Genomic DNA, 60,160 nt, shown 5'->3' with positions numbered 1-60,160 from the left:
TTCTTCGATAATTTTTAATAATGCTACAGGTGGGAGGTGTTTTCGTAGCATTATAGAGTCCCTATCCACAGGATGTTCCAGGAATCCTCGCACGAGCGCATTGTCGACGTTCCGTGAAGTCTCAAGAAAGTTTAGGGCCCCCCTCACCAGGAACCTGTCCAACCTCTCCATGTTTGCCCTGTCATAAACTGCCCGACATGAAGGCCTTTTAAATAAACCATCAGGTGTTTTGTATGGGCCCATACCAAGGCAGTAGGTAAGTATTGACCTTTCCCATCTCCTAAGCCTCTCCATCTGGCTTGAAGAGATTACAAACAAGGTGGGAAAGGCGTAGGAGATAATAGGTCTTATAACCTGCTTATAAATTAGTAGTTTGATGTTATTGCCAAGGCCACCATTGTGACGCAAAACTCCCTGATAAGCAAATTTATGTGTACTATTAAATTGTTATTGGCAATTTTTAAAAATGGTAGGTACATTGAAAAGATGAGAAGTGGATAGTAGTCAATAGTAGTCAATAGCAATAGTAGTCAATAGCTATATTTTTCGAAATATTGTGTGGAAGCGTGTTTAATTTTTTACAAAAGTTTTCGTAGAAATTTAATTTTTCTGAAGAATCTTTGAATATTTTTATAAAAGATATTTTACACATTTCTTGTATAGATATCAGGCCATATTTAAACGAAGAATTTGTGTAATTTCCTTTATCAGTTTAAAAGTTATAAGCGTTTAACTTCACAGATTGTAAAAATGTAATCACAAATTTGTAACTAAATTTGAAAAAATAATAAATTTTTTCGAAAAATATTTTCCAAATTCTATTTGAGAATAGGGCTTGATATGTTTACTTTAGGATAAAACTAAAATATTGAAAATTTTTACATTTTCACTGTGAAAAAAATTCAAAATCTTTGTGTGGTCCAAGACGGCAGAAATCCTCTTGTTGACATATTTTCAATGAAGAAAAGTTTTTCTTCAAAGAAATTTAAAAGCTCAAATCTAATTAAGTTTTATAAAAATTTCTTAAAAAAAAAAAAACATTTCAGTAGTTATTTGTTTGAAAAAAGTTAAAAAAATCTTCCCATTACCGTATACCACCTATGGACAAAAATTCACTGTCAAAGGTAATATTTTTGAAAATTGAAATATTTTTGCTAAATTCAATGAAAATCGCGCAAAAATTAATTTCTAATAAAATATGAGGAAATTTTCGTTAAAATTTAGTAAAAATTTCACCAATTTTTGCAAAAAATATTCTCCAAAAATAATCCCTTTTTTACTAGTACATATCAAGGAAAAAGTCATATAGAACTACTGAAGTTTTTCACACGTACTTTTTTCCAGATTTCGTTTATAATTTTGATGTTTTTTGTAAAAATGAATATAATAAAATAAATAAATCCCTTCTCTATGACAATTTAGTATAAATAATACAAGATTTAAACATTTTTTAAAAGAAAATGTTTTTTCTAAAATTTAGTATTACGCCTTTCAAATGGCCAAGAAATATTCGCCACTCTATGTGAGAAAATTTTTGATAAATATTTTTAAAAAATAATAATTTTACAAAATTATCCTAAAATTTTACTAAATTAAAAATATAGCTGAAAAGAAAACATTGCATATTTCATACATCTTTATCTGAAAAGAAAAAATAAAACAAAACAGAGAGCATTTTCCGCCAAAATTTTTCAACCATATTGAGTGAGAAATAGTGAGAGCATTATTGCAGAGAACATTTCGCGACAAATTTATTGAACATATGCCTCGCGGACATTAGTATACACACAAAAAGAAATTCAATAGAACAAATATTTGTTATGAAGAAAATAAGAAGAAGAAGAAGAAAAAACATTGTCCTTAAAGAAGAAATTAATATGGACGCCGTCAAAAAGACCAAAAGAAAAGAAAGAAGAAGAATAAATGTACATATATTTTAATAGGAAAATATTACTGACGCCATCAAAAAACACGCATAGATAACAAAGAAGAAGAAGAACAAAAATGTGCATTTCAATAGGAAAATTTTACTGACGCCGTCAACAAATGCGTACAGAAGAAAATTTCAATAAATTTGTTCAAGAAGAATAAAATGTGTCTTTTTAGAGAAAAATACAATATTATATTTTTTTAAGAAAAAGAAGAACAACATTTCTCTTTTAATAGAAAAATTTTACTGACGCCGTCGAAAAATGGCATACAGAAGAAAATTTCAATAAATTTGTTCAAGAAGAATAAAAGGTGTCTTTTTAGAGAAAAATATAATATTATATTTTTTTTTAAGAAGAAGAAGAACAACATTTCTCTTTTAATGGAAAAATTTAACTGACGCCGTCAAAAATGACCTATAGAAGCAAACTTCAATAATTTTTTTAAATAAGCAGAACAAACTGTGTCTTTGGAGGAGAAAATTGTAATATTATATTTTTTCAAGAAGAAGAATAAATGTGTCTTTTAATGGGAAAATTTTACTGACGCCGTTAAATATGACTCATACTAGATAATTTTTAAGTATTCCTAAAATCAATCTAAAAAAAGAAACAAACACAAAGAAAAATATTTATTTTAAATTTTAAAAATGATAAATAGTTTGATGAAAAAATAATCTCTTTTTTATAAATTTTTTGTGGTCCTGAAAAGGACCGATTGTTTTGTTGTAAAAAATGTGTTTTTAAAACTTCAAGAATTTAAGCACGTTCTCCACGTATACGTCTGGCCAATTGAATATCTTTATGCATGATGACACGTTTAGCGTGGATGGCGCACAAGTTAGTATCTTCGAAAAGGCCGACCAAGTATGCTTCACTGGCTTCTTGCAAGGCCATAACAACAGAGCTCTGGAAACGCAAATCAGTTTTGAAATCTTGAGCAATTTCACGAACCAAACGTTGGAAAGGCAATTTGCGGATCAACAATTCAGTACTCTTCTGGTAACGACGGATTTCACGCAAGGCAACAGTACCAGGACGGAAACGATGAGGCTTCTTGACGCCGCCGGTGGCTGGTGCGCTCTTACGAGCGGCTTTAGTGGCCTATTGCTTACGAGGAGCCTTTCCACCAGTCGTTTTACGGGCAGTTTGCTTAGTACGAGCCATTTTTCACTTTAGTTTTTTTTCACTTCACTGAGGTATGCACACAAACACTGTTAACACTGTAATAACTGTGTCTGCCTTTGCTTTTTTGGCTATGGTCATTTTTTATTGATTTACATCTTAAGACTATACAGCATGACTTACTGCTAATTAAATATAAGTATACATGTGACAATCGCCACCTTCTCCAGTACAAAGTTAAGCTGCAGCTTAACTGCAAATGGGCAAATTAACACGAGTAAATGCTTAAAAAACGATGTACTAAAACTAAGAACTAAAACTAAAAGCTTAAGGCTACTATTTACAAATATTTACAAGGATCTTCTGGGACGTTATGTATACGGTGTCGGTAGTGTTCATCGTATTGAACCGTCTGTGGTAAAACATTAGGTTATTTTCGTTGTTATACAATAAGCCTTCTTCGTTAATTTTTAATAATGCTACAGGTGGGAGGTGTTTTCGTAGCATTATAGAGTCCCTATCCACAGGATGTTCCAGGAATCCTCGCACGAGCGCATTGTCGACGTTCCGTGAAGTCTCAAGAAAGTTTAGGGCCCCCCTCAACAGGAACCTGTCCAACCTCTCCATGTTTGCCCTGTCATAAACTGCCCGACATGAAGGCCTTTTAAATAAACCATCAGGTGTTTTGTATGGGCCCATACCAAGGCAGTAGGTAAGTATTGACCTTTCCCATCTCCTAAGCCTCTCCATCTGGCTTGAAGAGATTACAAACCAGGTGGGAAAGGCGTAGGAGATAATAGGTCTTATAACCTGCTTATAAATTAGTAGTTTGATGTTATTGCCAAGGCCACCATTGTGACGCAAAACTCCCTGATAAGCAAAATAAATTTTTTGGCTCTACTGAGGATGAAATCTACATGTCTGACAAACTCTAGCCGTTCATCAAATATGACGCCAAGGTATCTGATTTTGTCTAACACTTGCACGTCCTGACCACCGATTTAAAGAGCTGGTCGGTAGGATTTATAATTAGGGAAAACCACCTTAGATTTCCCCTTAAACACTATTGCTGAACATTTGCCCACGTTCAGCCTGAGACCCCACTTGGAACAGAATCCTTGAAGGATATCGAGGTGGGCGTTAAGGCGAGAAGTAACATCACTAGCTTTCGCTCCAGACAAGGCCAGGATGACGTCATCGGCATACAGTAGCTGCAAGCCTCCATCAGGGGGTTCGGGCATGTCGCTGACGAAGATATTATAGAGCATGGGACCCAGAAGAGATCCCTGGGGAACCCCTGCACTAACTTAAAGCTTCTTCCCCGGAGAAAGCTTGCTACTAGCCTGCATGTTCGAGCGTCAACTCCAAAACTTTTCAATTTAAAAAGTATGCCGTCGTGCCATACCGAGTCGAATGCTCTGGCAAAGTCTAGAGCCACTGCGATCGTTCCACGCCTCCTATCAAATCCACTCACCACATAGGATGAGAAGACCGAAAGGGCTTGAGACGTCGAGTGACCCGTCCTGAAACCAAATTGACAGTCTTTGAGGATTCTCTTGTCTTCGACAAGAGCCGTCAGACGTTTCAAAATGAAGGACTCATAGAGTTTGCCAAAAGCAGAGAGCATAGAAATTGGCCGATAACTTCCGCACTTATCGGGCGGAGAGCCTCTTTTGAGAATGGGCACTACCATAGCCTGTTTCCAGGCTGATGGAAAGTAACCCAGATTTAGACACTGGTTGAATAGGATAGCTAAGAATCCAAATATGATATTTCCAGCAGGGAATTTTGTCCAGACCACTGGATTTTTTAGCAGGCCTGCGGGCGAGAGCCACGCCAATATCGCTAGGTCGGACGAATCCGGCTTCCCCCCACCTGTTAAAGCTCTCAATAGACGAACCGTCCGCAGTAAATGTGCCACTAAAGTTTTCCAAAGGAGACCGATCGTCCATTCCCTAGATAGCTCGGTTAACCGAGGTAAGGAAGGTCGGCCCGTCCATAGACTGCAGCGCACCCTGCATATGGTCGGCTAAAGCTTCAGCTTTTAACCTATCGTCATAAATGGGCTCATTATTTGAGTCCTTTAGCTCCCCTAAAGGATCCCTTGATTTTAGGCCAGCGGCTGCTTTGACCTGTCCAAAGGTTCTGTTGTCCACAGTGATTCCTTCGAGGAAGGTCTGGTACCTCTCTCGCTCAAATATTTGAATAGAGTCCTCTATTATACGGTCAAGATTCCGCAAGTCAGCTCTTAAAGTGGGAACTCTAGAGGAATCTTGTGTTCATCTCAATGTCCTACAAATTCGTCTGCGCTGCCGAATGAAGCCCAAAATTCTAGGAGGCAATTCTAGGAGGCAGGTTCTGTTTTGGAACAGACGCGTCGATCGCGTAACGGTTAATGTTAATTTTTTCAAAGTTAAGAAACGTCCCAACTTCCCTCGTTTCTAAACCGTCCATGTCAAGCACCACTTCTAAGGATCTGTGGTCAGACTCATAGTCATAAGCAGTGGCTAAGTTACCACCACCAACCAGAGGTAGACCTGGTGTTCGCAGAAAAACATCTATGAATGAACCAGATGAGCCGTTAGGCCTAGTAGGAACATTCGAAGAAAATATTTGAATGTTAGGACAATCGATAAGATAAGCAGCCAGGGCTGCACCTCTTGGATTTGTCTCTAATCCACCCCATGAGGGGTGTTTCGCATTGAGGTCTTCCCCAATAAACACCTCACCTTCTGAATGTAGTTAAATAGGTGCAGAAGATCAGCCACCCGAAATTCGGCAGCAGGACAGGAATATAGAGCCGCAAAAGCAACAGAAGAGCCATCAGACCTCCAAACTCTTACTATACATGACTCGATACCCCCAGTGGAGATGGAGATGCGACCGCAGCGATAATTATCTTTAATTAACACCGCGGTCCCATCCCCACGACCACTCTCCCTAAATTGAAAAAAGCCAGTATAACCCTCCAGGTTAAAATTATTATTTGGTTTTAATTTATGCTCCGCGATTAGTATGATATCAGGACGCCTATCTTTGGCAAAATTTTTTAAGAAGTGTCGCCTCGCCAGTGAGAACAACGAATTAACATTGATGAATGCCACCTTAAAGCTGCGCATTTCCGACGACAAACAAAAGCCATGCGGACATGCAGCATCTAGGCCGGCTTTAGCTTTGATCTCGTTGAAGATCGTGTCAAAAGTTTTAGCATTTTCACATTTCGCGTTGAAGTCAGTGCCGAAGTATTGCACAATATTAGATCCTGCGTTCGGTTGAATAGGGACAGACGCGGGAGGATAACTCGCCGGTCTCGAAGTTCTAGGGATAGGAGCTGCATTATTACCCATGGTAGCAGCAAATGAAATATCTGTTCGGACAGACGAAAGACTTTGTGACCGAGTTACAGCTCTGTTCTGAATATCAGCCTTAACTTTAGCTTTCTTATTCAGAATCGCCTGACGGCGTGGACAGTCACGAGCACAAGCAGGGTGACCTTCGGTTTCGCAGTTGGCACATCTGCAAGGAGGTGCAGGAGTTTTAACAGTATCCACTGAGGAAGAGTCCAGTGATCTCTTGGCCTTTAGATGGTATTTGACAATTTTTAGGGCTATGGTTACCACTGCATTTAACGCAGCGGATCGGCATGGTGCAATTACTTGCAACATGGCCGAACCGCTGGCAGCTAAAGCATTGCGTGATATCGCGCCCTTTGTCTTTGGTGATATTAATGTCATCAAAAATAGTTCTCAGTTTATACAGACTAATGATGTCAGACTGTTTAGAAACTCTAAGCAGCCATTTTTTGTCAGAGACGCTGACTGCACCAAGAAACTCGACCTTGAAAGGAAGTTTTGTTTCTAAGTATTCTTTAATTTCACCCTCAGTATAGTCCCTGGTGAGATTATTTATAACCAACATATGGGGCAGAAGAGACCTGGGCGTGTGGGTATGAAATTTGTACCCACGGTCGGACAATAATTTTTTAACACTTTCATAAATTGGGAGACCCCTCACCTTAAGAGACAACACATTCGAACGGATATAAGTTAAAGAAAACTCACCTATGCGATAATGTTGCTTGAGGATTCCTGAAATCTCCTTTAAATTTACATCATAAACTGTAAATGCTGGCATTGATTTACCAGCAGACGGCTTTTCATTAGGAGAGGGAGGCATCTTGCCACCAACAGCTGCTTTGGCGGCTCCATTGTCGGGAGTCACTGATTTGTTCATCTTCTTTTGTGGAAGGACTTTCGTTGGGATTACGGTGGGTTTCGGAATTTTGCCCTTCGAAACCGTGTTAGTCACATTCATATTTTGCGGTAAATCATCTGTCGCAATACCGAGGTTTTCGGCTACCTCGGCAGCACGGTTATTTCCCTGCGTTGTAACCGGCTCATAGTTAACTGGGAGCATTTTAGAGTTGTCAGTTAACACTTGTTTCAAAAGATCTTCCGGCGCTTCTTGTGGTTTGCTACCGTAAGAGGCGATTTCATTTTGGAGTTTGGCAATGACACGATAAAATGCGCTTTCCCGGCCAATTGCCATTGTCAACTTATGAGTTGTCTCTGCAAGTGCATTTTTCAAGCAGCTTATATCGTCTTTCAAGCTATTAGCACTTTCCTTCGACGTCGTTTCCATCCATTCTGAAGATACGTCGATGTTATTGTTGTTGTTTGGGATCAGCCTTTCGTTTGATCCATTGATGGGTGCTGTTGAATCAGTAGCACCATCTTCAATATTAGAGCAACCGTGATCCATGTTTGCCTCGGTTGACCAATCAATGATTTTTGGGGCATTAGCACCACCCGTGCTTATGCATTTTTTAAAGGCAGATAATTCAGCTGCCATTTGATTTTTTTCTTGCTCAAGGCGCTCGATCGTAGCTTGTTGTTGGTGAATCAAAGCTTCCAGTTTTAGAAAATTATAGGTCGCTTCCCCGTCGTTAACATGCCCGACTTCTTATATTTGCGCTTCCCAACGGATGAGGTTGACAATTCACCGTCGCTGTTCGCATCCTCAGGTGCAAAATTATCATCCGCATTTGTAGTTTTATCTGCCATTTTTGATTTTGTTCGTTCGTTCCCACGCCACTCACACCCGCCCCTGCCGACCGAGGGGGCCACCTCCCCTTACGTAGGGAGCACGTACACACCATGGACCGGTCAATGGCGGGTTAGTTGGGGATAAAACTACCGGCTACAAATTATATCAGCCGATATAAAAATTTAATTACAAACTAGAACAGCAACATAATTTAACTAGGGAAATTAATATGTATTTACATTAAAGGCTCTTTAGGCTGAATACTACTGGTTCCGCTAAGGGAGATGTAGTTTGCCGTTGCTCAATTTTTTAGAATGAACGAGGGTGATAGATATAAATTAAAAATAGTTTCTGCTCATTAGCTGTGTTCTACTGTTCCGCAGAGGGAGTTGTAGATATACATATGCTGAGCTGAAGGGTTTTTAACAGGCACAAGTAGTTTACAGAGCAATAGATTCTAGACTAAGTTACTAAAAATGTTAATACTACATTAAAGAGGATTGGCAACCTGCTTGTTTATACATTATGAATGCAATATTAATTTTTTTAAAGTATGTAATGGTTTAGTTAAAGTTATCGTATTATAGATGTTATTGTATATATCACACAATGAACGTAATGGGTTATTACCTTCATAATTAGTTTTCACAGTAGGCAAATTAATTGGCAAGAAATTACGGGTTATACGTGAAGGAACATTAAATCTTATTTCTCCTATCAAGTACGGACAGTCAATTAAGCCGCGTAACAGTTTAATAAAAAATAGCGCTCTGAGTGCAAATCTTCTTTTTTCTAGAGTAGGAAGATCCATTAACATTAAACGGCTTTCATAAGGTGGGAGTAGCGCGGTCGTGTCCCAGTGCAGACCACGCAAGGCAAACAGTAGAATTTGGATTTGAACCGACTCAATCTTATCAGAGTATGATTTGTAATAAGGGCTCCATAGAATGCAACCACATTCCAGAACTGGGCGGACGAGGCAAACAAACAAACGTTTCGTAACGTATGGGTCATCAAATTCTTTAGACCAACCTTTTATAAAACCCAATAACGATTTAGCTTTATTAACACAAGAATCAATGTGCAAATTGAAGCGCAATTTATGATCTAATAAAACATCTAGATCTAGGAAAGAGTCAACATTTTCCAATTGATGTGAACCAATATAATAATTGGAGAAAAACGGAAGTGATCTAGATAAGGAACATTTTTTACACTTTTTGAGGTTCAAAGTCATCCTATTTGCGTAACACCAATTAGTAAGAGAGTGCAGATCATATTGTAGATATTGTTGGAGCAACAGTCATTATTTATTTTCATTAAATTTCATTATTATTTATTTCAATAGTATTATGTCCCACTTATTAACATTATTATTTATTTCATTGATAATTATCTTTCATTTAGATAATAATTATAGCATTTGCCCATTAATTATTATTTGTCCCCACAATTGTTTAAATTATCTCAACGGGCATACCTAATTTCTTACTAATGCAGAATTTTTCTATTCCATTTTCTGTCGCATTCTTTCAAGGCCAAATTTTATCTATGTTTCAAGCGGACAATGATCTTTATTTACTTACTGCCTCTGTTGGGCTATCCTCTTTTGTTGTTGTCGCTTTTATTTACTCTCGTTGGTTTCTCTGTTTACCAACTAAACCAACCAGCGACTATGTAACAGAGGTAGTAGCGCAAGCAGAGACAGTATGTATGATCGATGATGCATTATTATGATTTCTATTATTATTCTAATGCCAGTCTTGTTACGATTCTCTGCCTAGCTGCAATATTTCTTTTAATTCTGCCTTGCTGCAATAACATAAACAAATTTAAACCTTGCTCATACAGAGTAGCCTAAATTGCGATTAAAGAAATCCCTTTATATTAATTAAATTAATTTTATATTTTAATTGATAGCTTAAGTGTCCCATCAGGAGCAGAATAATTTCCTAATTATATTTAATTATAATTATGTGTAAATAAAGTTGCCCCAGTGACAATTTATATTTTTAAAAGAAACTTTTTTGTGTTGTTTTATTGCTCTGGCTCCAGCTAGAAACCCGAATTTTAAAATGGTGCCGAAACCCGGGAATAGTGAACAAAGAAAGAACAGTGACTATTCCCAATAATAAAAAAAAATAACATTCAGTGAACATTTTGTGCATAATTGATTTGAAGAAAAGTGAAAGTTAAAAAATTTATCTTACTCTAAAATTCATAATGCAATAAAATCTAATCTACATCACAACTGTGAACATTGTATTTATTACAAATTGGAGAATACAGTGTTCCAACAAAATATTAAAATAATTTCTAAACTTAAACTGAGAAAAAATATTATTTATTGAAATCTGTCCATGTGCTGGGAAAATTAAAAAAAAAATTTGAACTTTTTTATGTACCCCTGTGCAGGGAAATATTAAGAGAAAAACAATACAGTGTGTCAACAAAATATTATAATAGTTTCTGAACTCAAGCGAAAAAAAATTATAAGACAATTGCCCCTGTGCTGGGAAATCTTATAAAAATAATTGTGAACGTTTTCATCTGCCCCTGTGCTGGGACATATAAAGAGGAAAAACTTTGTAATTAAATAATCAATACTGTGCTGGAAAAAATTATTAATTATTGTTATCTGTCCCTATGCTGGGAAATATAAAAACAATTGTGAACATTTTTGTCTACCTCTGTGCTAGGACATACAGTTGGTCCACAAATTTATTACAAAAGTTTAAATAAAACGTTTTAATGAGAAATTCCTGTTAACTAAATCAGCAAAACTTAAAATAAAGAACTAAACGTACGGGAAAAAGATAATTAATAACCTAACTGAAACTGTGTACTTAATAATAAATAATTTTGTGGAAGGACCAAGTGATGAAATTAACACAACCATTATTTTTATAACAAATTTGTGAAAACGTTTCTATGCTAAATTATATTTTTATCTGCCTCGCTGGTGAGAAATAAAAATACATTTTTTATAAGCTTTATTCGAAATTTATGAACATTTGCCCAATCTGGGAAAAATTGATACGAAATTTTAAGCAATTTTGAAATCTAAATTCAAAATGGAGGATTACTCAAGGCCAATAGAAGATCAGATGATTTTATTGGCACGTGTTCAGCGAATTCTCTCAGACTTCGATAAATTGCCCGACGGCGAAAAAACTCGTGGTTTGTGCCAAAGTTGTCTCGAGGAGATCGACGACATTAAAAGAACTTTTGAGGCCAATCATGAGCAACTATTTGATGCAATTCGTGACAAATCTATTAACTCTGAAGATGTTACGTATTTTAAAGAGGACGTACATTATTCGTTTTTCAAAGTTTACCTCAGCGGTAAAGGAAAATTACTCGACTCTATGTCTGACTATCGGCCTCCCAATTCTCCAAATTTCCACTCCACATTTCATGTTTCTAATTCTCAAAGAAACGAATCGATTTTCCCGAAGTTCGCCTTCCAAAAATAGACATTCCCACTTTCTCTGGTGACTATTTAAATTAGATCTCGTACAGAGATATGTTTGTTTCCATAGTGCACAGTAACCAAAGTTTATCGAATGTGCAAAAGTACTACTTTCTGAAAAACTCATGCCGAGATACACCATTGGCCATTGTCAATGAGTACTCTACAAATGTTTTAAGTTTGCTGCTATGCCCTCTGCCTCTAAGCCCGAGTTCATTAACTCTAAGAAAATCTGTCGTAATTGTCTGAACTTTGGCCATTTCTCAAGGGATTGTAAATCTTCAAGTCGTTGCAAATTATGCACTTGCTCATCACACTATTGTACATAATGAGTACACAACTCAAAATCGGTCCCATGTCTCCGATACTTCTGAAAGCCGTAATGATTCTGTAGCTTCTCCTTCCTCTGCTGGGAATTCAAACGTCAATTTATCTCTGTTGAGTACCACTGTTATGCCTCAGGTGTTGTTGGCAACTATTCGCGTTATAGTTAAAAGCGAATTTGGAAATTTCACATTAAGGGCCATTCTGGACCAAGGAGCCCAAGCAACCTTGATGACTGAAAGTGCTTGTCAGCTATTGCGCCTTCGTAAACAAAAAACATTTGCTCGGATCACCGGCGTAGGTGCCGAAACAGTTGTTGTTAAACAATTTGTGAAATTCAATCTTGCCTCACAATTCGAAGCTGGCTTTGAATTAAGAAGTCAAGCTTACGTTATGCCCTCCCTTAACAATTATTGTACTGGTCCAGTGGACAGAAATAAATTGCCCTCCTTGGCAGAATTCTCCTTAGTTGATCCTGATTTCGGCAGAAATGATCCGATAGATCTACTGATTGGTGGGGATTTATATGGAGACATTTTACTCCCGCAATAAGAGAAATTCGACAAAGGCATATTTCTCCAACTTACCCATTTTGGGTGGATCGTTTCTGGTCCGACGTCTAAAATTTCGTATGCTCACTCAGTCAACATAAATTTGTGTTCGCTTGATACACAACTCGGAGCTTTTTGTGAAAAAGAAGAGCTTGTAGAATCTCGCAATTTGACTTGTGAAGAAATAGTTTGTGAAGACTTCTTCGAGAAAAATTATACTCATGCCTTACCCGTCAGGTCGCAAATTCTCGGTAAATCTCCACCTGATTTCAGCCACAGTGACTTCAGCGCTCTGAATCGATTAAAACAAGTCGAAAATAAATTCTCTGAAGAACAAAACTTTGCCTCAAAGTATAGGAAGTCTGTGGATGAATATGAATCTTTCGAACATAATGTGAATATTGGTCCCTATCCCCAATGCGTTAAACACTCTGGTTATTTTCTGCCTCATCATGGCGTTGCTCGAGAATCAAGATGAAACTTACCCTGAAGCATGTAAGATCCTCAGAACTGATACGACTGTTGATGGCTTTCATTCCGGCGCTGACTCAGCAGCAATATTTATACAGAAACAATTGGCTCAACTTCTCTCTGCTGGAGGATTGAAGTTACGCAAATGGACGTCTAACTCTCCAGAAATTATGCCCCATACTCCTGCAGTAGTGCACATTAAAGTTTTAAGTGGTAACGGAGAAGGTGTAATAAATTTACTGCCGTACAAAACGAAAGTTGCCCCGCTAAAGATCTTGTCTGTCCCAAACTTGGAGCTGTGTGGAGCTCCACTTCTTGTAAAACTTATGAACAAAGTACAACAGATGCTAAATCTAAACATCTCTAATGTCTATTACTGGACTGATCGCATTGCCGTTTTATGCTGGCTCAGAGGAGAATCTTTCAGATGGAGAATTTTCATTGAAATGGATGAAGTCCAACGACATCCCAACATATCCCAATGGCACTATTTGTCAACTCATGACAACCCTGCTAACTGCGCTTCCCATGGCATTTCGTCTGCTGAATTAGTTCAACGTTGCCTCTGGTGGTCGGGTTCTCTTTGGCTCTCTCAACTTCTATATCTCTGGCCCAAGCTGCCAGACAACTCATATAAAACAAATATGGAAATGAGGAAATCATCTCTGACTCTCAATTTTACTACGGTCTCGGATTATCCAGAATTGTTAACTAAATACTCATCTCTAACCAGATTGGCTCGAGTCATGGCATATATCTTGCGTTTTCTTCAACACAAACCTGGTTCTAAAATCCGTTTTCCTTGCTTTCACCGAGCGACGGAACGGAAAAAGGCGCTACAAAGGACCATTCTGATGTCTCAAGAAGTAGATTTCCCTGAGGAGATACAACACATGAAGAAAGGAAGAAGCATTCATTCCAATAGCAGAATTGCACAGCTTTGTCTCTTTCTGGAAGATGGTGGCCTCTTGCGTGTTGGTGGCAGACTCAAAAAAGGTAAGTTTAATTATGATTTTAAACATCCTATGCTATTATTCAAACATACTCCTCTATATCTTTTAATATTTGCAGATACATCTGAGAAGACATTACATGGTGGTCTAATCCAGACGCAGGCATATGTCACAAGACGGCTCTGGATCATATCTGCCCACAATCTGGCTACAAAGGTCAAACGACAATGTATCACCTTCGACGTATGGCTTCCTCCAGGTCAATGGTCACTTGCCCGAATTACAGAAGTCCATCCTGGTGCTGACGGAAGATTTCGAGTCATGTCCCTGAAGTCTAACGGCAAAACGTCCTGCCTCAAAGGTCGCTCTGTCACCTATTCAAGATGTTTTTAATTCCCCACAAGATGAAGATGAGAGTTGCTGTGAGCAGAGGCACAGCTAGGTTATCTCAGAAACCAAATAAAACACCTCATCTTTTCAACGACACCTTGGTCAAGAACAGTTGTTCTTTGTGCGGGCGAATGTTGGAGCAACAGTCATTATTTATTTTATTTATTTTCATTAAATTTCATTATTATTTATTTCAATGGTATTATGTCACACTTATTAACATTATTATTTATTTCATTGATAATTATCTTTCATTTAGATAATAATTATAGCAATTGCCCATTAATTATTATTTGTCCCCACAATTGTTTAAATTATCTCAACGGGCATACCTAATTTCTTACTAATGCAGAATTTTTCTATTCCTTTTTCTGTCGCATTCCTTCAAGGCCAAATTTTGTATATGTTTCAAGCGGACAATGATCTTTATTTACTTACTGCCTCTGTTGGGCTATCCTCTATTGTTGTTGTCGCTTTTATTTACTGTCGTTGGTTTCTCTGTTAACCAACTAAACCAACCAGCGACTATGTAACAGAGGTAATAGCGCAAGCAGAGACAGTATGTATGATCGATGATGCATTGTTATGATTTATATTATTATTCTAATGTCAGTCTTGTTACGATTCTCTGCCTAGCTGCAATATTTCTTTTAATTCTGCCTTGCTGCAATAACATAAACAAATTTAAACCTTGCTCATACAGAGTAGCCTAAATTGCGATTAAAGAAATCCCTTTATATTAATTAAATTAATTTTATATTTTAATTGATAGCTTAAGTGTCCCATCAGGAGCACAATAATTTCCTAATTATATTTAATTATAATTATGTGTAAATAAAGTTGCCCCAGTGACAATTTATATTTTTAAAAGAAACTTTTTTGTGTTGTTTTATTGCTCTGGCTACAGCTAGCCATTCTCATACAGATATATTGAATTACTTAATGAATTCAATAGCTTTACATCATCAGCATACATTAACATTTTGCAGTAACGTATAGCTGAAGGAAGATCGTTAATATATAGTACAAATAAAAGTGGGCCCACGTGGCTACCTTGCGGCATACCGGAAGAAACGAACAGGTCCTTGGAAAATGACTCGTTAAATAAAACTTTTTTGGGTGCGTCCTCTTAAATAAGAAGAAATCCAATTCAATAAAGATTGTGGAAATCCCATGATATCAAGTTTATAAAGCAAATGTTTATGCACTACGGTATCAAAGGCTTTACTAAAATCGGTATAAATAACGTCTGTCTGTTGTTTATAAGAAAACCCTTTATAGACATGAGTTACAAACTCCATGAGATTAGTAATTGTAGATCTGCCTTTCATAAATCCATGCTGAAAAGGTGAAATTATAGATTTAACAAAGTGAGATAGTCTTCGAGAAACTAAAAGTTCAAAAAGTTTTGGGATAGCACTAAGTTTTGCTATGCACCTATAATTTTCAATAAAGCATCTATTACCAGATTTGTGTAGTGGAATAATGAAGCTAGATCTCCAGAAAGTTGGAAAGTAACCATTATTTAAGGAATAATTATAGATTTTTGTAAGAGGTTGATAAATTTCATTAGCGCAAGATTTAAGAATATAAGTAGGAACTCCACCTGGACCGGGTATGTTTGAAGAACGAAGCGACTTTAAGCCTACAAGGACTTCATCTTCAGACAATACAATATGAGGTAGATGATTCAGCTTGTCAATACTATAGTTATATTGTTCATTTAGAATTTTAGAAGAGTAGGAAGAGTAAAAGAAGTCGGCAAACATATTAGAGATTTCGGATTCATCCGAAGATTCTCTGCTACCAAATTTCATACAGCTTGGGAAATTATTAGCCTTTCTTTTAGAATTAACAAATTTAAAGAAGCTTTTCGCGTTATTTTTGAAATTCCTACTCATTTTATCAAGATAATGCCGATAAAAATAAGAATTGGCAGAATTATATTTATTTCGGGCTACAATATAGCTAGAGTAATAATTATAATCACAGTAAAAACTATTTAAATATAAGCTACTGAGTTTAGTTTTCAAACCTCTAACATTTTGATGTAAAAATGGCAATGACTCTAGTTTTTTGGAAGAACAATCGGATTTATCGGAGTAGATCTTTCCTTGTAGATGAATTCTTTCACTGTAAGTCCCTCGGGCCTAAACTCGCTATCAACTATTGTAATTTGGAACCACGTTCCTAAAAGATGAAATAACTCTTGGTTGAGGCGGATTTAATTTAAATACCTTTAAATCATTATCATTTGAAATATTAATTCCAGATTTGACATAATTACGAATATGATCAGTTGAAGTATCAGAATGTAGTCGGGATACAAAAACAGAATGACTCAAAATCGTCGAGTAAATATGGCGGTCGTTAACGACGATAATTGTCCCAGTTGTGGGAAACGGCATTTTCTCTACAAATGTTTTAAGTTTGCTGCTATGCCCTCTGCCTCTAAGCGCGAGTTCATTAACTCTAAGAAAATCTGTCGTAACTGTCTGAACTTTGGCCATTTCTCAAGGGATTGTAAATCTTCAAGTCGTTGCAAATTATGCACACTTGCTCATCACACTATTGTACATAATGAGTAAACAACTCAAAATCGGTCCCATGTCTCCGATACTTCTTAAAGCCGTAATGATTCTGTAGCTTCTCCTTCCTCTGCTGGGAATTCAAACGTCAATTTATCTCTGTTGAGTACCACTGTTATGCCTCAGGTGTTGTTGGCAACTATTCGCGTTATAGTTAAAAGCTAATTTGGAAATTTCACATTAAGGGCCATTCTGGACCAAGGAGCCCAAGCAACCTTGATGACTGAAAGTGCTTGTCAGCTATTGCGCCTTCGTAAACAAAAAACAATTGCTCGGACCACCGGCGTAGGTGCCGAAACAGTTGTTGTTAAACAATTTGTGAAATTCAATCTTGCCTCACAATTCGAAGCTGGCTTTGAATTAAGAAGTCAAGCTTACGTTATGCCCTCCCTTAACAATTATTGTACTGGTCCAGTGGACAGAAATAAATTGCCCTCCTTGGCAGAATTCTCCTTAGCTGATCCTGATTTCGGCAGAAATGATCCGATAGATCTATTGATTGGTGGGGATTTATATGGAGACATTTTACTCCCGCAACAAAAGAAATTCGACAAAGGCATATTTCTCCAACTTACCCATTTTGGGTGGATCGTTTCTGGTCCGACGTCTGAAATTTCGTATGCTCACTCAGTCAACATAAATTTGTGTTCGCTTGATACACAACTCGGAGCTTTTTGTGAAAAAGAAGAGCTTGTAGAATCTCGCAATTTGACTTGTGAAGAAATAGTTTGTGAAGACTTCTTCAAGAAAAATTATACTCATGGCTTCGATGGAAGATACTCCGTCGCCTTACCCGTCAGGTCGCAAATTCTCGGTAAATCTCCACCTGCTGTCAGGCACAGTGACTTCAGCGCTCTGAATCGATTAAAACAAGTCGAAAATAAATTCTCTGAAGAACAAAACTTTGCCTCAAAGTATAGGAAGTCTGTGGATGAATATGAATCTTTCGAACATAATGTGAATATTGGTCCCTATCCCCAATGCGTTAAACACTCTGGTTATTTTCTGCCTCATCATGGCGTTGCTCGAGAATCAAGTTTCGACGCTAGGAGTAGACTACTTCCTTCTTCGTCTTTAAATGATGAACTTTTCCATGGCCCTGCGTTGCAAGATGACCTTCCGGCTATAATCAATCGATGGCGTCGATTTAAAATTGGTTTCAGCTCCGATCGCGAGAAAATGTTCCACCAAATACCAGTTGTAGACAGTCATCAACACCATCAGCAAATATTATGGCGAAATTCTGATTCGGATAGTTGCGTCGACAAACGTCATACTGTGACCTATGGCACTTCCTTGGCTCCGTATCTTTCAATTGACGTTCTTTTTCAACAGGCGGAAGATGAAACTTACCCTGAAGCATGTAAGATCCTCAGAACTGATACGACTGTTGATGGCATTCATTCCGGCGCTGACTCAACAGCAATATTTATACAGAAACAATTGGCTCAACTTCTCTCTGCTGGAGGATTGAAGTTACGCAAATGGACGTCTAACTCTCCAGAAATTATGTCCCATACTCCTGCAGTAGTGCACATTAAAGTTTTAAGTGGTAACGGAGAAGGTGTAATAAATTTACTGCAGTACAAAACGAAAATTGCCCCGCTAAAGATCTTGTCTGTCCCAAACTTGGAGCTGTGTGGAGCTCCACTTCCTGTAAAACTTATGAACAAAGTACAACAGATGCTAAATCTAAACATCTCTAATGTCTATTACTGGACTGATCGCATTGCCGTTTTATGCTGGCTCAGAGGAGAATCTTTCAGATGGAGAATTTTCATTGAAATGGATGAAGTCCAACGACATCCCAACATATCCCAATGGCACTATTTGTCAACTCATGACAACCCTGCTAACGGCGCTTCCCATGGCATTTCGTCTGCTGAATTAGTTCAACGTTCCCTCTGGTAGTCGGGTTCTCTTTGGCTCTCTCAACTTCAACATCTCTGGCCCAAGCTGCCAGACAACTCATATAAAACAAATATGGAAATAAGGAAATCATCTCTGACTCTCAATTTTACTACGGTCTCGGATTATCCAGAATTGTTAACTAAATACTCATCTCTAACCAGATTGGCTCGAGTCATGGCATATATCTTGCGTTTTCTTCAACACAAACCTGGTTCTAAAATCCGTTTTCCTTGCTTTTACCGAGCGACGGAACTGAAAAAGGCGCTACAAAGAGCCATTCTGATGTCTCAAGAAGTAGATTTCCCTGAAGAGATACAACACATGAAGAAAGGAAGAAGCATTCATTCCATTAGCAGAATTGCACAGCTTTGTCTCTTTCTGGAAGATGGTGGCCTCTTGCGTGTTGGTGGCAGACTCAAAAAAGCTAAGTTTAATTATGATTTTAAACATCCTATGCTATTATTCAAACATACTCCTCTATATCTTTTAATATATGCAGATACACCTGAGAAGACATTACATGGTGGTCTAATCCAGACGCAGACATATGTCACAAGGCGGCTCTGGATCACATCTGCCCACAATAAGGCTACAAAGCTCAAACGACAATGTATCACCTTCGACGTATGGCTTCCTCCAGGTGAATGGTCACTTGCCCGAATTACAGAAGTCCATCCTGGTGCTGACGGAAGATTTCGAGTCATGTCCCTGAAGTCTAACGGCAAAACGTCCTGCCTCAAAGGTCGCTCTGTCACCTATTCAAGATGTTTTTAATTCCCCACAAGATGAAGATGAGAGTTGCTGTGAGCAGATGCACAGCTAGGTTATCTCAGAAACCAAATAAAACCCCTCATCATTTCAACGACACCTTGGTCAAGAACAGTTGTTCTTTGTGCGGGCGAATGTTGGAGCAACAGTCATTATTTATTTTATTTATTTTCATTAAATTTTATTATTATTTATTTCAATAGTATTATGTCCCACTTATTAACATTATTATTTATTTCATTGATAATTATCTTTCGTTTAGATAATAATTATAGCATTTGCCCATTAATTATTATTTGTCCCCACAATTGTTTCAATTATCTCAACGGGCATACCTAATTTCTTACTAATGCAGAATTTTTCTATTCCCTTTTCTGTCGCATTCTTTCAAGGCCAAATTTTGTATATGTTTCAAGCGGACAATGATCTTTATTTACTTACTGCCTCTGTTGGGCTATCCTCTATTGTTGTTGTCGCTTTTATTTACTGTCGTTGGTTTCTCTGTTTACCAACTAAACCAACCAGCGACTATGTAACAGAGGTAATAGCGCAAGCAGAGACAGTATGTATTATCGATGATGAATTGTTATGATTTCTATTATTATTCTAATGTCAGTCCTGTTACTATTCTCTGCCTAGCTGCAATATTTCTTTTAATTCTGCCTTGCTGCAATAACATAAACAAATTTAAACCTTTCTCATACAGAGTAGCCTAAATCGCGATTAAAGAAATCCCTTTATATTAATTAAATTAATTTTTATATTTTAATTGATAGTTTAAGTTTCCCATCGGGAGCAGAATAATTTCCTAATTATATTTAATTATAATTATGTGTAAATAAAGTTGCCCCAGTGAAAATTTATATTTTTAAAAGAAACTTTTTTGTGTTGTTTTATTGCTCTGGCTCCAGCTAGCCATTCTCATACAGATATATTGAATTACTTAATGTATTCAGTTGAAAGAATAGCTTTACATCATCAGCATACATTAACATTTTGTAGTAACGTATAGCTGAAGGAAGATCGCTAATATATAGTACAAATAAAAGTGGGCCCAGGTGGCTACCTTGCGGCACACCGGAAGAAACGAACAGGTCCTTGGAAAATAACTCGTTAAATAAAACTTTTTTGGGTGCGTCCTCTTAAATAAGAGGAAATCCAATTCAATAAAGATTGTGGAAATCCCATGATATCAAGTTTATAAAGCAAATGTTTATGCACTACGGTATCAAAGGCTTTACTAAAATCGGTATAAATAACGTCTGTCTGTTGTTTATAAGAAAACCCTTTATAGACATGAGTTACAAACTCCATGAGATTAGTAATTGTAGATCTGCCTTTCATAAATCCATGCAGAAAAGGTGAAATTATAGATTTAACAAAGTGAGATAGTCTTCGAGAAACTAAAAGTTCAAAAAGTTTTGGGATAGCACTAAGTTTTGCTATGCACCTATAATTTTCAACAAAGCATCTATTACCAGATTTGTGTAGTGGAATAATGAAGCTAGATCTCCAGAAAGTTGGAAAGTAACACTTATTTAAGGAATAACTATAGATTTTTGTAAGAGGTTGATAAATTTCATTAGAGCAAGATTTAAGAATATAAGTAGGAACTCCATCTGGACCGGGTATGTTTGAAGAACGAAGCGACTTTAAGCCTACAAGGACTTCATCTTCAGACAATACAATATGAGGTAGATGATTCAGCTTGTCAATACTATAGTTATATTGTTCATTTAGAATTTTAGAAGAGTAGGAAGAGTAAAAGAAGTCGGCAAACATATTAGAGATTTCGGATTCATCCGAAGATTCTCTGCTACCAAATTTCATACAGCTTGGGAAATTATTAGCCTTTCTTTTAGTATTAACAAATTTAAAGAAGCTTTTCGGTTTATTTTTAAAATTCCTACTCATTTTATCAAGATAATGCAGATAAAAATAAGAATTGGCAGAATTATATTTATTTCGGGCTACAATATAGCTAGAGTAATTCAATGTGGAGTTATTTTTTTTTAAATTTTTTGAAGCATCTGCTTTTTACGTTACGCAACCTCCTTAACGTCGATGTGAACCAAGGAGGGCCATGATCAGAAACTTTTGTTATATATGGAGTTGTTTAAGCGAAGGCAGAGTTAAGTTGATTATAGAAATTACAAACGCTTAAATCTATTGTATCATTAATAACAAATCTTGTACTTAATAAAATTGATTTTAGCCGATTAATATCTGTTTTTCCAAAATTAAATTTAGGATTAATATTTTTCTTAGACCTAGGGGTCGGCCTAGAAATTTGTAGTTGTAGGTTAACTGAAATTGTAGGATGGTAAACATCTTCTGGCAATACGATAGGTAGACATCTATTCAATGCAACATTGAGTGTAGATGAATAGACTAGATCTAAAGCCCGATCCTTTATGTTTAAAACATTGTTAACTTGGTAAAGACATTGACTAAAAATTAAATCACAAAAATCGTCAATTCCATTGATAGTTGCAGGTATAAAATCTATTCTATTGTCCCCAGGGACCCATGAGATATGAGGAACATTAAAATCACCCATACAAATTAATTCGGAGGTAGCAGACATTTAAGAAGAAACACTTTGAATTAAATTGGCATGTCTTAGATAAATGTCATTGCCCGAGGTTGGTGCAATATAAGAAACAGTTACAAAGATTATATTCCCAAGGTAATTCAGTTTTACACAAAGAAACTCATCATAAGTTGTCACTGGTATTACAACTAATTCAGATGAAATAGAATTGTGAACTGCAATTAAAAAACCACCACCAACCTTGTTTAATCTATCTTTCCTATAAACTTGAAAATTTTCGCAAAAGATTTCAGTATCACTTATTTCAGGCTTTAACAATGTTTCAGTAAACACTACGACTTTATAATCAGAATAAAAACTTTTTAAATATAAGCTACTGAGTTTAGTTTTCAAACCTCTATCATTTTGATATAAAAATGGCAATGACTCTAGTTTTTTGGAAGAACAATCGGATTTATCGGAGTAGATCTTTCCTTGTAGATGAATTCTTTCACTGTAAGTCCCTCGGGCATAAACTCGCTATCAACTATGGTAAGGAATAAATCATTTGGAACCACGATCCTAAAAGATGAAATATCTCTTGGTTGAGGCGGATTAAATTTAAATACCTTTAAATCATTATCATTTGAAATATTAATTCCAGATTTGACATAATTACGAATATGATCAGTTGAAGTATCAGGATGTAGTCGGGATACAAAAACAGTTTTCCGCGGCGCAACTACAATTAGTTGATCTAAGGGTAACGATGGAGGTTCTGGAGCTGAAGGCTCATGGATAACAACAGAAGGTACTCAGCTGGAGAAGGACTCTCAGCTGGAGTAGGTAAATTGGTTATAGGTTTATTGATGACAGGAATAATGGTATTTGTTTTATTGGTAGGAATAAGAGCCAAGGATGAAGAAGACTCAGGAAGAGTGCTAGCTACTGATGAGTTTTCAGATGACTGGGCAATTGGAGTGATAGGAGGAGCTGAAGTAGCAATCGGGGAATTTAAAGCAATCAGATTTTCAGAGGTGGAAATGGTATTACTGGCTGATGATTTTTTCCTTTTCGGAGAATCAACCGAGTAATCAAAACTATTTAACATTTTTTCTATTTTTTCCAAATTGTTAAAAAGGGGATTGAATTTCTTTTTTAATTTAAAGACTTCTAATTTAGTTTCTTTAAAAAGACGAACGAAATTTATTTCTTTATCTCTACAGTCAGGGCACGACCAACGTAATCCCATGGATCTATCAGTAATATAATCAAATTGTTTACCATTAAACCCAGCACATTTAAAATGGGCATGGTTATCACATATCCAACAGGTAATCAATCTCTCAGAAAAATTTCTAATACTGCATTCCCTATATAAACAAGCCATGGTGATAATTAATAATATGCCTGAAAGTATGCTACGGTATATATAGGTTAATAATTATAGTTTGAAAAGCACTGAAAATTAATATTACGGCCTAAAAGTATGCTATGAATGGTTTCAATAAAGAAAATCTATCAAAAAGAAGGAAAAATAAAACAAAAGAATGAAATGTCAGAACGACAGAAGTAAACACAAAGCACTACAAATATAGAGTATAGAATATAGAGTAATGAAAAGCACTGATTTTAAAATATTTCACAGAAATTCGATGAAGTAACAAATGATTAGTATAATTATCACTATTAACACTTTATTAAACACCGAAAAACTATTGAAATTAATTATTTTTTAAATCGATATAAGAGCTCGCCAAAAACACTTGCACAAGTTAGACCTACGAGAGCTTAGGTCTGAAAAAAAATTAAGATCGTCTAGATCCTAATTAAGATCTTCTAGATCTTGTACGCGTTACTTTGTCGAAAAAGGACCGCGGACCCTTTTAAACCCGGAGTTCAATTATCAAAATTGAACTTAAGTGACACTTATCAAAAGTTTCGCCGCTCCCGAATTAAAAAAACCGTTTGTTGATTTAAGACGACTTTATTCACTGACAGTTGGTAAAAGAGTGAAGTTAATGTTGTGTTACAATCATAAACTAGATTACAAATATCTGCTTATTTGACATTATGATTTTCCTGTCACTTAGCTTTTAATAATTTGTTGTTACCAAATTCTATTAAATTTGTCTGCACGCGTCGAGCGTTGCATTGGTTGACCGGAAATTGCATTTTTTGGGTTTATTGAAATCGGACAGACGAAATGTCTGCGAAGCAGTTTCATTGAGTTGGCTGCTTTTGCAACGGAAGTGTATTTTCTGATTTATTAAAATAATTAATTGGAATTTAATATCTGGGGCAGATGAATGTCTGCAATGTGCTTTTGCAACGGAAGTGTATTTTCTGATTTATTAAAATAATTAATTGGAATTTAATATTTGGGGCAGATGAATGTCTGCAATGTAGTTTAATTGGAATTGAGTTTAACAGAGTATGCAACTTTATTGTTGCTGAGCTTTAGTTTTATTAGGTAAAACAACATATTATGTGTTAACTCCTCCCCCTTTAAAAACGATTGTCCTCAATCGTTAGAAATATGGTAGGTCATCCACTTTTTGTGGCCCTGGTACTTGAACTTTGTTTTGAGTGATTGGGAGGATCTGTGTTAACCCGTGACTAGGGGCAATTGTATGAAAGACTACGTTTTGTCGTTTTTTCATGAAAAACCCAGTTATCAATAGACATATAGCAAAAATTGAAAATAGAGAGAAAATTGTATATTTGGTAACAACTGCTTCTGACTTGAGTTCATGGATGGACTTAGTATTATTAATATGCAAATGGTTTAACATTTCCAATGATAAAAGATTTATAAATTCATCTTCGACAGGCGTTTGTTGTATTGCTGGTGGATTAATTCTTGATAATGGAGCTTCTAAATTTTTGTACAATTTGTCATTAATGCGTAACGTTGCATTGTGGAATTCTATCAAAAATGTTCCATTTAAAGTCTTGTTATTTACTGTTCCACTGAAATCATTAAGAAAAATGACACCGGGTGGAAATATTTTCTATCGGAGGAATATGATACGCGTTAGTTATTGGACAGGATGAATTCGATCCGTGTAGTAACGGTGGGATGCAAGTATCGTTGGAAATATTTACCAATTGGTCATTTTGACAAAATTTTACATGTTTTGTTACAACGCATTTGCTTTTTACGCCAAATATACTGTTATTATTTTTTATAATTTCATTAAACTTAGTACTTATAATTCTATTATTTCTTTTTACAGGTCTGATTAAAAAATTATGGAATATTTCTTTGCTAGTTAGAGGGATTACAATATATATAAAAGTTTTTTCTGATTGTACAATACTTTAATTTTTGCAAATTCTAGGGCTTCTTCTATTGATGTAATAATAATGTTATCTTCTTTTATTTTTTCGAATGCAATTTTCATTTCTTCTTTATTTAACAAAAATGAGTTTACAATATTTTGTTTTGCCCATTGCATTGCGAATTTAATATTAGTTAGTTCTTCTTTTGTGAATCTAAGTTTTATCTGCATGCTGAGTGCAGCTTCATTTACATAGTTAGTATCTTGTTTTACTACTTTTGATATTTGATTTGTAATTTGGGTAAGGTTTTGTAATCTCTCTGTGAAAATATCATTTATGATTATTTGTTGATTATTATTTCGGATTGTTTGGTCTAAATCATTTTTAATCAATTCAAAATCGTCGTGATCTGGAGATCCCGCGATATATTTCCAGGCTGTGCCTATCATATTAATGGCTCTTTTTTTCCTGTATGCTTCTACTGGCTCTATGGATTCGAGGATACCGTGTATTTGTGATATTTCGTGCGTAAGGAGTGGGAAAAAAGGATTGGATTTAGGTATGGCTTGTGTTATTTTCCATTGTATGTCATTAACGAGGTTCCTGTATCTGTCTATGTCTATGATGTGGATAATGTTAAATGTTCCATCCTGTACTTTAGCTGGACCATTGTGAATTGGTACAAGATATGACTGTGTGAATTTAAAAACATGCATGTTGATTTCTGAAGAGGTGCAAAGAAATGCTAGGGTTCTGTAAAAAGAAATATAAAGAAGGTCTCAGTTTTTAATGTTGCTTTTATGTACTACTTTTCCTGATTCTGTAAGAATAGTTGTAGAATGGTTTTCTTTTACTATCTCTTTTTTAAATCTTGGAGACAATTTGGTCCCTAGACGCTTATGGATTTTTACATAAATTTCGTCACCTGGGTCAAATGGTTTGATTGGTTCCCGATTTTTATTATGGGTTTTAAGGTCAGCTACCTGTTTGTCTCGTAATCTTTGGATATTATCTTGTCGTGCTTTATCATACATTTCGGGGTTTATGCTAACTCGTCGTCCGAAAAATACCTCGAGTGGTCTTTGTCCTGTTGTGCTATGTATAGTATAATTGTATTCGTAAATTGCTCTGTCCAATAGTTCAAGAAACTTAGGGTATGTCCGTTCAGTTCGAAGGCAACGCATAATTTCAGCTAGGGTTGAGTGAAATCGCTCAACCTGACCGTTTACGACACTCGCGTATGGTGGAGCTTTGTGGATTTCTATTTCCAATTGGTCTTGTAACATAAAAATTATTGATGCCGAATTAAAGGATTTCTCATTGTCAAAAACTATAATTTTTGGAACACCGAATAAATATACTAATTCTCGTAAAGGTTCTCTTATATCTTCAATGGCTCTTGACTTAATAATTCTACCCTGCGCGTATTTTAAAAATTTATCCAATGCTGTGAGGACAAGTTTATTCTCCGTTTTGAAAATATCAATGTGAAGGATTTCTCCAGGATATGAAGGTATTGGTGTTTCCCTTAGTTCAGGCTTCGGTGGATGCCTGTCGTATTTGTTTTCTTTGCAAACAGTACATTGCTTTACGATCTTGTTAATTTTATTGTTCATACTGGGAAAATAATATTTTTCGAGAATCTGTATTTTATTTTCTCTGGCATTTCTATGAGCTCTTTTGTGTGTGCTTATAATTATTTCATCCTGTTGGTTACTATCTTTAATATCTTCAACTTGGAGGTTCGTAAATCTAATGCGGTATTTTGCAAAGTGCTGTGGGAAAATTTCTTGAATTTTTCCCATTAATGTCTCGGGTGCTTTGATGCCATTGATTTAAGTAATTTTTCAGAATTTGGATTAATCAGGGGTATAATCTATTCCTGGAAGTATATGCCTGTGGATGGTTGGGAATACTATATCGAACTGATAGGAGTTTGTTGCACTAGGGTCAAAGATTATCTGATTCTTAAAAACGTTTATTGGTGCTTCGACACTATAAATAAGGTTATGTGAGGAACTATCGTCACTATGTGTCATTTCCGACATAGAATTAACTTGCGATACTTCAGGCACTCTGGATAGGGCATCTGCCACTACGTTACTTTTTCCTGGTTTATAAAAAAGCTCGTAGTCGTATTCTTCCAATATGGCTTTCCATCGCTTCATCTTGTTATTATTATTTTTATTACTGAGAGCGTAGGTGAGTGGCTGGTGGTCTGTGTATATTTTTACTTTTGCTGTTCCATATAAAAAATTCCTAAGACTGTCAAGGGCCCAGACGATAGCAAGCATTTCCTTTTCGTTCGCCGCGTAATGCTCTTCTGCCTTATGCAGAGTTCTTGATATAAAGGTAATGGGCTTGTCTCCTTGAGACAAAACTGCTCCGAGAGCATAATCTGACGCATCAGTTGTTAGCTCGAAGGGATTGTCATAATTTGGGTAGTACAACAACGTATCTCTTGATAGTAGAGAAGAAGGATCGAAGTTCTTTAATAGTTCTGGGTTGGGGAAAGTTTGCAATGGCTTCAACTTTTTTTGGGTTTGTTTTTATACCTGCCTCGGATATTATAAATCCGAGAAATTCCACTTCTTGTTTAAAAAAATGACACTTGTCCAATTGGACTTTCATATTTGCTTCTTCTAATGTTTTGAAAACATTATGAATATCACGAACATGGTCCTCTTCGGATTTGCTGTATATAACTATGTCATCGATATATACGTAGCATATTCTCCCTATATGTTCGCGGAGAATATCATCGAGAGCTCGTTGAAATATCGACGGGGCATTTTTTAAACCAAATGGTAAGCGAGTGAACTCGTATTTGCCATTATTAATAGAAAATGCAGTTTTTTCCACATCAGAGTCTTTTAACGGAATTTGATGGAAGCCGCTTTTTAAATCCAACACAGAAAAGAATTTGCTATTTCCTAACTTCCCTAAAATATCGGATATTTCAGGAATCGGATATCTATCTGAGATTGTGACAGAATTTAGTTTCCTATAGTCTATTACCATCCTGTATTGTTTATTCCCTTGGGAGTCAGGCTTTTTATCAACTATCCATACAGGTGAATTGTATGGTGATCTTGATGGTTGTATGATTCCATCGTTTAGTAACTTTTCCACTTGCATCTCGACTTCACGTTTTAATGAAGCCGGATAAGGGTAAAATTTGGTATACACTGGAGAATCATTTGATGTACGGATCTCTCCAACTACCTTAGTTGTGTAGGTTAATTTCTCGTCTGGCTTTGCGAAGAGCTTAGAGAATTTATCTATTAAGAGATTCATGGCTTCCATTTGCCTAGGGTTCATATGGTCGTCAAGTAATTTTATAGCATTTACACTTTGGCTAACATGTTGTTTAAGTCGAACCTTGGTATGCTGGCGAACGATCATATAATTTTTATTTGTGTAAATGACTGCGTCTAAGGCTTTTAGACTGTCATTACCTAGAATGCCATGGAAAGATTTTAGACTAGGCATTAAGTAGAATTTAAGTTTATCATCTAATTTGAAAAGGTTTATGTACGTGTGTGATATAATTTTTACATCGCCTGCTACAGATTTTGCGAAAAACGGAATTTTGTTTGGGATTATTTTTTTTACTAAGTCCGGTTGGATGTAATTTTTACTAGATCCTGTGTCAATTAAAATTTTTAAGATTTTTCCGCTCTCCGTTCGACATTCAAAATATGGAAGCGAAGAGCTTGTCATTCTAAAAAATGAATGTCATCAAGCTCCAAATCTGTTTCATTGTCTGGTATATTACTTTCAGAATAAGGGTCATAGGAATAGTTTTCCTGATCTTGGTCGTAATTTTGTGACGTTTCTTGTTCTGTAAAATAATCCTCATAACTAATGTTGTCGGGCTCGAACGTATCTGGTGTATCTGTATTTATATGGAATGTTCGTTGTGCCTTCGGTGGACTAACGTTATGGTTTGACGATGGATTAGGGGGTCTTTTACCTAGGAATTGATGTTGATGTGGTCTATTTGAATAATTGATTTGCTGTGAACGAATACTACGATCGACATCCATTGGTTCCGCTGGCTTTGGTGCCGTTGGGCGTGGTGGAGGCTGTTTCGGGTGGCCGAAACTTGGTGTACCAATATTGTAATTATTGTTCATTTTAGGAAGATTATGTGGGTTAGGTATGTAGGCTATGCTTGGGTGGAACTCTTGTTTGTTCTTTTGAAAATTATATTTCTGGGTCGGAGATGTTTAATGATGGCTTTTTTTAATTGGCTGAATATTTTGATTTTGGGCATGATTAGTGCGGAATTTCTGGTTTTCCAGTTTGAGGCACAAATGAAGAGCCTGGGGTAAATCCGCAGGTTCTCTCATTCCTAGCAATCTTGGTAGATCCCCATTTAATCCTCTTACAAATGTATCGAGGGCTTTGTTTCGATAAGTTTGTGTTAGTAGACTTAGAGCATCATTTCCAGCCTCTAATCCTCCTAGTTTGTTTAGTATCAAAGATAAATGGGAATAAACTGCCTGATAAAATTCTTGAACCGTTGAGTTTCCTTAGAATTAGACCTGTCATTTGGTATTCTAACGTTGATACATCTCGTTTGTCGGCGTAGTGTAAGGTAAGGCACTTGGAAATTGCTGGCCAATCTAAAGGAGTGTTGTACGACTCTAGTGCTATGTCTGCATTACCTACAATTGTATTCCTAATTACGTTCAAAATACCATAGTATTTCGGAGTACCTTTCAGATTTTCATAGATTTTTAAAATTCTTTCCACACTTTTTCTCCAGGAGTTGAACTCTCCTGGTTTTCCCGAGAATTCCCTTAGACATTTAACAATGTCAGGGATTTTGTCTAAATCTCCTATATTGCCTAAATGTTCCGCGTCGATAGATTGGTCTTCCGTGCTTGTATGAATGGCGTGCGGGTTTAACGCAGCCTGTATCTGGTTATTAACAATTTCGAGAATAAGATTTTTAAGGTCTGTCAAGTTTATTTGTCCTTCGTTCCTGTTAGGTTGTGTTGGGGGATGTGAAGGATTTGGGGGGGGGGGGGGACATTTAGGATGGGTGGTCGCACTAAATTATTGGGATTTGCCATCTTAATAAGAAGCTAATTTTGCCAAGTACAAATTTAGGATATTTCACAGAGATTTTTTTGTTTATTTTAAGATGAATCGTCTATTTTCTTTTTCTTATTTTTTCAGAGAGGACTTGAGATTGTATTAATTCAAATATATATGGTTTCTATCTCTATATCTATTATTGTAAATAGTAATTATATCTTACGATAATAACAGCAAAGTTGTCATCTTGGGACTGTGGGTATATAGTGGGTTTCGCTTCAATATCTCGGCTTCTTAGATTTCTTCCCTTCCTTCAATATTTGGCTTATTGTGGCACTGCCTCGTTTTAATATCTCGGCTTATTAGATTTCTTTTCACTTTTTAATAGTTGGCTTATTGTGGCACTGCCTCGCTTCAATGTCTCGGCTTTTTTAATATTTCGATTATTGTGGCACTTTAGATTTGTTTCCACTTTTCACACCTTTTACTTTTTAGTTTAGGTTTTTGTTTTCAATGTTTTTGTTCTTTAAAACATTTACTTTTTTGCACTTTTTTTTATTTTTACTTTTTAATAAAGGTTTTGCTTTTTTTTCAATGTGTTTATTTATTAGATGTTTTTTTTAGTGTTCACTTTTTTTTGCACTTTTTGTACTTTTTAGTGAAGGTTTTGCTTTTTCAAAGTTTTTTTCTAATTATTAGATATTTTCTTTTTAATGTTCACTATCATTTATTTTCACTGGTGAAGCGGCTTGCGTTCAACGCGTCCCTTTCCTTAAGTACTCGGGGGACTCTTTCTTCACACTTTTTTTTTTTAATTTTGCTCGGGCGCCAGTTAGACCTACGAGAGCTTAGGTCTGAAAAAAAATTAAGATCGTCTAGATCCTAATTAAGATCTTCTAGATCTTGTACGCGTTACTTTGTCGAAAAAGGACCGCGGACCCTTTTAAACCCGGAGTTCAATTATCAAAATTGAACTTAAGTAACACTTATCAAAAGTTTCGCCGCTCCCGAATTAAAAAACCCGTTTGTTGATTTAAGACGACTTTATTCACTGACAGTTGGTAAAAGAGTGAAGTTAATGTTGTGTTACAATCATAAACTTGATTACAAATATTTGCTTATTTGACATTATGATTTTCCATGAAATCATGTCACTTAGCTTTTAATAATTTGTTGTTACCAAATTCTATTAAATTTGTCTGCACGCGTCGAGCGTTGCATTGGTTGACCGGAAATTGCATTTCTTGGGTTTATTGAAATCGGACAGACGAAATGTCTGCGAAGCAGTTTCATTGAGTTGGCTGCTTTTGAAACGGAAGTGTATTTTCTGATTTATTAAAATAATTAATTGGAATTTAATATTTGGGGCAGATGAATGTCTGCAATGTGCTTTTGCAACGGAAGTGTATTTTCTGATTTATTAAAATAATTAATTGGAATTTAATATTTGGGGCAGATGAATGTCTGCAATGTAGTTTAATTGGAATTGAGTTTAACAGAGTATGCAACTTTATTGTTGCTGAGCTTTAGTTTTATTAGGTAAAACAACATATTATGTGTTAACTCACACAAGCAGAGATGCCAGACTAATTTTTTTTTGGTCGTGGCAGATAAAATGCGTCGGTTTTCACTTGCCAGTTTTGGTAAAGCTGGTATATCCGTATACAATGTGGCATTTACATTTATATCACCATCTTCATAATTTTTGCCGCCGTCAGAATGTAAAGGCATTGGCTTTCAACTGCTAGCGGCTTTGGTTCTGCCCGCCAGCGATGCTGAATGGCTGTAAGAAACAACCACCACTCGTTTCAGTCTTCTTGTATATATTAAACCAAGAAAGAGATTGACCGACTACTATGCGGTTCTCACACTTAGCACTTAACCACAAGGAAATTATCAGCTTTTACGCTTTTAGCGTCTGAGATAAAATTTTGTTTTCAAATCTTTTTTGAAATAAAAGTCACTTGGTATTTTTCACCACTGTTTTTCCACTTAGTCACTTCACAGTTAGGTGTTCACTTCACAAGATCACAATACCGAATGAGATGACTGTGCCTGCCGTCCATATAGCGGTATTTATAGAAAATTTCGAAGATGCGGCTATGATTAGGGGTGGGTAAACCAGTAAAGACAGCTGTGCGCGCCTAAAATGTGTACTAACACATACACAAATACATGTGTATTCCATTAAGACTCTTGGTTAGTCAAACAGGCCAATTTTTGTATAAATAGAAGCCGCAAGGCCTTCGAAAAAACATTCGTTCTTGTGCTTTCGTGAAGTGTTTAGTGAATTAAAAAAGTGAAAAAATGACTGGTCGTGGTAAAGGTGGCAAAGGCTTGGGAAAAGGTGGCGCTAAGCGTCACCGTAAAGTGTTACGTGATAATATCCAAGGCAGCTATTAGACGTTTGGCTCGCCGTGGTGGTGTAAAACGTATCTCTGGCCTCATCTACGAAGAAACCCGTGGTGTTCTAAAGGTGTTTTTGGAAAACGTTATTCGTGACGCCGTCACATACACCGAACATGCTAAGCGTAAAACCATCACTGCTATGGATGTCGTCTATGCTTTGAAGAGACAAGGTCGTACTTTGTTCGGTTTCGGCGGTTAAATATTTTCTTGACGCTATTTGGAGATTTTTTCTTTTACAAGAAAACAATCGGTCCTTTTCAGGACCACAAAAAATATTTAAAGAGAGATATTTTCTTGTTGAAAATTACAAAAACATAAAAAATATTAATAAAATATACCAAAAATATAGCTTACCTTAATATATTAAAAATAAAACTAAGCCATAAAATATTTTCTTTCATATTACTTTTTCAGTGCATTTTATTTTTTCTTTTATTTTCCACATTTCATAATTTTTTTCAAATAATATTCCCTTTTGCCTTCGGCAACTCTGACCATTTAATTTTATTTTCATACATTTTTTTCCATCATCAAATAATTTTCCACTTTTGCCTTCAAAAATGTTTTACCGTCGGCAACTCTGATCAATCCTTTTTCGCAATACACAAAAATGTTCCTTTATTTCCACCAATACATGTTCTATCGGCAACTCTCATTTTTAGGGTAGCTGCTTGCTTGATGTGTGTATACGCTAGCGTCGGTCTGTGTGTGCGTGTGTTTGTTCATATAACTAACGCACATCAATGCTATGCCAAGCCAACAATATCTTTGACTGTGATGTTATGTACTTATTTTTTCCTTCAAGTAAAAATTTTTGTGATGAAATTATTAAAAATTGTTATAAAATTTTATAGATGTATAATGAAAATTTCCTTTTTTTTAGAATTTCATTAAATTAGTTTGAATTTTGTTAATATTTACTGCTATTTTTCTTACAATTATATTTAAAACATTTCTTTTTCAAAAATTTGCTTATGAAGAATTCTTCTTCTTCTTATATTTCATGAACTCACATAGAAATATTTCATCTTTTACTTATTTATTAAAAAATCACATAATACTCCAAAAAATCACATAATTTTCTCAATTTTTCTCACTTTATGTTGAAATTATTGAGAATTTTCTTCTTCTTCTGTTTCACTAACTCGCAATTTCTTAAACGACCAAAAAAAATCACAAAATGTTCTCAATTTCTTTTACTTTATGTTCAAGTTATTGAAATGTTTTCTTTCTCTTCTTCGTCTTCTAATCTTTCGCTAAAAATAATTTATTTTTTTCTTAAATGTCTCAAAAATCACAAAAATTTCTACATTTATTTTACTTTATTTTGAAATTATTGAAACATTTTTCTTCTTCTTCTTCTTATGGTTTACTAAAATTAACTTATTTTTTCCAAAATGGCCACAAATATCACATAATTTTCTTCTATTTTATGTATTCTTGTTATTTTCTAACATGATCCTCAATTTATTTCCACAGCTCTACTTTTTTCCCTTTGAACATAAAATTTTTTCCGTGCACACTTCATATTGTCATCACTCTATTACTAACTCTATGCTTTGACAACATAACCAAAATCACACATTTCTGCATTTTTTCCTTTCCAAATACAGCTACTTTTTTTCTCTTTTTCAAGTTTGTTTTTCGTAATTTGAAGAAAATATATCACAGAATTAAAAATAAGGATCAAAAATTAATTCGTAAATTTCGCTCACAAATGTCGACCAAAACTCTTACCTCTCGCAAAATGTTGTCAGTATTGAACTATAACTGCTATATCTTGCGTGATTATGGTTGCATTACACAGAATTTAAATTGCGGGATCCCTATATATACTAGGCTGTAACTCTGTTATCTGACAACGTACAGCAACATTATGGACATCAATTGAAAGGTCGATAGTTCTTCCTAATATACTTATATATAGTCATTATATTAACATACAGAAAAAAATAATTTGGATTTGATAACATCAAAAGATTGTTTGATTGAACTCCACTGAAATGTTTGATATATTTCAAAAATAATATTTTCCATGGTGTAGTCTGTTATCGGATTGGTTTAGGCGAACACTGCGTTATTAGAGCCTTCTTTCTACACAACAATATAGAAACATATCGTTATTACCAAACCAAAAAATCTTTACATGTTGACACTTCAGGAACAACTACACTTTTCAACAGACATATTTGGAATTGTGCTATACATTAATTTCATAGTCATGTCAAAATATAGTAGAGTAAGAGGACTAAGTTTTTGTGGCGAACAGCACGGTTTTGCAGAAGCTGTTAAAGACGTTATGTGCGTGTGAGTATACTTCTCCAAATAACCAACATTACATTCGCCATTGCAAAAATATGCATCAAAATGCTGTGGTGCAACAATAAAATTCCATCCAAAAGTAGTAAAATTAATTTTTAGGGGATATCGACAGCATCGTATTTCATTATCATTTTCATGACAATCTAAAGTTGTACTTCTTTTATTTCGTTGTTTATTTGAAGCCAACACCTCTAGGTAAAGAGTCTGAAATAAATGAAAATATGGATTGGCACTCAGAATATATAGGAGGATTACCAGATTAAATGCCACATCTAAAAGACTTCTCTAATAATGTCTTTGTAAAAAACTACACCGGTTTGGAAGTAAAAAGAAAGAAAGTTTTCCTAATCTGTAATTCTGGTTTCGTCTTAAATTTAAAAAAATATGAATAAAGGCGTTAGGTTCGAACGTGTCGCACTTTTTATAGCCTCCACAACGAGTTGTATCGAATTACTAGTTTCCTGTATAAAAATACCACAATGTGGAAAAGGATATTATAAGTTTGTTTTGGTAAAAATGCATGTAACACCGCGAAATATTCGTCGGAGACCCCCAATGTGGTATACCAATCTTCATATCTCGACGAGATAAAGCGATTTTGAGATGTGTATCCGTCCGTCCGTCTGTCCATTATAAATTGTAAAAACGCTTCAGGCCGCAATTGGTGATGATCGTGAAATATTTAGCGGGTGAAATGGACCAAAAACATAATATTTATCCAATTTTCTAGCGGCTCTGTAGGTCTCAATAGTCCGATCAACGCGTAATTTTAAATAAGGTAAGAGTATATCACAAAGGAGAAGCTTGCAATTTGAGATTGCGATCGGATAATAGTTAGAGGGTTAAATGGACCTAAACTTTTGTGTGAAAATTGTGAAAATTTTTAATATACAGCTTATATCTTAATTCCTGGAAGTGACATTCCGGACAAGTGAGATACACTTGACAGTGGAACGCTTGACCTTTCAATTGATGCCAATTATGTTGGTGTGCATGATCAGATAACAGAGTTACAGCCTAATATATTCCGTTATTAGTTTGTAGTGTAATAATAAAGTAGCTAGAAGTCGCAATTATACAGATAATACTTAGCGGGTTAAATGGACTGAAACTTTTGTGTGAAATTGGTAAAAATTTCAATAACGTAGCGGATAAACAACGGAAGTGGGTTTCATTACATTTTAGTTTGTGTGAAATAAATTTCCTTTCCTGCTACAAAAATGTCTTTGTCAAGCTAGATAACTTTTTGGTTTTGGTCATAAGTATTATACATTACATCTCTGATATTTGATATTTAAATTTTCACAATCATTGAAAAGAAGTTCCGTGGAGAGCGATTGTCCAGGGATAGTGGTATAGGGTATCCCATGGTCGGCTCCGTCCGACTATAGACTTTTCTTTCGTGTTATACATAACAATGGTCAGACCCAATAAATAAACTATAACATAAAAATTTCAATAACGTAGCGGTTAAACAACGGAAGTGGGTTTCATTACATTTTAGTTTGTGTGAACTCAATTTCCTTTCCTGCTACAAAAATGTCTTTGTCAAGCTAGATAACTTTTTGGTTTTGGTCATAAGTATTATACATTACATCTCTGATATTTGATATTTAAATTTTCACAATCATTGAAAAGAAGTTCTGTGGAGAGCGATTGTCCAGGGATAGTGGTTTAGGGATAGTGGATAGTTTCTAGGATTTCGTAAAACGAAATCATTTAAAGTGCATATGTAAATCGGACTTAAGTATGTGTGGACAAACAAGCAAACTCCCTTAAGCCTAATTGAATTTTATAATAGTACCAGAGAAATCTTAGTTTGACTGTACATTAACTCTATTAAATTCGCGAAGGATTTTTAGGGTTGGCTCATTCATTGCATACATTGTTCTATGATAAGGTATATAAAAATATTCAGTATTCCTCAGAGAACGGATGGGAGCATTAAAACGTATTAACTCCAGAAATTGGGGACAATCAATCAAACCATCCATTATGCATTATTTAACACTCTTTCCCTCCGAAAAATATTAGATCCACTTCAATAAATATAAAACTGGAGAGTTGTAATTTTAAGCGAAGATAATGCCTATAATATTCATGAATAAACTTCCACGAGCAAAACTAAAAAGGTTTCTGGCCTAGGCAATACGAATAGTTGCAAGATTTTGTGGCCCGCCAACAGATAAAAACAGCAGCAGTTTAATGGAAGATTAGTACACTTTTATTTTTGCATATTGGAACCTTACAAAGTAGATGCTGATTCTTCAACGGTTATAAGAACAAGAAGGAATTCAATGTTAGGTATATATTAGCTAATTTCATAATTAATTTTTGGAGTTAATATCAATTAATTATATTAAATAATGTCGATATTAGACTACTTTAAAAGTATTTGGGAGATTTTATAAAAATTAGGGATTTCAGTTTTGACGTATTGAAAAATTCTATTTAAATAATGTCGATACTAGATTACTTTAAAAGTATTTGGGAGATATTCTTAAAATTAGGGATTTCAGTTTTGACATATTGAACAACTTTCATATTTGTTCAATACGTCAAAACTGAAATCCCTCATTTTAAGAATATCTCCCAAATACTTTTAAAGTAGTACATATATATTTGGACTTGACCGACCATATGATGCCACTACACCACTACACCACTACCTCTGTGCACTAATTTTCCACGGAACTTCTTTTATATTCTTGCTTAAGATATGTTAGTTTAAAGGACGCGCGGCTGTTATAAAGACGGCCGCTCCATTCTGAGACCTTATGGTCCATTATGTTCATCCTGGTAGTGTGCTGAAAGAGAAAATTTTACGGAAAAGATAATGGACGGAAAGAGTAGTTGACAGACAGAGTATATATAAAGTTTAGAAATTGGATCAGTTAGAGATTGGATCGTGTGTTCACCCATGGTACGCAATCTTCTAGATATGTGCATTGGACTACGACATAATAGGTGCTCGATTGTCTCTATCTCGTCTTCATCTTCACTTAGCCTGTAATCCATACATGAGATGATATACACGATAACATAAAGCTGGATACACAATGTAAATTTTGAATGACAGATTTGCTCAAATAATCGGTTACTTGCTAGTGTGGCCGTTCATTTTTGTCATTCATCATGGACAGTTATCTATAATTAAACAGATATCTATAAAAAAATCGACATTCAAAACTGGCAATGTGTGCTGCACTTAACAGTGATAACGTAGGACGTTTTCGTTTATTTTATAATGGACAGTCGGACAGTTTTGGCTACATATAGGTACATACATGTTTCTTAAAAAAATAATTACAGCGTGTTTTTGTAAAAAGTTTTGGCCCATTCGTTTGTCAATTTCATGAACGAAGACACAATTTGGTTTTCATAGCGATTGACGTTTGTATTCGTGTGACAAGCAAATAAAAGATTTTTATTTTCATATTTTTTTGGTTTTCGTAACAAAATCAGAGGAACGAATACGCCAAAAATAAACGAATGGAAAAGACCCATCGTTTTGAATGAAAATTAAATAATTTGAGTAATAAAAGGCACAAAACACAGGAAAACTGGAGGGGAATGCAATTTTATTTATTTCCTTAGAACCACACGCTTATATGTACATCCGTTTCTTTATATTATCACAATTATTTTTGGACAAATTTGTTTACATATTCTTCTTATTTTTTATTTGTCATCTGTTTTTCTGGGTTGTCATCAAGTAAAGTATATAACGTACAGATTATGGAAACCCTGAAATATGAAAGCTTTTCTGAAATAGACGAAAGCTTTTAGATAAAAACGAATGGAAACCTTTCCTTAAAATTTTGCTGGGTAAAAATGCCATATTTAATATGAGAAACGGTATAAACAAGTAAAAAAGTATCAGTCGGCTTTGCCGACAGAGATATACCCTCAGCCTATGTGAATTGAAACTTTCATCAAGGGACAGATTTGTATTTAGGGTCTTTTTAAAATTTTGTATCCTTTTTGGATATTTGAACTTGCCGACAAAAATGTGGATTAGGATTAAAATGCTCGATTGTCTCTATCTCTTCTTCATCTTCACACGGCCTGCAACACATACCTGAGTTGATATACAAGATAACATAAACTACGATGCACATTGTCAGTTTTGAATGACAGATTTGCTAAAATAATCGGTTGCTTGCTAGTGTGGCCGTAAATTTTTGTCATTCATCATGCAACAACAACATATTTTGTGGTTGCTGAACGGTTGGACAGTTATCTATAATTGCGAAAAATCGACATTCAAAACTGACAATGTGTGCTGAACTTAACAGTGATATGGCACATATATACACACATGCACCTTCATAGCTGGAAACGTAGGACGTTTTCGTTTATTTTAAAATGGACAGTCGGACAGTTTTGACTACATATAGGTAAGTACACGTTTCTTAAAAAAATAATTAATCAAAAAATTAAGTTTGCAATAACCCGAAGATTGGTGAATAGGTCCCTGGCGATCTTTTTAATTTTCAAATTCAAATTACTCAAAGATCGTCAATAGGAAGTATGTCCAGCCTCCACATGTAATCCGAAGAAATTTTTTAAAGAATCGTTAAAAATTAAAAAATAGTAATAGCTTTCGTTGATTTTTACCGAATGATCCAATGGAAAAATAACCAATATTTGTAGCCATTACATTACTGTTGCCCAAATGTAGCACAAAATCTTCAAGGCCCCTTACATAATCCTAATTAGCATTAATTTATAAAAACTTGGAATTTCTCTATCATGATTTCAAAACATTAGAGCACTGATTGCGACATTTTGTAGCATGGAAGGTAAATGTAGTTCTTTAAAGACAAAACTCGCACAAAATGTTGTTATTTTTGAACTATAACTGCTACCACTTGCGTGATTATGGTTACATTACAAGAATTTAAATTTTGGGATCCCTATATATACTAGGCTGTAACTCTGTTATCTGACAACGTACAGCAACATGATAGACACCAATGGAAATATACTTATATAGTCATATATACTTATATAGTCATACTCAACTCATATATTTAAAAAATTTCCATATGTGTAAAAATGCTGTAATTGATATTAGAAACGTTATGTACTAGTAAAAAAGTATCATTCGGCTTTCCCGACAGAAATATAGCCTCAGCCTATGTGAATTGAAACGATCATATACGGACAGATTTGTATTTAGGGTCTTTTCAGCAACTTTTGGCCAGTATGCCAGAGAGGATGGGCTTGTCCACGGAAAACAAAATATCGCTGTAAAAAGGACCAAAACCAATAGCATCGGTCTACATTTCCAAAGGTTTTTCGAACAGACTGTAAACTGCACTTATACACAAATGTTGAACTTTTGTGTTGAAGGTACCCTAAGGAGAGGACCGACATAGGCCATTGTAAAAGTAAAACTAAATTTGGACAAAATATAAGGATATCCATTCTATTGAATTTTTTTAAATATTGAAAGGAAGTACTTGAAGTTGTTGCCCATCTTCGAACTGATACTAGGTTTGGACAAAATATGACGAAGGCCAAATTTTGGACCAAATCGGTTGATCAGTTCGAGAGTTATCGTGCTATCCACCAACTACATATGGTGCCATAGAGGTCTTTACACGTTTCGGGCTGCCCCTGAAAAAACTTTTAGCGTCGTAATTGAGACAGCGAAGTGAACTTTTCCAAAATTTTGTGTGGGAGGTACCCGAAGGGGTGGACCGATTAACTTCATATTGCCTGGTAGATATTTCACGATGTGCAAAGTGTGGACCATATCGGTTACTCCCTTCAATTGTTATCGTGCCCACAATTTTTCCGAACATCTTTGAACTTTTGTAGGGGAGGTACCTGAAGGAATGGCTTAGCTTCGAACTTAAACTAAGTTTGAACAAAATATTGCGGATGCCAAATCTTGGACCGAATCGGTTGACCGTGCGAGAGGGAGCTCCAGTCAGCCAAACAGACAGACGGACATGGCTAAGTCAGCTCCAAATTGTCTGAAACTGATTTCGTCCAAACATACTTGGGGTCTAAAACCATTAGTTCGATGAGGCACATTTTCCCCGTATGAAAGTGTATACACCCTAGTTAACATAAATGCAAGGCTATAAAAAAATTATTTTCTATTTGTTGGTTTTCGTGGTTTTAATATGTTCCCATATCTTTATAAACAATAATTAAATGTCGTTCGTCGGTAATTGGATCAGTTAAGAACAACTGGACCGATTTGGATATTTTTTATAACGTTCGTTATGGCCCAACTTCCATGCGGAGTTGTTTTTTCACTTTTTTCTCCCATCGGACGCCTCTTCATGTGGTGTATAGGGGAAAGCTCATCAGTATGAAGGGTACCGCAAAAATAAAAAATGCGGGGCGAACCAAAAAATGGGGAAAAGGCGGTGTATGTTCCCACATTGGGCGATTGCAAACAGCGTCTGTACTCCAGTGGAGCGGCTGAATGCAGAGACGGAAAACTGTAAACCCTTCGGAAGGCAACGGAAAACCATTGAAATATTACGCCTGAAAACCATACAATGAAAATGGAAGCGCAAACTGACAACCGGTCCTCAGTCTCCGGCCAAACGATGGTGCTAAGAATCCCCGGAGGTAAAACAAAACTTTAAATCGGAACATGGAATTTTCGAAATCTTTATGAACATAGAAGACTTGATAACACAATAAGCGAGATGAAACGGCTGTAAGTAGATAATTGGGTATAAGTGGAACATGATGGACTGAAAGCTCAGAGTTCTTCCCTAAGAATACAAAGGTTTAGCACACAGGTAATGTTGACGGAATCCGGAGAAAAGGTGTTAATATCCTCCATCCGAGGCGTTTGCATACATGGAAGTCGCCACAAGATAACAGTGAGAATATTGTCGGAAACTAAATAGATAACATCTTAATAATTAAGAGATATGCTTCCTGTGTGAAAAAATGTTCCACACATCCCAGCGCTGACGTTCCCTCGGATCATATTTTTCTAGTTCGCAAAATACGCATAAAACTGTCATTAACACGCAAGAAAAAACCGCAGAAGAACTTAAATTTTGAAAGACTTGATGATGAGATAACGAGACACTCTATTAGAACCCGACTAAGCTCCGACCTGAATAACATCGTTGAAGATAACAAAAATATATGGGATGATGTTAAAGAATCAATCAACAACATAACTAATAATTTGTTTGGCACCAAAACGTCTAATAGAGATAAATCATGGGTAACCGACGAAATATGAGCTCTACGAAAAGAAGGAAGCAAATACAAAAATATAAACTACGAAAAATACTGGGAAACTAATCACAAAATTAAAATCGTAACTCGGGCTGCAAAAAATGCACAAATAAGAAAACAATACCAGGAAATTGAAAGATTACAAATTGACCAAATGTAGCACAAAAACTTCAAGACCCCTTACATCATTCTAATTAGGATCAATTTATAAAAACTTGGAATTTCTCTATCATGATTTCAAAAATTTACAGTAATGATTGCGACAATTTGCAGTATGGAAGGTAAATGTAGTTCTTTAAAACAAACTGAAACACTAAAAGAACCGATTTATATGTTAAACTGTAGTACCATTATATTACTTCTAAATTGATGTAATTTGCATTAAGGTAGAGGTCAAAGCTTACTTAAAATTTTACGCGGATCAGACTACATGATCGCTACAAAATCGGATAAAAAATTCTGTTTTTGGTCCATTTCATTCCATTAATATATTGCGATCATCACCAAAATCTATAGGAGTCTATTTTGGTCAATAATAGCGGCTTGCACTTTCATTATAATTTTTAATCGATGGACAAACACACATTTCAAAATCACTTTACCTCGTCGAAATATGAATTTTGGTATATGGAATATGCGGTGTTACATGAATTTTCGGAAAAACTAACTTTGAAAGCCCTTTCCACATTGCGGTGTAAGGTATAAACATTCAGGGTACAAAAACATTTGTGTACCCAGCAAAATGTTCGATGCCAAAGAACCATTCAATCATGGGTGAAAGTGATCTGGCGTGTCATCATTTTAGCATCTTCATCGATGAATTTTATATGAGCGTGGACATCAAAAGATGCTATTCATTTGTGGATCCAATGCATGTCAATTACACCAATTCTTTGACATGTCATTTTCACCAATGCTTTGGCATGTCATTTCCACCAAAGCTTTGGCATGTCATTTTCACCAATGCTTTGGCATGTCATTTTCACCTACTCGACAATATCAAGCCTATTGTAAATAATTAATCTTATATATTTAGAAAAATGTGTATAAATAAAAACACAAAATATTGGATCGATGGAATGGGTTCAAAAGCTGATGAAAAGATCGGATTTTTCACGACTTCCTTTGCATGGGTTCAAATGCTTTCCTTTCCTTAAAATTTTGCTGGGTAAAAATGCTATAATTAATATGAGAAACGGTATAAACAAGTAAAAAAGTATCAGTCGGCTTTGCCGACAGAGATGTACCCTCAGCCTATGTGAATTGAAACTTTCATCAAGGGACAGATTTGTATTTAGGGTCTTTTTAAAATTGTGTATCCTCTTTTGGATATTTGAACTTGCAGACAAAAATGTGGATTAGGATTAAAATGCTCGATTGTCTCTATCTCTTCTTCATCCTCACACAGCCTGCAACACACACCTGAGTTGATATACAAGATAACATAAACTACGATGCACATTGTCAGTTTTGAATGACAGATTTGCTAAAATAATCGATTTCTTGCTAGTGTGGCCGTTAATTTTTGTCATTCATCATGCAACCACAACATATTTTGTGGTTGTTGAACGGTTGGACAGTTATCTATAATTGCGAAAAATCGACATTCAAAACTGACAATGTGTGCTGCACTTAACAGTGATATGGCACATACATACACACATACACCTTCATAGCTGGAAACGTAGGACGTTTTCGTTTATTTTAAAATGGACAGTTTTGACTACATATAGGTAAGTACACGTTTTGTAAAAAAAATAATTAATCAAAAAATTAAGTTTGCATTAACCCGTAGATTGGTGAATAGGTCCCTGGCGATCTTTTTAATTTTCAAATTCAAATTACTCAAAGATCGTCAATAGGAAGTATGTCCAGCCTCCACATGTAATCCGAAGAAATTTTGTAAAGAATCGTTAAAAATTTAAAAATAGAAATAGCTTTCGGTGATTTTTACCGAATGAACCAATGGAAAAATAACCAATATTTGTAGCCATTACATTACTGTTGCCCAAATGTAGCACAAAATCTTCAAGACCCCTTACATAATCCTAATTAGCATAAATTTATAAAAACTTGGAATTTCACTATCATGATTTCAAAACATTAGAGCAATGATTGCGACATTTTGTAGCATGGAAGGTAAATGTAGTTCTTTAGAGACAAAACTCGCACAAAATGTTGTTAGTTTTGAACTATAACTGCTACCTCTTGCGTGATTATGGTTACATTACAAGAATTTAAATTGTGGGATCCCTATATATACTAGGCTGTAACTCTGTTATCTGACAACGTTCAGCAACATGATGGACACCAATGGAAAGGTCGAGAGTTCTTCCAAATTTACTTATATAGTCATTATATTAACAATTTTAACAAATTTCACACAAAAGCGTTGTTCCTTTTATTATGTGATCTTTGTGGTAAGTTGCAAGCTTCTTCCTTGATATAAACTCAAACCTTACCTAAAATTTTACGCTGATCGGACTACAAAATCTGTTTTTGGTCCATCTCATCACCTTAGTATATTGCGATAATCACCAAAAACTATAGGAGTCTATTTTGTGACGATTGGTCAATAATTGCGGCCTGGAGTTTTTAAAATTTTTAATGGACGGACACACTCACATCTCAAAATCGCTTTACCTCGTCAAGATATGAATATTGATATACCACATGTGAGGACTACGACGAATATCTCCGGTGTAACATGAATTTTCGAAAAACTAACTTTCCACATTGTGGTGTATGGTAGAAACATTCAAGGTAACAAAAAAAGTTTTTGGTTTTCATATAACTCACATTAAAACTCATATATTTAAAAAATTTCCATATGTGCAAAAATGCTGTAATTGATATCAGAAACGGTATGAACTAGTAAAAAAGTATCAGTCGGCTTTCCCGACAGAAATATAGTCTCAGCCTATGTGAATTGAAACGATCATATACGGACAGATTTGTATTTAGGGTCTTTTCAGCAACTTTTGGACCAGTATGCCAGAGAGGATGGGCTTGTCCACGGAAAACAAAATATCGCTGTAAAAAGGACCAAAACCAATAGCATCGGTCTACATTTCCAAAGGACCTCGAACAGACTGTAAACTGCACTTAGACACAAATGTTGAACTTTTGTGTTGAAGGTACCCTAAGGAGAGGACCGACATAGGCCATTGTAAAAGTAAAACTAAATTTGGACAAAATATTAGGATATCCATTCTATTGACTTTTTTTAAATATTGAAAGGAAGTACCGGAAGTTGTTGCCCATCTTCGAACTGATACTAGGTTTGGACAAAATATGACGAAGGCCAAATTTTGTACCAAATCGGTTGATCAGTTCGAGAGTTATCGTTCTATCCACCAACACCTTTCGGGCTGCCCCTGAAAAAACTTTTAGCGTCGTAATTGAGACAGCGAATGCAAATGCTTCAACAAAAATTAAAGTGATCGAGAGCAGGTCTTAAAGTGAACTTATCGGAAATTTTGTGTGGGAGGTACCCGAAGGAGTGGACAAGTATAGTCTATATTTAAACCTGATCTATATCTGGTAGATATATTAGGATGTGTAAAGTATGGACCAAATAGGTCACTCCCTTCTAGAGTTATCGTGAGCACAATTTTTCCGAACATTTTTGAACTTTTGTAGGGGAGGTACCTGACGGAAAGGCTTAGCTTCGAACTTAAATTACGTGTGGACAAACTATTACGAAGGCCAACTTTTGAACCGAATCGGTTGACTTTTAGCGTCGTAATTGAGACAGCGAACTGAACTTTTCCAAAATTTTGTGTGGGAGGTACCCGAAGGGGTGGACCGATTAACTTCATATTGCCTGGTAGATATTTCACGATGTGCAAAGTGTGGACCATATCGGTTACTCCCTTCAATTGTTATCGTGCCCACAATTTTTCCGAATATCTTTGAACTTTTGTAGGAGAGGTACCTGAAGGAATGGCTTAGCTTCGAACTTAAACTAAGTTTGAACAAAATATTGCGGATGCCAAATCTTGGACCGAATCTGTTGACCGTGCGAGAGGGAGCTCCAGCCAGCCAAACAGACAGGCGGACATGGCTAAATCAACTCCAAATTGTCTGAAACTGATTTCGTCCAAACATACTTGGGGTCTAAAACCATTAGTTCGATGAGGCACATTTTCCCCGTATGAAAGTGTATACATCCTAGTTAACATAAATGCAAGGATATAAAAAATTATTTTCTATTTGTTGGTTTTCGTGGTTTTAATATGTTCCCATATCTTTATAAACAGTAATTAAATGTCGTTCGTCGGTAATTGGATCAGTTAAGAACAACTGGACCGATTTGGATATTTTTTATAACTTTCGTCATGGCCCAACTTCCGTGCGGAGTTGTTTTTTCACTTTTTTCTCCCATCTGACGCCTTTTCATGTGGTGTATAGGGGAAAGCTCATCAGTATGAAGGGTACCGCAAAAATAAAAAATGCAGGGCGAACCAAAAAATGGGGAAAGGCGGTGTATGTTCCCTCATTGGGCGATTGCAAACAGCGTCTGTACTCCAGTGGAGCGGCTGAATGCAGAGACGGAAAACTGTAAACCCTTCGGAAGGCAAAGGAAAACCATTGAAATATTACCCCTGAAAATCATACAATGAAAATGGAAGCACAAACTAACAACCGGTCCTCAGTCTCCGGCCAAACGATGGTGCTAAGAAACAAAACTTTAAATCGGAACATGGAATTTTCGAAATCTTTATGAACATAGAAGACTTGATAACACAATAAGCGAGATGAAACGGCTGTAGGTAGATATATTGGGTATAAGTGGAACATGATGGACTGAAAGCTCAGAGTTCTTCCCTAAGAATACAAAGGTTTAGCACTCAGGTAATGTTGACGGAATCCAGAGAAAAGGTGTTGATATCCTTCATCCGAGGCGTTTGCATACATGGAAGTCGCCACAAGATAACAGTGAGAATATTGTCAGAAACTAAATAGATAACATCTTAATAATTAAGAGATATGCTTCCTGTGTGAAAAAATGTTCCACACATCCCAGCGCTGACGTTCCCTCGGATCATATTCTTCTAGTTCGCAAAATACGCATAAAACTGTCATTAACACGCAAGAAAAAAACGCGGAAGAACTTAAATTTTGAAAGACTTGATGATGAGATAACGAGACACTCTATTAGAACCCGACTAAGCTCCGAACTGAATAACATCGTTGAAGATAACAAAAATATGTGGGATGATGTTAAAGAATCAATCAACAACATAACTAATAATATGTTTGGCACCAAAACGTCTAATAGAGATAAATCATGGGTAACCGACGAAATACGAGCTCTACGAAAAGAAAGAAGCAAATACAAAAACATAAACTACGAAAAATACTGGGAAACTAATCAGAAAATTAAAATCGTAACTCGGGCTGCAAAAAATCCACAAATAAGAAAACAATACCAGGAAATTGAAAGATTACAAATTGACCAAATGTAGCACAAAAACTTCAAGACCCCTTACATCATTCTAATTAGGATCAATTTATAAAAACTTGGAATTTCTCTATCATGATTTCAAAAATTTACAGTAATGATTGCGACAATTTGTAGCATGGAAGGTAAATGTAGTTCTTTAAAACAAACTGAAACACTAAAAGAACCCATTTATATTGTAAACTGTAGTACCATTATATTACTTCTAAATTGATGTAATTTGCACTAAGGTAGAGGTCAAAGCTTACTTAAAATTTTACGCGGATCAGACTACATGATCGCTACAAAATCGGATAAAAATTCTGTTTTTGGTCCATTTCATTCCATTAATATATTGCGATCATCGCCAAAATCTATAGGAGTCTATTTTGGTCAATAATAGCGGCTTGCAGTTTTATTATAATTTTTAATCGATGGACAAACACACATTTCAAAATGACTTTACCTCGTCGAGATATGAATTTTGGTATATGGAATATGCGGTGTTACATGAATTTTCGGAAAAACTAACTTTTAAAGCCCTTTCCACATTGCGGTGTAAGGTATAAACATTCAAGGTACAAAAACATTTGTGTACCCAGCAAAATGTTCGATGCCAAAGAACCATTCAATCATGGGTGAAAGTGATCTAGCATGTCATCATTTTAGCATCTTCATCGATGAATTTTATATGAGCGTGGACATCAAAAGATGCTATTCATTTGTGGATCCAATGCATGTCATTTACACCAATGCTTTGACATGTCATTTTCACCAATGCTTTGGCATGTCATTTTCACCTACCCGACAATATCAAGCCTATTTTAAATAATTATAGAGTATTTGTATTTACGTTCCACCCTAATACATATTTCATTACGATCCATCTAATGTGCGGTATGTGATCTTCTTCTTCTTTTAATTACTGTATGCAGTTACAAGTATCATTTACTCTCACTCTCATCTATTTATCTCTGAGTGATAAAGATACATGGTAACTTGATATGCATACACACATAAACATATGTATATATATAGCCACTTGTTAGTTTTAAGCTAGTTATGTTTGTTGATGCAAAATAAAAGAACATTAAGCATTTGGATTCGAAGCAAAGAAGTTTCTTTTGTGTAAATACACTACAATTTGGCGACGAGGAAAAGTTTTTAAAACAACAACAACATATTTTGTGTGGTTCAATAACCTAAAAAGGAAAAAAGAACATTAATATATGTACATACATATAATTAATAAGAGAAGAAAAAACATTGTTAAAAGCCAGTGACAAACGTTACGAAACAAATTTAAAATACCAGTTGGAGGCAAAATAAAAACTAATTAAACTAAATAAGAAGAAAGTTTTTGCCGAACAAATTAAAACAAACCAACGCCAAATAAAATTAAATAAATTGAAAAGGAGTGAATGCTGGATAATATGGAAGGTGAAGGAAATCATAGCTTCAATGCCAGCCAGATTGCTGTGTTCCAGACTTCTAATGTGTCTGAGTTTAACCCGAGTGTGGAATCTTGGTGTGTGTGGAAAGAACGTCTGGAAATCCATTTTTGTGAGATCAACTGTACGGATGACAATGTGAAGAAATCGATCTTATTGAAATCAGTTGGTGCAGTGGCATATAAAATGTTGCACAGTTTGTGCAGTCCTGAATCTCCTGTGTCAAAGAAGTATGAGGAGTTGTGCGAAATTTTGGACACACAGTACACACCACCGACAATTGTGTTCAGTGAGAGGAAAAAGTTTCATGTTGCTACAAAGAATGATAGTGAAACTGTTGCTGAGTGGTATGCCAGAGTGAAGTGTTTGGCGCTTAACTGCAAATTTGGCGATCATTTGGAAGCCTTCGTATTAAATCAATTTGTGATGGGCTTGCCAAATTTCATTTTTGAACGGTTATGTGAAGAGGACAAGAAGTTGACGATGCAAATGGCGTTGCGAAAAGCCATGATTATGGAAACAAAAAATATGTCAAGGGCAGCAGAGGCAGAGCAGAGTTCAGTGAACTATTTAAACAACAGAAGTTTATGAAGAAAAATTTTGGAAATGCAAATGGCGGTTGCAATAGAAGCAGTGGTAGCAGCGGTAACAGAGGCGGTTCAAATGGCAGCGGCAGAGGCAATGGAGGCAGAGGAAATTTTGGCGATGGCAGAGACAACAGAAATGAAAGTGAAAGAAAGCCTGTGTGTTCTCATTGTGGTTGGCGCAATCATAAGTCGCAAGCATGCAAATACAAAGACAGTAAATGCCATTCGTGTGGTAAAATTGGACATCTTGCATCTGTTTGCTATAACAAAAAGTGAAGTGTCAATTATGTTTGTGAAGATGAAAATAATTTTGATGATGATGATGTTTTTAATTATTCTATTTTTAGTGTGTCGGAGTGCAACACTAGTGGAGTATATTCTCTTCCGGTTATTATTGATGAAGTTGAATTAAAAGCAGTTTGTGATACAGGTGCTCCGTGTACATTGTTGCCTAAATCGTTCCTTGAGAAGAATAATATTCGTCCATGCCTTGTGCCATATGTTGATTATAGTGGTGATAAGTTGACCCTAGTTGGTGAGTATGATGCCTCGGTTACTTTTCAAGGTAAAACAAAATCGATAGTTGTTGTTGTTGTAGATTCATCGAATCCTCCTTTGTTAGGTCGTACGTTTTTACGTTCATTTAATTTTGAATTGTTGCAAGTCAACAAAATTGATTGCTCAAACTCAAATTCTATGATAATTAATCAAATTAGAAATGAGTTTTCGAGTGTTTTTGAAGAAAAGTTGGGAGAATACAATGTCAATAAAATTTCGTTGAGAGTTGAGGAAAACGCAGTTCCTATTTTTTGCAAACCAAGACCCTTACCTTTGGCTTGGAAGAGCAAAGTTGAGACAAAATTGAAAGATTTAATTAAATCTGGTGTTCTAGAACCAGTTGATAACTCTGATTGGGGAACGCCTTTAGTTCCAATTTTGAAGCCTAACGGCGATTTGAGAATCTGTGGTGACTATAAGGTTACCCTTAACAAATGTTTATTGGATTTTAAATATCCGTTACCCAGAATCGATGAAATTTTTGCATCTTTGCAGGGTGGTGAACTTTTCACGAAGCTTGATTTGTCAAATGCTTACAATCAACTTGTTTTGGATGATGAATCACAATTGTTATGTGCTTGGAGTACACATATTGGTACTTTAAAAGTAAAAAGATTACCTTTTGGTGTCAAAACAGCTGCGGCTATTTTTCAGAAAACTATGGAAAATCTTTTAAGGGATATTCCCTATGTTGTTGTTTACCAAGATGACATTACGGTCACTGGTAGAAATATGCAAGAGCATATCAGAACCTTAAGATTAGTTCTCCAGAAGCTTCAATCGTCTGGATTAAAACTTAATGTCAATAAGTCATTGTTTTTACAATCAGAAATATCCTATTTAGGATTTAATATTGACAAAAATGGTCTTCGTAAGAATAATGAGAGAATTTCGAGTGTGATTTCTGCTCCTATTCCCAAAAATGTTTCCGAGTTACGAGCTTTTGTCGGTACGAAGTTTATCAACAATTTTGCGCAAATTATGTCGCCATTTTACCACTTACTCAGTAAAGATGTAAAATTCGATTGGTCAGAAAGATGCAAAAAGTCTTATGATGATATTAAGAAGGCTATAACCTCAGACCAAGTTTTGGTTCATTTTAACGCTGATCTGCCAATTGTTTTGACTACAGATGCATCAAATAATGCTGTAGCTGGAATTTTATCTCACAAATTTCCTGACGGTTTAAGACCAATTGCTTTTGTTTCAAGAGCTTTGTCAAAAAGTGAACGGAATTATAGCACTCTTGAGAAAGAGGCTTTATCGATTGTGTTTTGTGTTACAAAACTTCGCCAATATTTATTGGGAAATCCATTCGTTTTACGAACGGATCATCGTCCACTTTTATGTTTGTTTGGTAGCAACAAAGGTTTGCCTATTATGGCTTCAGCGCGGATGCAACGCTGGGCATTAATCCTTTCAGGATTTGTTTATACAATTGAACATGTAAAAGGTGTTAAAAATGAAGCAGATTTTATTTCAAGAATGCCTCAGAAAAATTTTGAATCTAAAAATATTGAAAGTTCTTATATCAATTTTATTGAAAATCAAGAAAATAACTTGAACTTAAATTTCAAGGATATATCTTGTGAGACACGACGAGACCCAATTTGATCAAAAGTTGCCGACTTTGTTTTGGAAGACACTTTAGTTAATTGTCATGATGACAGTCTTTCACCTTATCGTGAAAAGTATACTCAACTTTCCGTTGAGTATGGTTGTATTTTGTGGGGATACAGGACAGTAGTTCCTAAAACCCTTAGATCAAAAATTTTGGATGAACTTCATAGTTCACATTTGGGTATTGTTAAAACAAAAGCGCTTGCCAGATCATATGTATGGTGGCCTGGTCTGGACAAAGATATTGAACATTTGATTTCAAATTGTGTTTCTTGTCAAAAACTTCAATCAAGTCCAGAAAAGAGTACATTGATTCCATGGATGCCTAGTGATTCAGTGTGGAGTAGAATTCACATTGATTTTGCTGGCCCAATCAAAAATTTTTACTTTTTAATTGTTGTTGACTCTTTTTCAAAGTTTGTTGAAGTCTTCAAAACTAAAGATATGACAACAAATTTCACAATTTCGAAGCTAAGAGAGATGTTTTCACGTTATGGACTGGTTGATACCATTGTAAGTGACAATGGATCACAGTTCACTTCTCATGATTTTCAAAGATTTTTATCATTAAATGGTATTAAACATATTTTGACTGCTCCTGGACATCCATCTACGAATGGACAGGCAGAAAATTTTGTAAAAACATTCAAAAAGTCTATTTTGGCCAATTTGGACCAAAATAAGGATTCAAATTTAGATCAAATTTTGTGTCGATTTCTAATGGACTACCGAAACATGGTACATTGTAGTACTGGCGAGTCCCCAGCAAAAATTTTCTTTGGTAGAACATTAAAAACTCGCTTTTCTCTTCTCAAACCTCCTAAAACAAAAGAAAGAATCATGAATTCACAACAACACAACATTTTAAATCATAAAGGTAACCGTGACATCCAGTTTTGCGAAGGTCAGGAAGTTATGGTGCGTGATTATCGTAACCCTAACAAACCTAGTTGGACTCAAGCAACCATAAAACATCAACTAGGACCTCAATCTTATTCCTGCATTTTAAACCATAACAAGTATGTCATAAAACGGCATCTTGATCAAATCCGAGGACAACGTAGACAACAAAATCCACACGTCATTGAGCCTGATTTACAATCACATGTAAATAATGATAATTCTTCACTTGTTGCTAATGAAAACCATGCTCCAGAAGAGATTATACACCCTAGAAGAGAACTCAGACCAAGAGAAGGAGGTAGAGTTGTGAAGAAAAATTAAAATAATAATTCAATCAATTGTTTTAAAAATGTTTAAATTTTCCTTTAAAATATCATATAACATGATCTCGTAATTAAAAAAAAAAAAAAAAAAATTATATTAAAAATTGTTTCATAAATTGTTTTATCATTATATAATTTTATGATTCAATCATTAAGTCAATAACCAAATATGGAATTCAAAATAATGTTATTTATTTATTATTTACATTCAGTGAATTTATTATGAACATAAATATTCATATTTTTAAATATTATATTAATTGCCAACTTTAGGGGGAGCATATAGAGTATTTGTATTTACGTTCCACCCTAATACATATTTCAGTACGATCCATCCTAATGTGCGGTATGTGATCTTCTTCTTCTTTTAATTACTGTATGCAGTTACAAGTATCATTTACTCTCACTCTCATCTATTTATCTCTGAGTGATAAAGATACATGGTAACTTGATATGCATACACACATAAACATATGTACATATATAGCCACTTGTTAGTTTTAAGCTAGTTATGTTTGTTGATGCAAAATAAAAGAACATTAAGCATTTGGATTCGAAGCAAAGAAGTTTCTTTTGTGTAAATACACTACAATAATTAATCTTATATATTTAGAAAAATGTGTATAAATAAAAACACAAAATTCATCTCTATTGGATAGATGGAATGGGTTCAAAAGCTGATGAAAAGATCGGATTTTTCACGACTTCCTTTGCATGGGTTCAAATGCTGATGATCTTTCTTTCACGACTTCGTTTGAACCAATGCAAAAGATGCCATGAAATCACGTCATCACATGGAAACCTTTCCTTAAAATTTTGCTGGGTAAAAATGCTATAATTAATATGAGAAACGGTATAAACAAGTAAAAAAGTATCAGTCGGCTTTGCCGACAGAGATATACCCTCAGCCTATGTGAATTGAAACTTTCATCAAGGGACAGATTTGTATTTAGGGTCTTTTTAAAATTTTGTATCCTCTTTTGGATATTTGAACTTGCCTACAAAAATGTGGATTAGGATTAAAATGCTCGATTGTCTCTATCTCTTCTTCATCCTCACACAGCCTGCAACACAGACCTGAGTTGATATACAAGATAACATAAACTACTATGCACATTGTCAGTTTTGAATGACAGATTTGCTAAAATAATCGATTTCTTGCTAGTGTGGCCGTTAATTTTTGTCATTCATCATGCAACCACAACATATTTTGTGGTTGTTGAACGGTTGGACAGTTATCTATAATTGCGAAAAATCGACATTCAAAACTGACAATGTGTGCTGCACTTAACAGTGATATGGCACATACATACACACATACACCTTCATAGCTGGAAACGTAGGACGTTTTCGTTTATTTTAAAATGGACAGTTTTGACTACATATAGGTAAGTACACGTTTTGTAAAAAAATAATTAATCAAAAAATTAAGTTTGCATTAACCCGTAGATTGGTGAATAGGTCCCTGGCGATCTTTTTAATTTTCAAATTCAAATTACTCAAAGATCGTCAATAGGAAGTATGTCCAGCCTCCACATGTAATCCGAAGAAATTTTGTAAAGAATCGTTAAAAATTTAAAAATAGAAATAGCTTTCGGTGATTTTTACCGAATGAACCAATGGAAAAATAACCAATATTTGTAGCCATTACATTACTGTTGCCCAAATGTAGCACAAAATCTTCAAGACCCCTTACATAATCCTAATTAGCATAAATTTATAAAAACTTGGAATTTCACTATCATGATTTCAAAATATTAGAGCAATGATTGCGACATTTTGTAGCATGGAAGGTAAATGTAGTTCTTTAGAGACAAAACTCGCACAAAATGTTGTTAGTTTTGAACTATAACTGCTACCTCTTGCGTGATTATGGTTACATTACAAGAATTTAAATTGTGGGATCCCTATATATACTAGGCTGTAACTCTGTTATCTGACAACGTTCAGCAACATGATGGACACCAATGGAAAGGTCGAGAGTTCTTCCAAATATACTTATATAGTCATTATATTAACAATTTTAACAAATTTCACACAAAAGCTTTGTTCCTTTTATTATGTGATCTTCGTGGTAAGTTGCAAGCTTCTTCCTTGATATAAACTCAAACCTTACCTAAAATTTTAAGCTGATCGGACTACAAAACTGTTTTTGGTCCATCTCATCACCTTAGTATATTGCGATAATCACCAAAAACTATAGGAGTCTATTTTGTGACGATTGGTCAATAATTGCGGCCTGGAGTTTTTAAAATTTTTAATGGACGGACAGACTCACATCTCAAAATCGCTTTACCTCGTCAAGATATGAATATTGATATACCACGACGAATATCTCCGGTGTAACATGAATTTTCGGAAAAACTAACTTTCCACATTGTGGTGTATGGTACAAACATTCAAGGTAACAAAAAAAGTTTTTGGTTTTCATATAACTCACATTAAAACTCATATATTTAAAAAATTTCCATATGTGCAAAAATGCTGTAATTGATATCAGAAACGGTATGAACTAGTAAAAAAGTATCAGTCGGCTTTCCCGACAGAAATATAGTCTCAGCCTATGTGAATTGAAACGATCATATACGGACAGATTTGTATTTAGGGTCTTTTCAGCAACTTTTGGACCAGTATGCCAGAGAGGATGGGCTTGTCCACGGAAAACAAAATATCGCTGTAAAAAGGACCAAAACCAATAGCATCGGTCTACATTTCCAAAGGACCTCGAACAGACTGTAAACTGCACTTAGACACAAATGTTGAACTTTTGTGTTGAAGGTACCCTAAGGAGAGGACCGACATAGGCCATTGTAAAAGTAAAACTAAATTTGGACAAAATATTAGGATATCCATTCTATTGACTTTTTTTAAATATTGAAAGGAAGTACCGGAAGTTGTTGCCCATCTTCGAACTGATACTAGGTTTGGACAAAATATGACGAAGGCCAAATTTTGGACCAAATCGGTTGATCAGTTCGAGAGTTATCGTTCTATCCACCAACTACATATGGTGCCATAGAGGTCTTTACACCTTTCGGGCTGCCCCTGAAAAAACTTTTAGCGTCGTAATTGAGACAGCGAATGCAAATGCTTCAACAAAAATTAAAGTGATCGAGAGCAGGTCTTAAAGTGAACATATCGGAACTTTTGTGTGGGAGGTACCCGAAGGAGTGGACAAGTATAGTCCATATTTAAACCTGATCTATATCTGGTAGATATATTAGGATGTGTAAAGTATGGACCAAATAGGTCACTCCCTTCTAGAGTTATCGTGAGCACAATTTTTCCGAACATTTTTGAACTTTTGTAGGCGAGGTACCTGAAGGAAAGGCTTAGCTTCGAACTTAAATTACGTTTGGACAAACTATTACAAATTTTGAACCGAATCGGTTGACTTTTAGCGTCGTAATTGAGACAGCGAACTGAACTTTTCCAAAATTTTGTGTGGGAGGTACCCGAAGGGGTGGACCGATTAACTTCATATTGCCTGGTAGATATTTCACGATGTGCAAAGTGTGGACCATATCGGTTACTCCCTTCAATTGTTATCGTGCCCACAATTTTTCCGAATATCTTTGAACTTTTGTAGGAGAGGTACCTGAAGGAATGGCTTAGCTTCGAACTTAAACTAAGTTTGAACAAAATATTGCGGATGCCAAATCTTGGACCGAATCTGTTGACCGTGCGAGAGGGAGCTCCAGTAAGCCAAACAGACAGACGGACATGGCTAAATCAACTCCAAATTGTCTGAAACTCATTTCGTCCAAACATACTTGGGGTCTAAAACCATTAGTTCGATGAGGCACATTTTCCCCGTATGAAAGTGTATACACCCTAGTTAACATAAATGCAAGGATATAAAAAAATTATTTTCTATATGTTGGTTTTCGTGGTTTTAATATGTTCCCATATCTTTATAAACAATAATTAAATGTCGTTCGTCGGTAATTGGATCAGTTAAGAACAACTGGACCGATTTGGATATTTTTTATAACGTTCGTCATGGCCCAACTTCCGTGCGGAGTTGTTTTTTCACTTTTTTCTCCCATCGGACGCCTCTTCATGTGGTGTATAGGGGAAAGCTCATCAGTATGAAGGGTACCGCAAAAATAAAAAATGTTCCCACATTGAGCGATTGCAAACAGCGTCTGTACTCCAGTGGAGCGGCTGAATGCAGAGACGGGAAACTGTAAACCCTTCGGGAGGCAACGGAAAACCATGGAAATATTACCCCTGAAAATCATGCAATGAAAATGGAAGCACAAACTAACAACCGGTCCTCAGTCTCCGGCCAAACGATGGTGCTAAGAATCCCCGGAGGTAAAACAAAACTTTAAATCGGAACATGGAATTTTCGAAATCTTTATGAACATAGAAGACTTGATAACACAATAAGCGAGATGAAACGGCTGTAAGTAGATATATTGGGTATAAGTGGAACATGGTGGACTGAAAGCTCAGAGTTCTTCCCTAAGAATACAAAGGTTTAGCACTCAGGTAATGTTGACGGAATCCAGAGAAAAGGTGTTGATATCCTTCATCCGAGGCGTTTGCATACATGGAAGTCGCCACAAGATAACAGTGAGAATATTGTCAGAAACTAAATAGATAACATCTTAATAATTAAGAGATATGCTTCCTGTGTGAAAAAATGTTCCACACACCCCAGCGCTGACGTTCCCTCGGATCATATTCTTCTAGTTCGCAAAATACGCATAAAACTGTCATTAACACGCAAGAAAAAACCGCAGAAGAACTTAAATTTTGAAAGACTTGATGATGAGATAACGAGACACTCTATTAGAACCCGACTAAGCTCCGAACTGAATAACATCGTTGAAGATAACAAAAATATGTGGGATGATGTTAAAGAATCAATCAACAACATAACTAATAATATGTTTGGCACCAAAACGTCTAATAGAGATAAATCATGGGTAACCGACGAAATACGAGCTCTACGAAAAGAAAGAAGCAAATACAAAAACATAAACTACGAAAAATACTGGGAAACTAATCAGAAAATTAAAATCGTAACCCGGGCTGCAAAAAATGCACAAATAAGAAAACAATACCAGGAAATTGAAAGATTACAAATTGACCAAAAGTAGCACAAAAACTTCAAGACCCCTTACATCATTCTAATTAGGATCAATTTATAAAAACTTGGAATTTCTCTATCATGATTTCAAAAATTTACAGTAATGATTGCGACAATTTGTAGCATGGAAGGTAAATGTAGTTCTTTAAAACAAACTGAAACACTAAAAGAACCCATTTATATTGTAAACTATAGTACCATTATATTACTTCTAAATTGATGTAATTTGCACTAAGGTAGAGGTCAAAGCTTACTTAAAATTTTACGCGGATCAGACTACATGATCGCTACAAAATCGGATAAAAAATTCTGTTTTTGGTCCATTTCATTCCATTAATATATTGCGATCTTCACCAAAATCTATAGGAGTCTATTTTGGTCAATAATAGCGGCTTGCAGTTTTATTATAATTTTTAATCGATGGACAAACACACATTTCAAAATCACTTTACCTCGTCGAGATATGAATTTTGGTATATGGAATATGCGGTGTTACATGAATTTTCGGGAAAATTAACTTTTAAAGCCCTTTCCACATTGCGGTGTAAGGTATAAACATTCAAGGTACAAAAACATTTGTGTACCCAGCAAAATGTTCGATGCCAAAGAACCATCCAATCATGGGTGAAAGTGATCTGGCATGTCATCATTTTAGCATCTTCATCGATGAATTTTATATGAGCGTGGACACCAAAAGATGCTATTCATTTGTGGATCCAATGCATGTCAGTTACACCAATGCTTTGACATGTCATTTTCACCAATGCTTTGGCATGTCATTTCCACCAATGCTTTGGCATGTCATTTCCACCAATGCTTTGGCATGTCATTTTCACCTACCCGACAATATCAAGCCTATTGTAAATAATGAATCTTATATATTTAGAAAAATGTGTATAAATAAGAACACAAAATTCATCTCTATTGGATCGATGGAATGGGTTCAAAAGCTGATGAAAAGATCGGATTTTTCACGACTTCCTTTGCATGGGTTCAAATGCTGATGATCTTTCTTTCACAACTTCGTTTGAACCAATGCAAAAGATGCCATGAAATCACGTCATCACATGGAAACCTTTCCTTAAAATTTTGCTGGGTAAAAATGCTATAATTAATATGAGAAACGGTATAAACAAGTAAAAAAGTATCAGTCGGCTTTGCCGACAGAGATATACCCTCAGCCTATGTGAATTGAAACTTTCATCAAGGGATAGATTTGTATTTAGGGTCTTTTTAAAATTTTGTATCCTCTTTTGGATATTTGAACTTGCCGACAAAAATGTGGATTAGGATTAAAATGCTCGATTGTCTCTATCTCTTCTTCATCCTCACACAGCCTGCAACACACACCTGAGTTGATATACAAGATAACAGAAACTACGATGCACATTGTCAGTTTTGAATGACAGATTTGCTAAAATAATCGATTGCTTGCTAGTGTGGTCGTTAATTTTTGTCATTCATCATGAAACCACAAAATATTTTGCGGGTCCCTGGCGATTTTTTAATTTTCAAATTCAAATTACTCAAAGATCGTCATTAGGAAGTATGTCCAGCCTCCACATGTAATCCGAAGAAATTTTGTAAAGAATCGTTAAAAATTTAAAAATAGAAATAGCTTTCGGTGATTTTTACCGAATGAACCAATGGAAAAATAACCAATATTTGTAGCCATTACATTACTGTTGCCCAAATGTAGCACAAAATCTTCAAGACCCCTTACATAATCCTAATTAGCATAAATTTATAAAAACTTGGAATTTCACTATCATGATTTCAAAATATTAGAGCAATGATTGCGACATTTTGTAGCATGGAA

The 60,160-nt window shown here is 35.4% G+C and overlaps 1 protein-coding gene and 2 pseudogenes across 1 annotated transcript; 2 read left to right on the top strand and 1 right to left on the bottom strand.

Moving 5' to 3' along the window:
* Nucleotides 1-2,687: 2,687 nt before the first annotated feature.
* On the bottom strand, nucleotides 2,688-3,095 carry LOC141396290 (histone H3-like; annotated as a pseudogene).
* A 13,972-nt stretch (nucleotides 3,096-17,067) lies between these two features.
* Nucleotides 17,068-18,759, top strand: LOC141396299 (uncharacterized). Its single transcript, XM_073971677.1, has one exon. The coding sequence runs from the start codon at nucleotides 17,068-17,070 to the stop codon at nucleotides 18,757-18,759; it is 1,692 nt and encodes a 563-aa protein (XP_073827778.1).
* Nucleotides 18,760-32,701: 13,942 nt separating this feature from the next.
* Nucleotides 32,702-33,050, top strand: LOC141396289 (histone H4-like; annotated as a pseudogene).
* Nucleotides 33,051-60,160: the final 27,110 nt, after the last annotated feature.

This window comes from Musca autumnalis, unplaced genomic scaffold, assembly GCF_047663935.1.
Source record: "Musca autumnalis isolate F117 unplaced genomic scaffold, ASM4766393v1 scaffold_208, whole genome shotgun sequence".
NCBI classification, from domain to species: Eukaryota; Metazoa; Arthropoda; class Insecta; order Diptera; family Muscidae; genus Musca; species Musca autumnalis.
The sequence above is the reverse complement of the archived record's forward strand: the minus strand, read 5'-3'. Positions and strand labels throughout refer to the sequence as shown.

What these genes read in the sequence shown, in the direction of transcription:
- LOC141396299 (XM_073971677.1), top strand. Translation starts at nt 17,068, where the DNA reads ATGACTGAAAGTGCTTGTCAGCTATTGCGCCTTCGTAAACAAAAAACA.